This window comes from Elaeis guineensis, chromosome 2 (assembly GCF_000442705.2).
Source record: "Elaeis guineensis isolate ETL-2024a chromosome 2, EG11, whole genome shotgun sequence".
NCBI lineage: Eukaryota > Viridiplantae > Streptophyta > Magnoliopsida > Arecales > Arecaceae > Elaeis > Elaeis guineensis.
The window spans coordinates 118,186,963-118,259,051 of NC_025994.2; the positions used below are offsets into that span (position 1 = coordinate 118,186,963).

A 72,089-nucleotide genomic window follows, 5' to 3' on the forward strand; every position below is an offset into this window, starting at 1 on the left:
ACAATTGGCTATTTTTGCATGAATATGTCTGTAAAACTCTCATTTTATTACAATAATAAACAATTACTTTGGAAATGGAAAGTAGAGGCTACAATATTTATCAATGCGAGTGCATATGCAAGTTTCATAAATTTAACAATACTTTGGTGACTACGAAGATAGCCCTGCCATTAAGAGTTTTAAATTTCTTAATCAATTTTATAAGGAGAGGTCCACAAAAGGAGTGCACATGGGTTTTAACCTTTCAAACTCAATGGTGGAAAGCACCTAGCGAGTGCACAAATTAATTACAAAATTTAGGACTCAATGCCCCAGCATATCAGCAGAATATAGAATTAATTATCTTTGTGCAAGACCCTAGATTCATGTACCCACCCACTAAGCGAATTGAATAACAAATACACCTTGCACGTGAGTAATTAACTTGCAATCTTCTTTATGATGTAGCTCACTAGGTGATTTGAGTGGGATAATATTAATTAATTTTCCCTCACATTATGTAGCGGATGACCGAAACCTTTTGTTCTTGACGAGTCAATCGAAGGTCAGGTGGGGAGATGATAGGTACACGTGCCTTGGCTTCGTTGGCACGAGAATCACCTATTGAGAATCCAACAAAAAATTTAAGGTTAGTACATGTTACAAAAAAAGAGAGAAAACTTTAAGGTTAGTACTCAATGAACAAGATTAATCAATATTTAGCACATGGGTTCAAATTGTATCTTTCGCATAAAATACGGTCGAAAACCTTAGCTCACAGATGCTCGGCCGCTGCGGACAACTTGAGATATGCCATGCGTCACAGCATTTGCTGTTGCTGGTTAGCCAGTGGATAATATAAAAAATATCCATCTAAGCAACCAAATATCGCTTCAAAATTCTTCAATGTAATCATATTTTGAATAATCTTATCCTCTAACCATTGGGTTTCAGGGTTCTCTGTCTATTTTATCCCTCGATGGTTTTTTTTTTTTCTTTTTTGCTTTTCTTTGTTACCATCCTTAAATTTTTACTGCAGCATTCTCTCTCCTTTTCGTAGCTTGGGAATCACTGAAGCATTGCTGCCCGGATGCCAAGCCGCTCTTGCCATCCACCAGAGACACCCATGGCTTGATTCCAAGACCGCATCATCAGCCAAACAACCTGCCTCACCGCCAAACAGCTCGCCATCTTTTTCTTTACTTTGGTTCAACCTGATTTGCTAGAAGGCATGACCCTGTATGGTAGCGTGGCGTCTGGCTCCACTAATACCTCTCGAGGCTCACTAGCGTTAGCTTCCATCTCTCTCGCCTCCCATCTAAACCCAGCTGGTCGAGAGTTTCCCATGCGGCATAATTTTTATGCCGGAAGCTAAACTAGGTTTATTGTACCGACCCATATCAATACTGACTATATTGTATTATATCAATACCAAATAAATATGTAATATAGCAGGTATATTGATACTTGGTATATCAATTTGGATATTGTACCAAACATATGGATACTGTAATAAGATGGTATCACTATAAAATTTGATACTAAGAGTCCTTCTGATTGGAGATATCAGATTAAGAGATAATCTGATAATTTTTAAAAATTATTTATCTAAAAAGAATGATTATGGAGAAATATATTTGATTGATGAAAAAATTACTTTAAAAAATGACATTGAAAAATGATTATTACGTTTGGTTGAAAATAAATCTATATAGGAATATAACTAAATTTATAAATCTATTCTTCAATATAAAATAATTTTTAATATTATAATAACATTTTTATCTTTAATTAATTTTTATATAATGACTATAATTACATTGTCATTCACATAATGTCATCTCCATCTTAATTTCTTGCAAAAACTCTTCATTGAATGAATTTGGAGAGACATCAAAACAAATTCAATGATTACATATGCAATTTTATTGGAGATATTTTTGTAAGTATAAATTATCACCATTCGAAAATTTATCATTGCCAATCTTTTCATGATATTTATTTTTTTTTTTTCTTCAAAAAATAAATATGGGTCTATCAATTTTTTTACAATATCTCTCTTCTATTTTTCATATAAACATGATTATCTAGTATAAAAATTATTTTTTCATTATTCCTAATCAAATGGACCTGAGATGATGGACTTTGATGGAAGATCTGGGACGAAGCTTGCTTCTTCTGGAGGCATGTGAGGGTTGCCACGATGTTTGAATTCATCCCCCCCTCCCTCTGCGCTACCCCTTCTCTTTTATTATTGTTTTCCACACCATGCCTCGGCCATTGTCCTGGGTCAGTTTGCTTGGTAGAGCCATGGCTGGAGTCTCGTCAAGCTGTCACGGACCACCACACACCCTCACCCTCGACAAAAGCCTCTACTCCTGGACCTCTCTTGGCCACCACGAGGCTTCTGTAAGGCTTTATCCCCCATCTTCCACTTAGCTTTGTTGTTTGCCCTTGTTATGAACTAACGTGGATGTTTTATGACGTTGCCAAGCAGGGCCAGCTCTGGGCAGTCAAACTGGACAATCACCTCAGGCCCCAGTTTAGATCTTGTATTGATGTTTCAATAGGATACAAAAATAATTTCTACAATATTATAATAAAAAAAAATTAAATAGATTAATGATGGGTTTTATATACTGCTTAATGAATATATCTATAGAAAATTATTGCACATAGATTAATTTTTCAATGATAATTAATATTTAAAGTATGTTAATTTTTAATAGAAAAGTCTCATTTTTTCATTTAGCCCTAAGTTAAAAAATCTAGGACCGGCCCTGTTGCCAAGTCCTTCCATGGATTCAAGAATGATTTACATGGTTTAAAGTGGTTGTTATTTTGTGATGGTCATCATGTGGTGCTATGAAAATTAAATCTGTTGATTGGCTCCATGATATATGATATTTCGTTCGACTTTCCTTCTCCATGTATGTATTGCCATGACTCTTGCAACTTAAAAAATTTGCAAATAATATATTACAGATGAATATATGCTGTTGAGTGAAGGACTGCAATTTGGATGGCTTCCAGGCAACAACCATTAAAGCTCTAGGGTAACAATTAATGTTGATGCAGTGTCATACATAATGGTTGCCCTATTGTCACAGGCTTATCCCAGGCATGTCGCAGGGGTACCGATATGGCGTGACACGGTGCTGCAAAGATTTAGTTTGGCAAAAATTTGCAATGCTACTCATCATTTGGAACCCCCAGGGTGAGATTTAGGTGGATGCCTTGCTGGGGTAGTGAGGGAGCAATGGTTCGTCAAGAGCGGCATGGCCGTGCATGATATCGGAGGCTCGGGATGCGTGATATTGGAATAGTGGTGGTCCCCATGATATATGTGGATACTCAAGATTCCTCTTGGTTTGAGGAGGGGCCGGAGCTTTGGCCGCGTACCGACTCCCCCAGACCGTGGAGACGGGTCCACGTGGCACAGTTGTGTGGGCAATGGTAGTGCCACGCCCGAATAATCTTACGTGGAGGTATTCGAGGCAATGTTGGTTGGACGAACTGGCCACATTGTGCGGGAAGGGGATATCTCGAGGTTTTATCCTTGAGGGGTTTGTCTAGACTACTCTATGCGTTCTTGATCTCTGTAGTGGAGCGAAGAGGCGATAGAGGGCTAGTCGGATAAGGGTGTGGCCTACCCAAACAGGCAAGTCTTGTGAGCATCGCAAGGTGATGTCTCACGGGGATCCATGGGAACTGGTCGGTCGTGGAGAACAAGGTAGGCTTATGATATATCGATCGGTATATGTGCCTTGGAGTTGGGCCAAGGATCATGGATGGCCAAGAGGGTCATGCCGAGGAGAGGACGGCTTGATGCATTTATCATCCGATCGAAGATATTTACTTGATGAGGCAGACTTGGATGCCGATATCGTGGCAGTGCTCAATGTGAGTAGGCTGTGGACCTAAGATATTGGGTGGTGCGGTCATGTATCCCCAGGATCATGGTAATGCACAGTGATGGGCGAGCAGGCCATGAATATTGTCAAGCGATATGATCAGGGATGGAAAGGCATATCAAGGATGCAAGACCGGGATCGTGGCACAAGAGTTTGTGGGAGAAGCTTGGACAGTCGTACCCCAGAGGGTTCGGATGTGTACGATCATCTGTAGCTTGGGAGAGCTGCAGGTCATGTCAGCATGGTAGTTTAGCTGGGCTGCATCAAAGATGGGTTTGCCCGGGCCTCAAGCATAGTGGTGGCATTGCATGGTCGTGCTATGTGGATTTGGTATGTGTAGTACTGAAGGGCAGCTTGGTGGGTTGCGGATCAGTGACACAGGGATTATGTCTTGGCACGAGGGTATGTTGAGGATCAAGACATCTGGGATGAGCAGTGCTTGGCTTGAGGGCAAAGCCTTGGAGTTGACATAGAGGTGTTGAGCTGCGGAGCACTCTTGGAAAGAGTCTATGTTATAGCACGATATGCGCATGAGCATTGCAGTTGATTCGAGGGGTCGGATTGCTTATGGGCACTTGAGGGTGTCATCTGTATTCAGTACAACAGTGTTGCCAGGCAAGGGCATAGAGGTGCAAGCTTGGCTATATGGCTGGACTGCTGCGTGCTTATTGGTATGTCCGAGGAAAGGACTCGAGAGGGCTGGCCTTGGTGTGTGGCATGCTGGGGCGCCGCACGGGTGTTTGGGTAAGAAACACTCACCCCGTGACAATTGGTATCAGAGCAGGTTGGCTAAGTCGATGGTCGACGTTGTGCTTGGTGTTAGCTTCTGATACATGTGGTATCAAGTTGCATATTTTGGTTGCAGATACGGGGGTATCCAAAGCAATGTGAATTTGAAGTCTAAGTTCAGAGGAACTAGATGTCTGAGTTTGTTGTGGGTGTGAACGACTCAGAGTGGGGAGCATGTTGTAGGGCAATGTGCTCAGTGCAGAATGAAAAAGGGTTGCTCATCAATGGCACTAGTGGATGGAGGCCTATGAATGTGAAAGTCTACCAGTTCGTGACTGAAGAAAGGAATTCAGGGTGAAGAGTGCTCGTGAATGCTAAAGCACTTGGGCTGCATGCAAAGTTGCAAGGCAGAGCATCTCGAGGGACTAGAAATTCCAAAGAGGTAGAGCTGGGCAAATAGACTGAGGTACTTGGGTGTATCTATAGTGCAGAGAATATGTAGCACTCATTTTTATAGGTGCAAGCTGAGATGAGAACTTGAAAAGTCATGGGACTTAGTTGCACAAGGTATGGGAACATTGGAAAGAGCCATCTCTTACGTGGATGATTGTGGAACTGAAGCACTTGAATGGTATGAGATATCAATCAAACTAATGAACTGCTCTCAGGGTGAAGGCATTGGTAAGCCGAGGTACTAGAGGCAGATATTTGGCTGAAGGTGTCTTCTCGCTACACAGGCATGTGATGTCAGGGTGTAGGAGATGAGGCACGAAGGTTGTTTAATGTTGGCTATGTTGGCCATTGGTGATCATGCTGTGAGACATTACAAGGCCCTGATGTCGAGGTAAGTGGGTGTCGATGCACTGGAGTTGTAAGAGTGAGGCAGGCCAGAAGGGTAGTCTTGCATTGCATTATAGACTCAGAGTCAAGACACAGAAGCAGTCAAGTTGGGGATCGTAGGAAACAGCATGGACAAATGATTCTGTAGAGACAGACAACTGGTGCTCGGAGTGAAGACTGATTGTCTAGGCACTTGAGCAAAGTGGGAAGTGCTTTGATCGGATATCAGGGTTCTGCTTGGAAGCATCCGCAAATCTGTGTTGGTATGGGACAACACAGAGTTATGGAGGCGACTTGTGAGTACTTGGCATCGTGCAGTGTGGTAGGGTCCGAAGTCTTGGTGTTGAATGGAAAAGGTCGGAATTACCACAAGACTGCAAGGTGGATATGTTGCAAGACCAGACGTTTGGAGGTGAGTTGCCAGAGGGACTCATGTGATGGGCCGCTTCGAGACTGGTGGGTAGGAGTTAAGCCTTGGACACAGTCCAAGAAGTGCCATTTTGTGTTTCTGACAATGGATCTTTGCATTGGTGGAGGCAATGGCAGCTCTTAGATTGAGGAAATCGAGAGTTAAGCCTTGGAAGAGTCCGAGGAATGCCATGTAATTAAAGGTTAAAAGATCATTGGAGGAGGACAAAAGCAGAGGTTGGTGCTGGATTTTGTAGCAGTTTGGTTCTGTGGAGGAGTCAGTGTGGTGTGGATGATGGATTCTCAGTGGTGCAGAAAGGATCAAGGACATCAGACCATGGGTCTCTGGCTTGAGGAACCATATTTATAGTGACTGCAGTGGAAATTTGGTTGTGGTGACTAATGTTCAAGTAGTGGCTTGGACGTCGACGAAGACGTCGACAGCTTGAGTGGGAGAGAATTGTCACGGCTTATCCGCAGGCATGTCGCAGGGGGTGCCGGCATGGGTGGCACGGTGCTGCGAAGGATTTGGCTTGGCAAAAATTTGCAATACTACTTGATCATTTGGAACCCCCAGGATGAGATTTAGGTGGATGCCTTGCTGGGTAGTGAGGGAGCAATGGTTCGCCAAGGAGTGGCATGGCCGTGGCATGATATCGGGGGGCTTGGGACGCATGATATTGGAATGTGGTGGTCCGTCATGATATATGTGGATACTCAAGGATTCTCTTGGTTTGAGGAGGGGCGCGGAGCTTTGGCCACGTACCTGACTCCCCCAGACCCGTAGGAGACGGGTCCGCCGTGGCACAATTGTGTGGGCAATGGTAGTGCCATGCCCGAATGATCTTACGTGGAGGTATTTGGGGCAATGTTGGTTGGACGAGCTGGCCACATTGTGTGGGAAGAGGATATCTCGAGGTTTTATCTTTGAGGGTTTGTCTAGACTACTCTATGATTCTTGATCTCTATAGTGGAGCGAAGAGGCGATAGAGGGCTAGTCGGGCAAGGGTGTGGCCTACCCAAACAGGCAAGTCTTGTGAGCATCGCAAGGTGATGTCTCACGGGGATCCACGGAACCGATCGGTCGTGGAGAACAAGGTAGGCTTATGATATATCGATCGGTATATGTGCCTTAGAGCTGGGCCAAGGATCATGGATGGCCAAGAGGGTCATGCCGAGGAGAGGACGGCTTGATGCATTTATCATCCGATCGAAGATATTTACTTGATGAGGCAGACTTGGATGCGATATCGTGGCAGTGCTCAATGTGAGTAGGCTGTGGACCTAAGATATTGGGTGGTGCGGTCATGTATCCCCAGGATCATGGTAATGCACAGTGATGGGCGAGCAGGCCATGAATATTGTCAAGCGATATGATCAGGGATGGAAAGGCATATCAAGGATGCAAGACGGGATCGTGGCACAAGAGTTTGTGGGGGAAGCTTGGATAGTCGTACCCCAGAGGTTCGGATGTGTACGATCATCTGTAGCTTGGGGGAGCTGCAGGTCATGTCAGCTTGGTAGTTTAGCTGGACTGCATCAAAGATGGGTTTGCCCGGGCCTCATGCATAGTGGTGGCATTGCATGGTCGTGCTATGTGGATTTGGTATGTGTAGTACTGAAGGGCAGCTTGGTGGGTTGCGGATCAGTGACACAGGGGTTATGTCTTGGCACGAGGGTATGTTGAGGATCAAGACATCTGGGATGAGCAGTGCTTGGCTTGAGGGGCAAAGCCTTGGAGTTGACACAGAGGTGTTAAGCTGCGGAGCACTCTTGGAAAGAGTCTATGTTATGGCACGGATGTGCACATGAGCATTGCAGTTGATTCGAGGGGTCGGATTGCTTATGGCACTTGAGGGTGTCATCTGTATTCAGTACAACAGTGTTGTCAGGCAAGGACATAGAGATGCAAGTTGGCTATGTGGTTGGACTGCTGCATGTTATTGGTATGTCTAAGGAAAGAACTCGAGAGGACTGATCTTGGTGTGTGGCATGCTGAAGCACCGTATGGATATTTGGGTAAGAAAATACTCATCCCGTGATACTATGGCATGGCACCTCAGCAATGAAATATCATAGTGGCTGCAATCATACGAGGAGTCCGCAGTTTTGAGCCCCTCCCTACCTATCATTTTATTTTTGACTTATGATTATTAAGTCAAATATATTTTGAAGTTATGACTCCCTTTTTTCTATTTTGTACCCAGCTAATTTGGTACCCTCTCATATTTATATCACAATGACGACAAAAAGTTAGCAGGGATGCACGCTTGGCGTGGCCGTATTAGACTCTTTTTTGTTTTTTTAGTATTGTACTATCATTATGGGATGGATGTGATACACGGAAGTAATTTTCATGCTACTGGACCATAAACAATATTATGAAATTAAAAGACCAAACAACAAAATTTATGCAGAATAAAATCAATGGTGGATTAGGGGAGGCCATTTTAGCTTTATAGCGGGGTGATAACAAAAGGCTCAGCACCATAATGCAATGACTGGTAACTTAGGCTCAGCACTGTATACTGCAATGACTGGTAACTTATTATACTTCTTTAATAAATTTTAAAGCATGTATCACTCACCAAAGGCTCTCTATGAAATCATCTTGCGCTTACTACGCCGAAGCTAAAATGAAGTAGTGGCTGCACAAGTTCTATTTCCATGGCCAATGACAATATCACTCAACATTTGAAGGAATAAAACGAAACCATTGGGTTTGAGGGTTCTTAGAACAACCCAAATTATCCGAACAAAGACACTCTTTGGTCCAGATAGAATCGGAGTTAGATGAATTCCTCTCCAAGCACAGATTCCTTCCTTGTGCATCCATGCCACTGATTTGAAACCATGAGCTTGAAACTGGTCCCCAAAAACTCTGGTTATCATTGCATTCGGCCGAGAGCAACACCGACAGTCCCTCTCCTTCCACCCTCAAGCAATGCGTTGAACCCGCTAACCATATTGCAGTCCTGTTGCCGTCGTAACTCCACCACTTCCTGTTCTTGCAATCACTCAAAACAACATTATTGTCATCATCCACCGAGACGCATTGCCCGCTATGTGGATGGTAGATGATCTGGTTTGTCGCAGTAGATGATCTAGGCTCTGCAATCAAGTATTTAGTTGTATATTTATCTGATGAAGGAGAACCAGATAATAGAAGATAAAAGGAATAAGCACTCATACCTTGCAACATTTCTTGGATGAGTCTAAACTTCTCTTGGAACCTGGGATTCTTGGCCTGATCCCAATTGCTATCCAAGACTCCATATGTTTCCTTGGACCCAGGAATCCCATCCCTCATATAGTAGCTCCCCTGTAAGGCCCATAAGGCCCAGTCCAGATCCCTCTCCGCAGCGTAGCCCAGGAAGCAGCTCAAGAACGGTTGTCGGCCCGGTTCGTGCCTCTCTGGTCCACTCCAAACTCGCTCACAAACAATGGTAGCACCGACCCATTCTGATTGTGGACCACAAACCCGGCTTGCTCATCGAACCGCCGGACCAGCTCCGAGCAAACCCGGTTCGGAGGCTGGTCGGCCCAGTCCAGGCTCCGTCCGTCACTGAACGCGTACCAGTGTGCCTCCAGTACTAGCTTGTTATCAAAGTTGGACTCCAGAGGCCGTTTCTTTAAGAAGCTTAAATCCGTGTCGTAGTTTAAGCCAGAGGCTATGATGAGCACGTCAGGATTCGTGTCATGGATCGTTTGGGCACCACGACCTATGTTGCGGTACCAGGCGGGCTCACTCTGGTTCGGCCCACGGAGTTCGTTGCGCATGCTCATGCCTACGACCTGCGTGTAACGAGCTCAATTAGGATGATCACGGGGAGAAGCCTAGCTACCATTGGTCTAGTCTTGTAAGAGCTTGGATCCAGCTCCAAATTGTGTGTTATGGGCTGGAAAGTTCACTTTAGTCAGTGGTTATCCGTGAACAAATTAATAGTGGGTGATTCTCTTTTCAATTTATTATAATATCTAGATATAAATGGTTTGAACATGATTTGCATAAGTTACATATAAGTTAGGAGCTAAATATAAAATAATCATTAAAATAAGAAGCAGATAAAAACCTTCCGGTCAATGAAGACAGATATAGAGTGATAGTTAATCTAGCCGGACCTTAATAATTTTGCATGTTTAACCCACTGAATAATTATTTAAGATTCTTAACTTAGACGGCCATTTTATGTTTTATCCTTAGCCTAATAGAAAAATCTCGATGGAAGGACAAACTTAATTGTGCGAAAAAATGTAAATCATAATGTACAAATTCAGGTTTGTAAAAAAGAAAAAAAAAAAAATCAGACCTAAGATGCTAGTTGTCTTAATATTTTAATATACGTGCCATTCATTTTTTGATGGATATCTTCAAAATATATACAGCACTTTATGGTATTTTTTAAGTACCGCAGAGACTCTGTTTCGTAAAATAGCATTCACACGGAGGTGGGGTCAAGTGTTTAGCCTCCTCACATGGCTGCACTTTAGCGCAATTGAAAGCGCAATTATGGAAAGATCTTTCCTCAAGAACAACAAAATAAAAATTTAAAAATTAATAAAAATAAAAATAAAAATCCTGACCTGATGGATGTCTCTGTATCGCCTGGCGACGAGCTCCAGACCCCGGAGCCACTCCTCCGGATCGAAGTACAGATCCCCAAAGAAGCCGTTCCCGTCAGCGTTCCCGCAGCACCACTGCGGCCGGCTCACGTGGTTGTCCAGCACCACCATCAGCCCCGCCTCCCCAATCGCCTTCACCACCGCGTCGTACGCCTCTCGCACCGTCATCCCCACCATCCGACCGTTGTTCCTACGAACCCCCGCGAGGGCATCTCCAAGGCCCAGCGAGCTCAGCGAGTCGGAGACGGTGAGGTTCTCGTAGCTCTCGTTGGTGAAGAGGTAGGTGGCCCAGGTGAGCCGGACGCAGTTAAAGCCCAGTCCGGCGATGCGGGCGGCGATGCCATCGACGGGTTGCTTGTCGAGGCCCTCGGCGAGCACCGCCGGCATGTGTGCCGCCCAGTTGACGCAGTGGAGCTTCACTCGCTGCCACGAGGCCGAGTCCACGATCCATCTTCCACTCGTGGACAGAGGCAGCGAGTGGACTCGCTGGGCGAGGAAGAAAGCAAGCAATAGGAACAAGAGTTTCGAAGAGCTGTCAGGAGATTTGGTGCATGACATTTTCTAGGGTTAGAGCTTCCGGGTTGGTAGTGAGAGGATATAAGGACAGAGGCTTTGGTAGGGTCTTTGGAGCTTTATTTCTGGTGGTTGGACTGCACTAAGTGTTTCAGCTACGCCTAACCAGACCTACCATACGTAGGAGTTTTCAAATGCCATGCTGACTTTGGAGCGGGAGAGTGAGTTTGTTGGACTCATTTTTATGCATTTGCTTTGCCAGGAATGGGAATTAATGGACCTTTCTCATTCCAATCTTGCCGATGGGGTTGGTTGGAAAACACTAAATGTGTGAACGTCATTACCAATTAGTCAGTGTTCTAACGAGATTGGGTCATTGGATAGTAAAAATTAGTGCAGGCTGTGCAATTTCATTATCCATTCTCCTGGACTTGTTCTCACTAAAATCCAGCGAGAGTGTTCTGATTAAAGGAAGGAAGCTCAGGTTGAATTGGAAAACCTCCATCTCAAAGGAGAATGTTTCCATTTTCAATAATAAAATTTATGCATAATCAATAAAATCAATTACCCAATCTGTTTTACTAATATATAGTTGTGATTATATAAATGATTGCATATTAAATAATTAAGCATATGATCTAGTTTTGGTATGTCAAGACCATAAAGTATATTTCCAATGCAGGGTTGAGCGATAGAAGGCAAGCATAAGATTTCAGCATATATGGTACACCATATTATCGGAATAGTGCAGCAAGTGCAGTATTCAAAACCTGAACATCACGGTTTGTTTTCTGGTGGATGGAAGGGCTTTGAGCACAGCAATCCTAGCCTGCATCACAAAGTAATTATCAAGATAGACTATTTAATTAAATCTCTTAATTATATCAAAAGAGCATCATAAAAGCTTTAGTATATCGAACCAAATCAAGTTGTACTTTGCTATTAGCTCAAAATTTTAGCACTATCATGATTAATTGGTTAGTTAAAAATATACAAAGATCTCGATGAAGCTATATTTTAACAATAATCTTATGGGCTAATCGTTTTATGCACAAAAAAGATCTCCACATAAAACAGTTATTGCAACCCAAGAAAATTAGTATGGTGCAAGGGGTGGTCAAAGTTCTGAGTTGCCATGGCGCTACCAGTAGGCTCGAGTCACTTTATCATAAAGCATTTTTTGTAAAATAAGTATTCCGTCAATAATCACGTGCAACTAGTCATGCTTCTAGAAATTTAGTTAGCCACCACTCTTCTTTGGAGTGGAAAACGTGGTCCTTGACTTCTCTCTTGTTTTCTTTCTTCCTTCTTCTTTTTCTTTTTCTTCTTTTCTTTTTTTTTTTTTTTTTTTTTTTTTTTTTTTTTTTACGTCTGGCCAGTGGATAGTGTGGTAAAAAATAAAAAAAAAAAATTCTTTATGCACCACAGAAGGTATAAAAATCTAATATAAATACACATCTTGTCCGATTAGACCACGTAGTCATCATTTTTCAACGTATATTTAATGTCTGTAGATCAATTTTTTCGTTTAAAAATTTTGTATGATGAAAATATTTTATTTTTTAAAAAATTATGATATTTTATATACATATTATGCATTCTATATTCAAAAATTATAATTTTTGTCCACAGAATATCATAATATAACGCAGGATGTCATAATTTTTTCAAAGAATAGAAGCATTTTCATCGTTCAAAATTTTTAAATGAAAAAATAAAAATTGTAGATATTAAATATGTATTAAAAAATAATTAGATAAAATTATCTCTTTCATATTATGATATCTTGGTCATATTATGACATCCTCAGATATATTATGTCATAGGTTGTCATAATTTTTTTCAAAAGATAGAGATATTTTTGTTATATAAAATTTTTAAATAAAAAAATTGATCTACATATATTAAATATAATATATGAATCAATCGGACAAGATCCTATACTCCACGGTGGATTTTTTACGCCGCCTGCTATGCGCAAAGAATTTCTTATAAAGACAATTCCGTTAAAAGTAATGAAAGCCTGAATTTGGCCCGACTTTAATTATAGTTCAGAAAGAGAAATCAGGACGTCGCCTGGCCTGGCAGGCCGAACAAGGTCAGCCCAAACCCAGTAAAATTCAGTTGAAGCAGGCCGGGCCGGATGGACCGGGCCAAGGCTGCTCTCAAAATACTCGTTCTCCCACTACTGGAGAGTGGAGACGGCGCAGTTGCGCGTCAGGCGGAGCGAATCCTCGGGAGAATCTCCGCCCGCATATTCCCCATCCATTGGATATCCCCCGCGCACGACCTTCGAGCCCCCCTCCATACCCTCCAAGTGTCCCAAAATGCCATGCGAAAGGGCCCCCCCATGGGGCTCTCCATATCTTCTCGCTCGGCAAATTTCCAAGGTGGAGTGCGACGCGAGCATTGGCCGTCGGGCGATCTCTCGTTAATTGGAGGACACAGCGTTGTTATGTTTCCTAGTTGTTTGTTTCCAGCCACAGGGGAGAAGAAGCTCGGCAGTTGGTGATCCAGAGGACGAGGTCAGAATTATTCTTCGCCTGTACTTGTTAATTTGCCTCAACACAACTATAAGTGATCAGGTTTATAATTTTCTCCCAATTTTCACCAATACAATCTTAGATTCTCCTCATTCTTTAATCTCACGCACATTCAGTAACTCTGGTTACCACGAGCTCCTCAAAATTTACCAGTTCACTGTAGGCTCTTCACCATTTTAGCTTAACAAATGTAAATCTTGCAATTAACCTAACCTACTAGTTCTAACCATAACCTGGTTCTTCCACACATCCACAATGGCAGCCTGAAGTTTGTGTTACAATTTTTTCTTGTCGGTTTGAAATATGACTAACACAAAACGCTATAGGAGCACAGTTTCGCTTCGTCCTACTTTGCTCTAGCGCTATTAGCCATGCCTTTATTTCTATCTGTTCTCCAAAATAAATTCTAGATGATAAATTCAATCGCACCAGGTTCTGTTGAAGCACCATTTCGCTTCATCCCTACTTCCCTCCAGCGCTGTTAGCTAGGATTTGGTCTCTATCTGTTCTTCCGAATCATATGTTAGATGATTAAAAAAATAACATTAGAACATCCGTTTGCAATCATTATGCTTTCTTTTAGCTCTACTAATTCTCTTCGTCCCCACACCTCTCTCTCCCCCTCATGATTGTGAGATAAGGTGATCGAGGGACTTCAGTTACAGAAGGAATACAGATTCCCGGCAATTTTTGAACCCTTTCTGGACAGTAGACATGCATTATGAAAGGCCCAAACAATGATTTGAATTAATTCTAATTACTATAGTAGGACGGCATCTTTGGTCTTACATCAGTTGTAAGTCAAGAGAGAGTCTGATTTATTTGGAATGAAACATTTTCTCCCCCATGAGGTGCCTTTAATAGGGCAAAACCATGAGGTCCTATGCTATACTATAGACCAGAGGCCGAAGCGGATAATACTTCACGCTTGCCGAAGTAGAGACCGACCCGTCTGAGAGTCTAGCTTATATAGAATAAGACCTTCTCTCCTCCATGAGGTGGACAATTCCTCACGTGTGGGAACGGAGACCGACCCATTTAAGCCACAACCCTTTACCGCAACACTAATAAATCAAATTGCTGGAACAAACTTCTATAGAGCTCTTAGCATCCCATGTCTTGCAAAGTAAAGAAAAAGGCATTTTCAGAAACTTTATAATGTGTCAGTTCATGTACAGGAAGTTTTCCTAATTGCCTCAAAATATATATTTTGCATTTTATTGCTCAACATCTCTAATTTAACCTTCGCTTTCATCAAGATGCTGAAAACTTTTCTGGTTCTGGCTTGCAAAGTTTCTAAATGAGCAATTATATATGAAATTATATAGAAGTTTAGATGTGTATCTGTTTATACAAGATGCATAGAATCTTTTGTACTTTGTGGTTTTCTATGTCAAAAAATAAATAACATACAGTCTGCCAGAATTTATAATCTCCAATTAGATTTATTGGTTTAGGACCTTTAGGTGCAGATATATATCTATTTTCTGCTTGCCTCAATCTTTTCCTAAAGATATTTCTTTTGCTTTCCTCTTCTTATCTATCAGCTAATGTAGTTTTAGTTACCGAAATGAGTTTTTGAGCGCCAAATGCTTTTCTTCTGGTTATATTGAGGCAGGCTCTGTTCCTCTTTTTTTTTTTTTTTTTTCTTTTTTTTTGCTTTTTTCTGTAGATGGAAATTAGAACCTCTAGTTTAATACTGACAGGAATCTGCCTGTTTTTTCACCATGGGTAGAATTTTGCCTTTCCTGTTTGTTCGGTGATGCTTCAGATAAAAGTATTAAGGTTGTAGTTGCACATTTGGAGAAGACATCAGAAAACTTATATATTGTCTTTTAATTATTCATGTGAACTGAAAAAAAATAGTTGCATGTATATAGGCTCTCAATCAAGCTACAGAGATAAAAAAACCCAGAAAGAGCGCATCTGTTGAAAAAATAAATTTATTTATCAAGGAAACACAGCATATTCCAGTTTATAATAGACGATGATTGACCCTCTTTACTCCTGAATAGCAACATGCACTAAAGTGGATATGTTTTATAGATCATTCTAGAGCAACTCAAAAACAATTTCTAATCCATTACTGAAGTCCATCCTTTGTCCAGCTGAGCTCAAATCATGTCCTTGCAAGAGTCACATGGTAACTGAGGTCGACCGCGAAGCACATGGTTGTCATAAATCTTTCAAAGGAGTTGTCTGTCTGTCCAAACTTTCTTTCTTCTGTTGGTTTTGTCTGTTGTTTCAGAACTGGAGGTGAAGCCTCCGGTGTTTGATTTTACAAATGGATTGAATCTCCTAGATTACCAATAAATAGACCTAAAACAAACCAGTGTTAAAAATTTGACATGAGCATTGGATCAGCATCAAGGAATTAGCTATTCAAGTTATTGGGGAATTGGGGTCTAGATGAATTAAACTTGAACTTGTGCACTGGACTGTATCATAAGTGAAACAGCAAGAAGCAAATTGCCCTCAACCTTGACTGGACCTGTCATATCTTGAGGAAGCGGTGCTCACCTTCTTCTGTTCAGAACTAGTCCTGCGAAGACCTAAATCTAGACCTGCTTGAAATATGGGTTAGATTTAGATGAAGCAAACACAAAATAAACTGCATCCAATCATGGCAGATGACTTATTGATGTATATTGAAGTATTTTACTCAATTTTCAGGTTTTGAGATCAAAATAATTAGACTCTTTCTGTACCTTTCAATTTCCTAGTGAAACAATACTTAACGTTTTGATCTAGAAATCTTTATTTGTGTATCCGCTATGTATTTATTATTAATAGTGGCATTATGGAATATTAAGACATTTCATATTATGAGACCGAATTCTTTTGGCCTCTTGTAATATGATTGAAATTCACTTGACATGGAAATTTCCGTGTTCATCTTTAAAGGAGAAAAAAGGGGGCTTTAAGCTCTTTTTTGTTCTTTTGTCATAGTTTGCTTGAATTCAAAACCTAATTTTGCTTTTGAAATTCTTCAAGCACAGCGAGACTTTTGATGAGAACCTAATGAAACTCTACCTAAAGTTTACGTTATCAGATCATAATCTAGCAGCCTAGTTATTATTTTCCCTTCGTGCACATTTGTTTCCTTTTTTCTCCCTGCTTTCCTCTTCCTTGTGTCTGAGATATTTAACAGACCAAGCTTTTGGCTTTTGCAAACTTCACCTCTCAATTCCAGGTAATCCTGTCTAGTTTTTTCTGGGACACTGGAATAATCATCCGTCAAAACGTGCATCATAAGGCAATGAATTTTTCCCTTAATAAGAAATACCATCACTTGTGTTCAACCCTATTTAAATTTACATCCTATTCTCATAATTGTGCAAACTGACATCTAGCATTTGTGGCATCTGTGATCGAGAGAATTCCAAAAACCTCCATCCTCCTTCGAGTGCACATCCTCTATGCCTCCACTTGTGCCCGGCCGTATGCAGCACGTAGGATTGGTCCACATCCCAGCCCCAGGGCCTATAGCTTACATCAGCTAGGCCCATGGTACATTAGCATGATTGCATGTGCAGACCACTCCCATGTACATTGAGAAATTGTTAGTCAGAACAATTTTACCATATGTATTTTGTACCATCAATAATAAATCAGCACATCATTATTATTAAAAAAATATATAACGTTATCAAATTTGATTGAAAATTTTGAATGAAATTTTTTTTTTATTAACTATGATTGATCAGTTGATAATTTTTACTGTTTTGAAAAAAATAAAAAAATTTTAAAAATGATGTACTGGCTTGTTATTGAATGATGCATCGTATACGTGATAAACCCATTCTAACTAATAATTTTTTGTGCACATCACATGTGTTGGATAAAAAAGATCCGCAGCCACCTCTAAAGTGTGAAGTGTAAATTTTATGTGTAACCAAAGTGTGAGTTTTATGTGTATAAACTCTATAATACACATGCATTCTATGACGTGTGCCTAATCCTGAAACAACAATGAATTCCAAGTTGCTAGGAGAAGTGGATAAATGAGTTAATAACAGTCATGCGAAGCTATGACAATGCAGTACCCATACGATACGAAGTTTAAGTTGGGGTCCTTCGCTTTGTTCACAGTTACTTAGGCATAATCCTTGTTCTTATGATTTTCTTTGATTTGTTTAGCTTAAGAATTTTGAAATTTCAATATTGCATGTTTGTCGGGTACTCTATAAACATTTAAAATTATTCGACTATTTTATTATTTTCTTCTTTGGAAGACATCATTGATAAGGAAGTAACGGAGTAGGCAAGGCATCCACGGTTTTCATTTCTGATTTCTTATTCAATGACACCAAAAAACACCCAAAAAAAAGAAACAAAACTGGAGCTCTACAATTTGCCACGTGTCGGCAAGCAGGCCCTCCCGTTCGGTGGCCTCCAAGACATGCACCGCTAATGCCGGTGCCTTTCCGCTGTTGCCTCTATTATAGCAAACAGACTTTGAAAATGACGTGCCGGATTGCCATCGTTACTAACAGCGGGCCCCAAAAGAGAGGAGCTGAGTTCACCTTAACAATGATCTATTGCTGTTTGAAACCGGCAGCGGATGCAATGCATTTATGAGTTGCCACGTTGCGGGCCGGTCGGAGCGTCAGTCGCGCTTGCCGCGCAACTAACGGGACGTTGACGTCCGGTCACGGCAAACGCCAGAGGATCCGCCGTCAAACTCAACGGCCGTCTGCGAATCGAATTATCTCGTCCTTGGGCTCAAGCTTCTCTCCGAACCACGAGGCTCGGACTCATGAGCCCCCCGATCCGACGGTCGGGATCGCCCCAACCAGGCTCGGCCTCCCATATAAAACCCATCGTATCTTCCCACTTTGGGCTTCTGGGAGGCCAGACTCCAGAGATAGCGGTGAGAGGGGGGAGGGAGGGGGAGAGAGAGAGGCGCGACGAAGTTTGTACGGTATCGGGGTATCTGAAGCGATGGCGGAGAAAAATGAGGAATCGGTAGGGGAGTCGTTGATGGAGAAGATAACGGAGAAGTTCCACCACGAGGACTCCTCCTCGTCGTCAGATTCGGACAACGAGAAATCGCAGCCGTCATCGTCGTCCGTCCAGTCCAAGATCTACCGCCTCTTCGGCAGGGAGAAGCCCGTCCACACCGTCTTGGGCGGCGGAAAACGTAAGATATCGCCGCTTCGTATTTTTTAGATCTTTCCTGTGCATTTATTTTCCAGAAATAGAATTTCATGCTTTTTCTGTTGATTTTCTAATGATTTGTGAAAAATCTTTTCGAGATGATTCGAACTGAGATCCGAGGAGTTTATTAGCTATCGTTAACTTTTTATTGGACTTTTTTTTAGCTGGATGAATCCAAAGCTTTTACTTTTTTAAAGTTTGAATAGGGAAAATTACTTAGTTAGGGTTTGCGTCTCTTTACTCAACAGTGGCAAAAAAAAAAAAAAAAAAAGAAAATCAGTTCTGAACTATTTTACAATATTTCAAGGAAACCCTAATTGTGGTGGATTTCGATAGGTGATCGATGATTCGAGAATATTCCACCGGGTTCTCGCTTCAAGAAGTACCAATCTGAACATTATCGAGTTGTCTTTTTGATGAGTTGATTTATGAATAGATATCTAGTGATTTCGCTCTTGATTGAAATAAATTGATCAAATCCTCCTTGGTCTGACACCCGACCAAAACTTATATAATTCATACATTTAGATATAGTAAATCTTTTTTTTTTTTTACGTGTGTATAAAAAATTAGTTATTTCTTTGTCCTTAGTTCCTGCAAGGAATCGTATTATTATTTTTTTAAAATTGTCCAAATGGTGCTTGAGCTATTGATGCGGTGTAATTTGGGTTATGTACCCTTTGTTCTTAAGTTTTTTTTTTTTTTTCTTCCCTCCACCATCCTTTGCAGCTGCTGATATTTTCCTATGGAGGAACAAGAAGATCTCGGCCGGTGTGCTAGGTGGGGCCACGGCCATCTGGGTCTTGTTCGAGTTGATGGAATACCACTTGCTCTCTCTTGTCTGCCATTGCCTCATTCTGTCACTGGCAATCCTGTTTCTCTGGTCCAATGCGACCACCTTCATCAACAAGTTGGCTCTTTAACTATGTTTGGCATTGCTTTCAGTGGCCTGAAAAGATCAATCTTTATCTGGTTACTTAATTTTTTTTCTTTTTTTTTTTTCTTTTTTTTTTTGTGTGTGTGTGTGTGTTAATGTTTGTAGGTCTCCGCCTCACATTCCTGAGGTGAGCATCCCTGAAGACGTGGCTGTGAGTGTCGCACTTTCGCTGAGATATGATATCAACAGGGCCTTTGCTGTTTTAAGGGACATCGCATCGGGACGTGATCTGAAGAAGTTCCTCTTGGTATTTTGCTCATTTAAAATGGTAGTGGATCTAGGAGTATTTGAATCAGCGTTATCCTGATTGGTGTGCCTTGGTTTTGCAGGTGATTGCTGGTTTATGGGTCCTTTCTATCATTGGGAGCTGCTGCAATTTCTTGACCTTGTTTTACATAGGTAACCAGATGTTTTGACCAGTCATTTAATGTTCTGATTTCTTTTTTTTTTTTTCGTTTTGTCATTTGTTTTGGACTAAATTCTTGCCTCTCTTTTTTTCTTTTGGAAACAGTATTTGTTACACTGCACACAGTGCCTGTTCTGTATGAGAAGTACGAGGACAAAGTTGACTCATTTGGAGAGAAGGCAATGGCAGAAATCAAGAAGCATTATGCAACAGTTCATGCCAAGTGTTTGAGCAAGATTCCAAAGGGGGCATTAAAGAGAAGAAGCAGCTGTAGGTTCTGTCAGTTTGTGGCTAGCTGTGGATTTTTGTGTGTTGTTGTGACATTATCCATTTTGCTTAGAACTTCCACTTGGTGCATGCATGAAGTGTCTAATCTCTTGGATTGGATTATTCTTGTATGTTTAGCAGGAGCGAATCCAAGTTTTTATTATATGGATCGTAAATAAGTTTGCACTATTTTACCCAATGCGAGCATCCTGTTATCTGCTATTTCTGCTGGTGATTTGATTGAATAATTTATATGCTATGAATAAGTTGATGCTATCTTTTTGATCCATCTGGGTCCATTAGTGCGGTAGAAGTCTTCAAGTGGGATTTATAGTAAATTGGATGACACAAGAAGGCGCAGTATCCCAGCTTGAATGAACATACACATGTTTTACAATGTAACTGCAGGGCACATGTTTCGATTGACTACTAAGGCGTCATTGCAACATGTCTCCTATGTTTGTGCCTCATATTGGCGTCATTAGGGATCTAGACTGCATCTTGAAGTTGTAGCTTGGTCTTTTATGGTCTCTGGTCTCAAGGGAATTTATTTTAGATAGAAGTATTTACTATTTATTTATCATGTAGTAGGATTTACACCATAATTCTCTTCTATTCGTGTTCTTACCTTGTTTTTCCTTTTGTATTTTCAATCTTAAAGAATCTTCGAAGGTTTGCTTTCTTTTCACTGCAATAACTGGCATTAGTGTGGAGATTGGGTGTTCAAAAGAGGTTGTGGAAAGCACTGATTGCTAACCTGCAGGGAGTGGAAGTGAGTTTGAATTATTGGCATATGATTTATAGTTAAACATGATTCCTCTAAAGCTATGGTGAATTGGATGGTTCACGATGACTATTGGAATCTCTCACGATTTATTTCCATTTGAAGTCCATGTATGTGCATTCATTCTTCTAGAAAATCTCATTCTGAACTGTGGCTTATTGTAATGCATCTGAATTATTTTACCGGTGAAGAGGTTTCGAAAAATGTGGAATCTTGAAAATGACAGTGACACATGTTACTGAAGAATTCATCCAATAGTTGTTTACAGAATATGTATGTTAAAATGAGCGTGGGATCGAGGTAATACCAATCTCTTGCTGGAAGAGTTTAATATGAACATCCATAGAAATCTTTTTAAAAGTTCGGTTTACAAAAAAGGATGATTGTTATGCTGTTACTTATATCTGTCATCACGCACAGAGATGGTGGAAATGCTTTTGTTGGAAAAAATTGGTGAACCAGATTCTTGATTCAATAATGACAAGGAAAACCTTAAACTCTTGGTCATGCAGAAACCAACGGGCTGGTTGAATAACTTAAAAGGGTAATTGCTAATTAAGTTTTCTGCTAATTTGCTGTCCGTTTCATCCAAGGTTTTTCTTGAAAGGCTAGAAATGCTGGGTGAGAGATTGCAATACTTAGTTGGAGCTGAGCAATATTTCTGATGGTGACGGTTGGGATGGCACTCATAGGAACGTTGAAATGTATGAATTTCTTCTGCAAGTGGATAAAATCTTTGGTCCTGTGTTGCGTTGTTGGAATTTGGTTGCTGGCTTTTGGTTCCTGGTGGCAAGTGGTATGTTATATGTCCTGTCCTGTTGGCTTTCTTGCGAGACTATCCATCAATTTTTGTGATTGTACTTTTTATAGAACTCTAGCTTAATGCTACGGAATCTGCTGCTCTCAAAATATTGTCGTCATTTTGTTGAAGTAAGAGCTTATGGTAAGAAATGTGCTTTTGGGTGGACTTACCGAGCAGCTACTTCAGGGCTGTTACCTTGCTTGAGGACCACGGACATGGCTCGCTTTCATTTTGTTTGTCTGAAATCCTTTCGGGGCCTCAGGAGGCTTAGCAAGCTAAGGTAATTTAATTACTGAAGCATTGGCTACGGAGCTGTTGCACTTATTCTGTGTTTAAAATTTGTAGGGAGTTAAGACAGGAGAATCCACTTCCTCATGCATGGCAACATTTTTAAGCTGATGAAGGCGTCATTGCATCTTGCCTTGCACATTTTTTTTTTATATTTTTTAAATTGGTTCTTCATTTTGTTCACCCGATGGAGGTATGCTGTGGTTCAAATTTTGAAATGGATCTTCAAGATTATAACACGTTCTGGTCAGAATTTATGTGAGAACGGTTAAAACGGAATCGACAAGTTGCGCTGTAGTTTTGCGCTCAAAATGCCTTTTGATATGTGCGAACTGTATCTTTATGACATTCTCGTAGCAAAATATCTAATGGACATTTCGAAGATCTTGCAGATGGTGATGTTAGGTGGGATGAATAATTCGCAATCAATTCAATGATGTGATCTCCGTTTTGGCTCTTGCAACCTTCCGTCGGACAGTTCCCCGGCCTTAGAACTAATTCAAGTGTCACTTAGAAGGATTTAGCTACATGTGAATGAAGACATTTAGAATGATATATATATATATATATATATATTTTATATATTATATATATATATATTTTTTTTTTCCTTGATGAAAAGATTAAAACTTGTTGTTTAGTTTGGCATTCAAATGCTCTGAAATGTACTGGTTTTGTACTGTAGCGTCTCTTCTGTTTGGAGTTTTCCTTTCCCTTTGGGTAACAGTTTTGAATAGCTTACTCAACGCAGAATAACTCGCGGATATTAACTTGCACAGTCTGTATCGGCTTTGTTGCATGCATTCTTGTGTTCAGACGCGTCCCATCCATTCATTGAGGACTGTACACGCTTACGGTGGAGGAGTTAATGGTGCAATGCATATTGTAGCCGTGGTCGACAATGATAGGTGGGTAGCATATGACGTCTTCCCCAAGATGTTTGGCAGTGACTTGATGCAATGGGAAATCTTTGTTCTCAGCCACAATGCAAAGGTTGAAACTTGAATTCTATGATGCGGTGCACGTGGCTGTCAAATCTTGCTCCAGCAACCAAGCTGTAATGGTAAATGCATGCTTGCTAAATTTGATGAGCCGAGAATCGGCAAGAGATTATTTTCTAATAAATAATTATGACAATCTGGCGCCATTCTTAAGCCTTTCTCTGCCTTCACTTGTCGTGCGTCCCACCGACACACGTTCCATCACTGATATTATACCATTCATGTGGAGATTTGATGATACAAAGTTAGATTGGTAAAGATGTAATAAGCTGATAACGAAATTCTTTCATTTGTTTGGTCTCACATCACCTTCAATAGAGGTAAGTGGGTAGAAGTTTGTGCCTATCGGCCGCTTACCAAAATCTTCAGAACTCGCCAAATTATGTTTGAGGTGCCAACCGGCCAAATCGTGTTAAGTGCTTCTGCTCATCTGCTTGTGAGGGGCCGGGGTTAGGTTGGCAAATAAATGAGCGAAGAGAATGGATAGCATGTACAAATGTAACGTTCAAATTCAATTGCACAATGTATGCTGGTCCTGACAGTAAAAATTGGGAGGAAATATTAAGCTACTCACAGGGTTAATTTGATCGTCATATCGGACATCCCATCATGTAATGTTAGTCGGATGCGCATCATTTTCCCTCTTTCTTGATAAAACATTTTCCTTTGAGCATTAACATTTTCGCAATTAGATAATTTGGTACATGAAATGCTGAACCGTTCTAAGCCATTTGGATTGGAATATACTGAGCCATACTGGTGGCCCACCTAGACAGTTGCACCATTCAAAATGAAAACCGATGAGCAGAGAAGGGAGAAGTAAAGAGAAAAAAAAAGAGCCAGAAAGGAGAAGGAGAGGGGAAAGCAGAGAGGCCGTCAGAGATGGCCGAAGGACTGCTATGACTGTTGGAGGGCTATGAATGCCAGTGGTGTGTGGGATAGGATGAATTAGAGAGAAAAAAAAAAAGAGAGAGAGACAAAAAAAGAGAGAAGAAAAGAAGGAGATTAAGAGTACCCGTGACCAATAGTGGCCGAGGGCCGGGAGGCCCATCTCCCTCTGTGTAGTTGAAACAGGGGCGAGAAGCCCCTATTTCGATCACAAATCGCAATCTTTATTTTTTTAGGATTTAACAATAAATTAGTAACTTATTTACTAGATTCACTAAAGTAAATCTAGCAAACTAGTTGCCAACATCACCGTAAATCTTCCAAAAAAAAAAACTACTATGAAACAAGGGCAAGTAGCCCATGTCTCAATCTCATGAAAATCATAAAAGATATTTTTACCATCGAGAGGCTTTAGTGGCCCTTCAATGACCTCTCCACCATCTTTTCCTTTTTTTTTTTTTTTCTCTCCCTTCTTCTCTCTTTGTTTCTTTCTCTACTCATCGATAATCCTTCGAGAGCCTTCATAGCCCTTCGATAGTCACCACCGACATCTCCACCAACCTCCTTTATTTTTCCTCCCCCACCCCTCTCCTCTTTTTCTCTTCCACTGTAATTCTCCCTCTCCCTTGCTTCTACTTTCATATCACTTTCATATCAGTAGAGGCCGAATACAAGACATACCAACCCATACCATCAATCGGTTGGCACGACATCTGATCCCGAGCCAGTGATTTGGTAACCTCTCGAATGACACCCATGAATCAATACATACTAATAAAGAAAAGAGAGCTTTTTCTCCCTTTGGAGATAGAAACGGGGGTTTTGTAAGGGAAAAAAATATTTATTTCTATACGAATGGAAACAGGGCAAAAGTCTTATTTTTCTCTGGAAAAGATCCGTTCTGAAATTTATCAGATATCATACCTTTTTTTTCTGTTGTTAAGAACATTTTATGTCTGTCAACCTTGCATTACAAGTGCATCCAACAGCAACGTTTAAATTGACTGACTTAGATTTGGCTAAAATATAAATGTCCATTTGTGCGCGCACGCGCATGTATGTACGTGCGTGTGCGTGCGTGTGTGTGTGTGTGAGAGAGAGAGAGAGAGCGCATGTGTGTGTGTAAGAGAGAGAGAGAGAGAGAGAGAGAGAGAGAGAGTATGGACAGCTAGGTCACTCAGGGAACAGTACTTACTGATCATAACTAGTGGAATGACAAACGTACACTCCACTCTTTTACATATTAAAAGAATGCAATCAAAATTAGAATACACTGCATTCATATGAACAAATGGAATATTTACCTCAACAAATTTTAAATAACTGTGTCATCCTTATCTCCACTGCACATTTCTAATATCAGTATCTTTGGGGCAACCTTGAAAATGAACTCCTTTCAGATGGATGGACGGAGGATGTAAGAGGAACTGTTGCAAATTCGGCATCTAAAGGTTCAGAGACTTGATTTTGTTTGGACAGATGTCTAGATATCTGTACAGTTGGAAAACTGGAAGCACCACTAGTACTTGGCAACTTCGTTCCTTGCTCAGGGGGGGATTGCGTCCTTGTAGAGCTTGCGCCTCTCTCCTGTGCACTGGAGGATACTCCAGCTGCTTCTGAAGTTTCCCTCCTCTCTCTTTCTTCAGATTCTTTGAGAAGAAAATCAACCCACATATCTGCAAATGACTGTCAAACAAGACAACGATGAGAAACTTAAGGAAATTTAAAAGATCAAGCAGCTCAAGCAACATGGCTCATCCATCTTTGGAAGATTGCGAAAGACCATAGTTGGTCTGCTGTTTTCCAAGGAATAGCAGACCTTGGATCTCAGTAACCACAATATCTGCATATTAACAAGTACTTATGACTCATAGATGTGCCAACATGCTTACACATGATGGATAAGTCTTCCATTTTTTTTTTAACAGACAAAAAAACAATGGACCAAAAGTGCAAATACAGCCAAAATCTAAACAACCTGATGATACATTGATCCAACAACAATTTTTCATGCTGGAGCGTACCTAGTGATGTCAAAGGCGTCAAAAAGGCACGCCTCAAGCGCTCAAACGAGGAACCAAAAGAGGTCATCGCCCCTTGATGTTTCAGGCAATGCCCTTTCGCTCAAGCGCATGCCTTTGGTGCCTTTTAGGGTCTTTCTCAGTGAGGCGAGATGTTTGTCTTTGACGCCTCAATAAATTTTACGATTTTTTTTTGAATGGCTGAAGATGATATAGTCTTTGGTGATGAGGATAAAGAATTGACATGGGGGGCTGTAGCAAGGGCAGCAGGTGTTGGAGAAGCAAGTAAAAAAACTAGAAGTCAAACCCAAAAAGCTAACTCAAGAGTAAAATCAAAAATATGATCAAATTTAGCTCCTAATATTGAAGAAATAGAGGCTGATTCAGATGAGACAGAAGATGTTGAAGGATATAAATCCAATAAAGGAGGAGAAGATGAAAGTGATAACAACTATGAAGTGGAACTAATCTGATGATTCCATTGATGAACTCTAGGCTTTAGGACTGTTTATCTTTTTTATTTTATTTATATGATTCCACTTTAGGACTATTTATATTTTCTATTTTATTGATGAGACTCCATTGATGGACTTTAGGGCTTGTTATGTTTTCTATTTCATTTATAAATTTATAGCTGCCTATGGCTTGTTATCATATACTTTATCTTGAGCTAGTTGAGCATTTTACTATTTTATATATTTTTATGCTTAAATTGTAAATTATATGGTAATTCATGTTACAATAGTTATCTCTAGTTGTTATATATTTATATATTATATTTTCTACTTTTTTCTCCAGTTTCAGTGCCTTCACTTAGGCGAGCGCTTTTCTAGCATCTCTCGCCTAAAGGCGCCAGACCCCCCAAGTACCTTAAGGACGCCTTTCGCCTTTGACTATCTTGAGCGTACCATGATTGATTTTAGTAGGGGTTCTATTTCACTTCTACTAAACAGCTTAGATGTTCTTCACACAACTGAAGTTGTTAATCCACTTGATCGAATGTCATGGCATGCAAAAGTCAATTTATGGAATCTGAAACTACCAATAGCCTTCAATATAATCTAATGAATCCCTTCTGTTAAGGGCTTCTTTCCTCCCAGATCCAGTGGGATGAACAAGGAGAGAGCACACAGTGTGAAGAGGAAGGTATGAAGTAGGAGAAGGATAGCATAGGGAGGGTGGGGGGGTCATGGTCCGATCCTTGTGGGCACACAGATCAGGCCCTGCAAACTTCGATCTCCTGCTCTGGCTCCATCCCTCCCCCTGGCATTCTCTCACCAGTGAATCCTGCTGGATCCAGCAGGGCTTTCCCAAACAGGCCTTTATCAGAATGGGAATCATGAAAAAGAAGAGTTTCAAAGGTATGGGCGGAAAAAGGACACAAGACTCACCTGGTTTTCTGAAGATACATGAGAAGATGTTTCAGGTGAGCTTCCTCCCAAGATGCCTCCAACAAGGCGTCCTGGTAGACCCAGGACACCTCGAACAACACCTTTACCTGCAGAATGTTGAGCAAAACCTATTCTTCGCTTCTCTTCCTCAGAAAAGCCTAGCATGCGAACCATAAGATCCAGAACCTGGCAAATCTCTAAATATCACATATTAGTCCACAGCCATCTGTAGAAGGGTGTGCAGATCCAACTTGTATAAATTATCTGCTCAATAGGAAAAGTAATTACCTCCTTGCTGTGATTCCTTTGAAAATATGTCACTAATAATTTGATCACAATACGCCTGCCAGCAACATCAACAACCACCATTTTTTGAGTTTTGTTGCTCAATTTGCCCAAAAGAAGATAAGAAAATAAATATACTACAAAGACGGTCGAAAAAAATTCTAAAACAAGGAAATATATCCTAGGGTCAATCTAAAATTTGAACATGATAGAAGATCCAGCACCACATTTGTCCAGATATATTAGCTTATTAGCAGATGGCAATTGCAATGATGAAAACTATGGAATTACAAGAATATTAATCCCATTTAATTCAGAAAAATTATGCCCATCGAGGCAAGAAAATAAATATAGAACAGAATGACGGTTGATGAAGTCTTAAACAAAGAAACATTCTACACTTATACAAACATGAGAAAAGATTCAGCACTGCATTTATAAAGATATGTTGGCTGATCCAGAGTAACAATTGCAATGATGGAGATCATTAATTTACAATAATGTTGATCCTAGCAATTTTAGAGTATATACGTATACACACACACACACACACACAACAAACACACATATATCCAAATAAATCAGACAATAATGTGGCTGGGTTGGAAGAAATCTAATTAACAAGAAGCATGGATCAAACTTCTAAATGTCAAAGATGAATGAAAGGAGGGCAGCAAGGGATGCAGAATTGAACTTCCAAATGCAAACACCTGGAAATAACTGTACTATTATTGCAACAAAGAAAAGATACCTGTGCACAGATAATAAAGACAGACTATAAATTAATGATCATTTTGGCACATTTAGAAGGGAAAAAAGATTTTCAAAGCATGCTTGCCCCAAAGAATATCACTGGGAAAGCATAAAAATGACTATTATGGAAATGGGATGTTCAAGGATTTGGATGTTCTCATAGGATCATTCTCTTTTAGGATCATTCTCTTTTTGGTACAAAGTGTAATTTCATCATCGAATTCTCTCAGAGGACACATGCCAAATTATTGACTCCTTCCAGACATTCAGTCTATCACCTGTTTACTATCCCAGTAAATGTGACTGACCATAAATCCCTTACCTCATCAGCCATTAAAGCATGCAGAGGATGCATCCATTCAGCTCATTTGATCTACTTAAAAACGCCAGAGGAGGTTTGTTTAATTACTGCCAAAGGTGCAACAGTGATTGACCAGATTAAATAAAAAAAATCATGATGATAGGGTGCACCTCTGAACCCATTATGGAATGACAACTAAGGGCCTGTTTGGATGGTTGGGCCTAAAATCCTATGGGATTCGTGGCCCAACCATAAAAAATATTGGATTATAAGTAGGCTAGGCCTTATATTTATAAGTATCTAGGATCATTTTTGAGTGAGCTGGTCTGGATCCCATAGGGAGAAAAAAAAGACCTCAACCCATTCAAAAAGTAGTTCTGGATACTTGTAAACAAATGGCCCGACCTGCTTATAGTCATTATTTTTTATGCTTGGGCCACGAATCCTATAGGATTTTGGGCCCAACCATCCAAATAGGCCCTAAATTGAAATTTACATGATCATCCAAAGATTGTTGGAATAACCAGCTCCACGTATAAATTTCTAATAAATTTGAAGCAGAAGATTTGGGAAATTTTTACTCCATAGGGTGGTGGGAAGGTGCTTTTCTTGATACTAGTGTTTGGATTAATTTAAAAGACCTTTAAACAGAGCTCACAATATTAAACAGAACATGCTGCTAAAAAGAGTCTTGCTTATTCATGTGTGAAGGTCTATTAATAATTTGGCAGGAAGATTGGCAAGAGAGGTGAAGAAAAAGTTTTTAAACATGAGATATTTTACTTACTAGTAAGGTGGGCAAATGTTGTACAAATGCAGTTGAAAAGCATACTATCACCCAGCAATGGAATTGCCATCCCATCCCAGATGGACTTAGAGCTATAGGGCAAATAAAACACCGTAAGAAACATTATTACCAATACATTTGAAGGCAGACTAAATCCTTAATTCCATATTGCAGATACAAGATAATTCAAACTTCCAGATTAAAATAAGGTGGCTTTATTGCTTATTTTATTACATATGAAAGGAAGAGGACATTTGAAATGTGTCTTCAACAATGCATCAGCTTCTAAGGATTAGGGTAATCCAACTACAGGACAATCACTGATCCCATCTTTACATGATAGGCTTTGGACTGCAAATCGTGCAGTTGAGATTCCTTTCATGATAGAAAAAGAAGCACGATCAAGATAGGTAACATATTCTTCCCATGATAAATACTCATAATTGGGATAGTGTACACAAACTAAAACAAGTCATCAACCCATATTTGTCAGCTTAGAGACGACTTCTACTCCACAAGAGCAGACATAGAGAGAGGGAGAGATGTACCATTATTTCAATATTTCAACTTGGAAGACAACCTACTAATTTACTAATAGAAGAATAACCAAAAGACCTCAATCCTGATCTTGACTAACCACCACCACAAGAATCATTCACCATACCATAGAGGATCAATTGCAAACCTCATTCTTCATTAGAATAGAGCCCAAGCCATGAAGGTTGCATGTCCTCCACACCAAACCTATGCATTGATATTTGCAATTTATCCCATTTGACAATAAGGATCTCCACATTCATCTAGGACAGGATGGTGAATGGTAATGCTTGTTCCAGACACTTGTGCCTACAATAGTGTGAAAAAAACCAGTTACCTTCCCAATCATGTTATTTCCTTGTATGCCCTTATTTTTTTGGCATTGTGCAAGCTCTCTTTCATACACTTACAAACCCCTTGCCCACTTTATATCAAACGTGATATCTCTTCTATCCTAAAGACCAACATGCAAGCTCCTGTATGCACACCCCTCCACTAGAACATGATGGATCAATCAATTTTCAGTCGAACTGGGGATTAAGAATCAGAATTGCACATAAATTTGTAAGCGAATAAAACTGTGAAGCTAGAGCCATCGAACAAAGACCACTCATTTCAACTAACATAATGCAGAGACATTCACAAAAAATGACTTTATGCAAATGACTTGAAAACAAGGCCAAAGACGTAACCTGTCAACATAATTATCTGAATCCAGTGACATCCTATTTAGTCTTGTCATACTCTGCTCAAGCACCCGGCGTAATTTTGAATTATCCTCCTCAAGCTTCTGTATGGAGTGCTTGGACTCTGATAACATCCTCTCAGCTTGCGCAAGTTTAGCAGCTATCTCTTCCTTTTCTCTATTTGACATTTCCAACCCTTGGTGAGCAACCTAGGAGATGGGAAAAAAAAAATCATATCACAATGATAATCTTCGTGAATAAATAACAAGAAGATCATTTAAAAAATTTTGACAAGGTCAATAACATGAAGCTTTTGAAGATGACAGTCTGCAATATAAAATTAACAAGTATCAAAGTTTTGTCTAATCAAGGGCTGAAAGACCGGACACCATTGCTCATGCTACTTAAGAACAAGCTAAACTTTACATATTGGGTGCTCATATTAAAAAGGTAGAACACAAGGATTGCATATTCATGGATGACTTTGAAACATACACAAACTAAGCTGTCATACAATGGATTATATTTTCAAGTAACAATGAAATGCCCCATCATCATAAAGCTGGCTCCAGGATAGACATGAGTCAGCTCTTATGACCAAACTGGATTACACAGAGATACGCTGCTGATGTAACAGCAAAGTGACAGTCCAGTCTCTACTGTTCTCCAAATCTAACATGAAGTAACCTCAAAAAGTTGCTAGGGGAAGAAGAAAATGGGAAGAAAAAAGAAAGAACAAAATAGTCATCTCGTGGAACCTCCTTTGAGAAAGTGATAATTCAAAGTCAATGATCCAGCAAAAACCATTTAGGCCAAGGCTCCTATCCATGAGTGGTTATATGTCATCACCATTTGAATTTTTGATTTTTGAGGACCTAGGCCAGGAGCCAAGTAACAGTCTCCCCCAACCATAAAAATGCAAATATTGTAGATGCCAGCAAAATAAGCAAGAAAATTCCAGGAAGCTGTCAGCTAGCAAGTGCCCATGGTCTCAGTCACTTTGGAACACCTGCAACATCTATCAATACAGATATCACTCTTGGTGAGTTAATCAACAGTTAAAGCCCTACTTATAACAAGAATACTTTGGGGCCCTAAGAAGCACCGCTGGCTCTAGTCAACCCTAAGGTTGCGTTTGGTGCATTGCCAGACAATTTTGGAAGGTAATGTGGATTGCCTTCAGGATAGATTGCCACCATTAAATTGTCAGTAATGTTGATTAATTTTGGAAGGTAATGGATTGCCACCATGATTGATCTGTTTGGTATGACAATTAGATTACTGGTAATATGAAATTAAATTCTTAGAATATCCCCAATAATTTTGCCTTGGTGCTCTTCTTTTTCTCTGGTGAGAAGTAACAGGAGTGATGTAGGTGTGGTGGTGGCACGGAGAAGTGGCAGGCCAAAGAGTGTGGGGAATCATGAGCACTAGGAGGTAGGGGGGCACGTATGGAGCCATGGGGGTGGTGGAGACGGGAGTGGAAGAGCCACGACAGAGTAGTGGGGGACAAAGGCGGAGGAGCCACGAGCAGACAAAAGGAGACGTAGGAGCTCCAGGCCGGGGGCGCACACGGAGGGGGGTGAGGGGGAAGGGTTGGGCAATGAATTTTGTGTGATCTTTTTGAGAGATAATTTTGTTCAAAATTTTTATTACAACATTACCAAAAAAATGATAATTTGGATAGCCACCCCTCCCCAAAGCAATCCAGATTGCCTCATAGGAGGCAATCTGGATTGTCAAGGTAATTTGAATTACCACCAAAAAGAATACCAAATACAGTAATCCAGATTACCACATTAAATTACCAGCAATCTGGATAGATTGCCAGCTACCATACACAACCTAAGATAAAGGGTCCCGAGAAGAGACAGACCCATATAAGGAATGAATAAAAATTACTTCAGCATTATTTTCTCATCATGCCTTAAACAAATTAACAAAATCTGATATTATTGGATTGCATACTTGTAAATGGATATGGTTGGTATCACATACATATATAACTAGAAGTGTTTGTTCACACATTATATGTAGATTTTCAAAATCAATTGAACCTACCACCATGTTCATGTAGTCATGAAACACTTACATTAATGGCTATGATGGTCTAGGGTCACCACCTCCAACAGAGATACAAAAAGCTAAAAATGAAAGATGCACAAGTAATATCATTACTGACATGTTCTATCTGTATCAGGTACCTTGAAACATCATTTCGTGAAATAGATGCTTATGTATCACTTACATGAGAAGGGCTCAACAAGGTCAATATTTGTATGAGTCATGCAAAGAAGATGCAGGCTTTGAAGCTCCATTTGGTAAACAAATGAAATCTTGGAAATAAGTAATGAAAAGAAAATTGGAGGTGCTTTCCAAATTTTGTGTTATTGTTTCTTATCATTTGATGAGTCATTAGCTAAGTAGGAATCAAGTAGCCAACCAAAGTCAGTGGACATAGCACATTCTTAAGGTCCATATTTACACATATGTCAAGATAACAGGATGGCATCAATATAAGATCTCGTATTTTAAATCTGTATCACAGCTTTGAATCTCAGAGAAGCAGTTTACCTAGACGTCACACTAACTTATATAAAAATGGTTATAATAACAGTTCTTGAGAACTTACCTCAGGAAAGGTTTGAACCAAAGTTTGAGCTGTACCATATAAATCTTACAAAAGAAAAGGAAAAAGAAACGCTTCATATAAGGTTTAAATAGAAAATGATATATATATATATATATATATATATATATATAAACTCTGATATGCCTTCCATCTGCAACTTTGGTTATCATGGTACATGTAGAGATTCAAAACATATTGACACACTTAATTACAGGTTATAATTGAAAATTTAATCAAAACTTGTCTGCGGAATGAAATACATATGGATCTATAAGAACAGATTGTCCCTTCTTTTGTAAAGAGACAAATAAATATGAGTTTAGAAATGAACCAATGAGTTGTCTGGACATATGGAAGGAGGGCTACCTTTAAAGATTCAGAAAGTTTAGTTGATTCTTCTCTTGCCATAGCCAAATCTCTTCCTAATCGTTCCTATTGATGGGCATGCAGACAAAACCAAACATCAATAAACTACGTTCTTCTAATTGATTGGTTTTTTATTGACAGAAATTACATTACAATGTTCAACATGTGTAAAAAACAAAACCTGAAACCTGTGAGAAGCATGAGATAGAAATATGTAACACTTACCTTTGCTTCACTCTCAGCATAGTATTGGCCAAGGGCCGTCTGAAGATTCAGCAGCTCCAGATCTTTTGATTCAACTGTGCTCATACAATTTGAAAGCTTTTGCTTCAGATCATTAATTATTTCATTTGACTTGTGAAGTTCATCACTTTTGATCATTTTGATTTCCTCTTTCTTCGATATTTCCTGCTTTAAAGCCTTCTCCAACTGCAATATGTGAGCTCTTTGATATTCACAATTTGCACGAAGCTCCTCGATGATTTTGCTGTCCTCGTCCATCTTATCTGAATCTTCAAGTTCCTAGGAAATACCATATAACAATGAGTTTTCTTAAATTTAACTGCAGAAAGTTCTTCCACCCTCCCTCCCTCTCTCTCTTTAGGGGGGCAGGGGTGGAAGGAGTGGTGGAGGGGGCCTCACTCAAGTGTCCAACCAAATTCCATAAGGCACCACCTTAGGCAGTATTAAACTAACAAATGCCAAGACCCATCAAAATTGTAGATTACAAAGAAAGCCACCTGGAGAAACCTTGGACACTTGGTGTTATAAATCCTTTCTCATTTATTAAAAGAGCAATTCATCTAACATATACGACAAAATGACTCAGAAGAATTCAGCTAACAGAATGACTATTACACGTCTTAACATTTCTTTCTAACGTGTGATGGACAAAGAAAAATAATTTGATGATGCGGTCAAAATCAAGACTACAATATCTGAGTCAGAATAAACCATTATGATCCAGATTCTCTGAGTTTGAACATGTATTTGATAATAATGACGTCCAGATTCGATAATGCAGAATATATTTTTAACAAAAAAAAAAGGTTAAACTTTAGATAAGTTAATATGCATACTTTTTAAGGGAATATTTATCTGAATTATTCTAGAAATCAAGATCTTAAATCCTATGGGATGAAGGTGTCCCGATTTCTCCATAGAATAGAATGCCCCATTGTCCCATCTTATCCCAACTGCAGTCCTGGTCATGCATGATAATAGATATCCTCTATCTTTCTCCCCTTCTTTTTCCTTTCTTTTTTTCTTTTTTTTTCTTTCTTCCTTCTTTTCTTTCTTTTCCTCTATCTTCCTTTCTTTTCTTTCCTTTTTCTTTCTTTTCTTCTTCCTTTATTTTTTCCCCATTTTTTTTCTTTCTTCTTTTTATTTTTTTTTTTCTTCATCTTTCCTTTTTCCTCTATCTCTTTCTTCTTCTGTCCCCGTGTGGATGGCTTTCAAAGTCTCAAACCCATCCCAATCCTATTTTCTCACAGAAAAAGGGACGGGATGGCCGAGATGCCCCTTGTCCCATTGGGACGTAAAATCTTGCTAGAGATCTCAATAGATTCATATTCACTGACAAAACCATATTGCCCCTTTATTCAAAATGCCCATGTATAGTTGATTGAGAAATAGGAATTACCAAATTCCCAATACATATTTTCAAATATTTGTACAAAGATACGACAAAATAATTGAAAGAACATTGTGATGCAAACTGTTTGAGAGTTTTTGACAATGGCCTTAACAGTCATAAGTGACCAGATAGTCTGCTATGGATGTAGACTTATAATTAGAAGAGTTCAATGCTTATAAAGAAATTGGAAATTATTACCTTCTCTAGTAAGTGCTGTTTGAGTCGGGCCAATTCTTGCAATGCCTTGTCTCGTTCTTTGCAGGTGTCTTTTAATGTTCCCTCCAACTTCCTTATTGACAGAGCCATCTCTTCTGTCACCTTCGACATTACAAGTAAACACAGATTAGTCTTGAATAATCACTATGATAAAAACAAAATATCAGACTTCTACTTTGTGATATGCAATATTCTCCTGTTTCCTGATAAGTGATAACATGACAGAAGATTGTGAGAGTAGCCACACAGTGATATGATCCCAGGTAGCAATAAATGACAAAGAAGAATTGATATGGTCAACACCACCACATTGTTGACATGCCTTTACATTAGCTGCAGAAAGTTGGGACAAGAATGATGGTTTTACAGAGATTTTCTAACATGTGAAATGGTCTGAAACCATGCATGAACTAGTGCTCACTCGTTAAACCATAAAACTACCAAGGAGAGATAAGGACTACCTCATGTGAGTTACTTGACTTCCGATTCTGAGAGTCCAGATCATCAGCATCATTCTTTTCAGATGCACTCTTCATGCAAAATTGCAGATTTGCTTCAAGTTCATTCTTCTCTACCTGCAAAAAGATATCAGTAAGAATGAATAAATTGGAAAGTATTCATGCATTCAATAAAAGATATTCTGATCATTGCAATCAGTTAGGTCATTTGAAAAATGAAAAACTGATCCAGAGCACTAGTAAATAAAGACTATAAAAGCACAACCATATGACCTGAAGCATGTTTCAGTAAAGAAGTTTATCTGTATCAACCTTCAATTTTGTGTTTTCCTTCTCTAAAGTCCTGATTGCATTTTTCAAACTCTCTAGAGATTCATTTGACTCTTCTCTGATGTCCCTTCTGCTTAACTCTGCTTGCAGTCGGCTTAGTTCTGATATCTTCTCATTCAATTCCTCTTGCAACTCTTTCATCACAATTGAGGTCTGCCAATTAAATTCAAGAACATTCATTTCATAGGGAGGGGGGGGACAGACAGAGAGAGAGAGAGAGAGAAGGGGGGGGGAGGAGGAGGAGGAGGAGGAGAATACACTCCAGAAGACGAAAAAAACCTTAAAATTGGGTGCATGTGCTAGATCTGGCACCCATAAAAGCGTAAGATGTACACAAACACAAATAATCAGAATAACACAAAATACAGGAGGCAATTCTTTTATAATGGTATCTGCTCATCACTGTTAAGGAATGGTTATAATACACATGTCATGCATTAAAGAAGTTTGCACATAGGGATGAATCATCCAACCACTCATTGTCTTTATTCTAAATGTGCTCAAAAGCATTGATTAATAAGAACCTTTCTTCATTGATGCATCCACGTTCAGCCAATGTCCCTCAAAAATGTAATAGAGAGTGAGGTACAAGAAAAAAGCATCAATAAAGAGGATGCTGCATTTAACAGATTGTATTTCACATGCACTGCACATGCCAAAAATTAGTGAATTTTGGTCTTAATATCTTCCAGAACTTTTAATCTGTGAGAGAGTGAGAGACAAGAAAGAAGCATCAATAAAGAGGATGCTGCATTTAACAGATTGTCCTTCACATGCATTGCGCATGCCAAAAGTTACTGCATTTAAGATAGATGAAGCTAATTGATAATGCAACATATGCATGCAACAATATAACGTAAAAGCACCAGCTGCACAATCTGATGCAACACCAAATAATGCTTGGTTTTTGTAATTGTATAAACATTCATTAGGAAGTTAACAAAGCTAAAGTTATAAAAAAATTGATACTATTAAGAAAAGAAATTGAAACGATCTGAAGAAAAAAGTTTCAGAAGCATAAGAGTTCAGCCATCATTAGATTAAAAAGGAATTAAGATGCAACAAAGCACACAAGGTATATTAGATGAACAGATGACAGAAGAAAACTCAAATTAAACAGCAAAATTCTAAGGCAGTATCTGCAAGCAGGTAAACTGTGTGGCACCTGCCCACAAAATTGTATCACCTTTTCCAGTTATATAGTCTAGACTTGATACAATCATTAGGAAACCTGACATCACCATTCAGTTTTCCCTCAATTGCGACAAAAAACTAGTCTACTTTCTTTAAGCAGGACTCTTATGTTTTAAGGCGAGTGCCTCTCTTGCCCAAAAGTTGCTTTGCTAAGAATCTGAAATCAACTCACAAGAGGTTGACAGCAGGTTGAGAAACAGTATTAAAAATCTCAAAACTATGTTGCCATAGAATGGATCCTATAGATGAAATATGCCTTGCTTTTAAGGTCAGGATTTGTGCTTGGGTCCAACACCAGGAACACATCTCTTTATTGGCAAAGGAAGTAGATAACAACAAGGCATTGTTACAAGGAAACATATTTCCCCACATCATTAGATGTTTCCTGGACGCTGTGTTAATGGTTTCCTCTCTATGTTTGTGTTCTCACTTCTCTAAAATAAATCCACCACACTTCCTCATGTGCATTTTATATGACATGTTTCTCACTTACTATCATATAGTGCTTCCAAGATCTGGAAATCAAGCAACAAAGAGAACCAGGAAGCAAAGAAAAGAAATGAGAAAGGACGGCAAAATGGAAATGAAGCACGTGTAAGACAATCCCATAACTAAACAAGTTCAGGGGGCAAAGGGGTGCATAGCATCAAGAGGAAGAAGCTCCATAAATTTGTCATTCTTATTTTTGATACAGAAATAACCTTGAAAAATATATATTGGAACTTGAAAAAACACATCCCTTTTCTTACTTCAATTTAGGATGGTGAAAGCACATGGTTCAAATAAAAGGGAAAAGGATCCAAAAAAATTAATTTGTCCAAGAAGGGGAAAGTGTTCCTCACCACACAAAAATTAAATAATAATAATAATAATAATATGCATGCTAGTCAACCTATAAGAGAGTTCACACTTTGTAGAACTACAATTTTTATTACAGAAATAACCTAGAAAAATATATATTGGAACTTGAAAAAAAAACATCCACTTTTCTTACTTCAACTTAGGATGGTGAAAGCACATGGTTCAAATAAAAAGGGAAAAGGATCCCAAAAAATTAATTTGTTCAAGAAGGGGAAATTGTTCTTCACCAAAAATAATAATAATAATAATAATAATAATAATAATAATATGCATGCTAGCCAACCTATAAGAGAGTTCACACTTTGTAGAACTACAATTTTTAATACAAAAATAACCTTGAAAAATATATATTGGAACTTGAAAAAAAAACATCCACTTTGCTTACTTCAACTTAGGATGGTGAAAGCACATAGTTCAAATAAAAAGGGAAAAGGATCCAAAAAAATTAATTTGTCCAAGAAGGGGAAAGTGTTCCTCACCTAAAAAAAAAAAAAATTAATATGCATGCTAGCCAACCTATAAGAGAGTTCACACTTTGTAGAACTACAATTTTACTACAGAAATAACCTTGAAAAATATATATTGGAACTTGAAAAAAAAAATCCACTTTTCTTACTTCAGCTTAGGACGGTGAAAGCACATGGTTCAAATAGAAAGGGAAAAGGATCCAAAAAATTAATTGGTCCGAGAAGGGGAAAGTGTTCCTCACCAAAAAAGGAAGAAAAAAAAAAGCATGCTAGCCAACCTATAAGAGAGTTCGCACTTTGTAAAACTACAATTTGTAATGTCCTCGACCATTAAAATATATATTAAGCTTCCTCAAGCTTCAGGACTTGTCCCTTAAGCCAACATACGATGCTAAAGCAGTCCACTTCTGAACCTCAATGATTAACCTCTCCACTTTGAAATTCTTCTAAAGCATGTGCTGATGAAGTTCAAGTGTGGCTTCATGTTGATCACTAACCCTTAAACATTCTAGGAACCTTGGAACACAATTTTTTTTCCATCTCAATGACAAGGTAGTTAATCATAGTCAAAGCTAAGTTACCACAGAGCAATCAAAGTTGATTTTAATGGCACTTTCACACAAAGGAGACCAAGAAACTCGGCATTAAGTTGCCAGAGAAATAATAAAGTTGTCATTGACATGTATCAGAAATCCTTGTCAACCAATTAGGTTAGAAGCATGTTGAGTCTGAGCAGTGAACACAGAGGACATAATGAATTGTGAACAACCTTTAAGTTATGATGAATAGACTAAAACCAAGATGCCGTCAAAGAATAAAAAGAAAATACATATAATGCGTGAAATTCTTACTGGAAGTTCAGAGTATAACTTACCTTCTCCTTGTCCATCTTCAAATCATGGAGTTCCCTCAAAGAAGAGTGATTCAGCTGATGCTCCTCTAAATCAAGTATCAGAAATGAGATTAAATAATGAAGAAATTTTGCCCACAAACTATTTTATGAATACAACGGAGCAAACACATAATCACAAGATGATACCATGTAACTTCTGCTTCATGATTGTTGCATTCTCACATTCATTATCAAGTTGTGCCTTTAGTTGTCTAATTTCAGACTCAAGTCTGGCCTGTGCTGCTGCCAGTGATCTGTTTTCCTCAAGCAAATCTGGGTACTCCTACAAAATGATCAATTTAATACAATCATGTAAATTCATTGTATATAAACAATTGTAGTACATTATGTGTGCATGTGTCAAGAGAATATTGAACAGATATTATCTTATCATAAAAGTCAAATAATTATCAACCAATTGTACCAAGTTTATTGTCACAAATTGTTTCTATACATCCATTGGAGTGAGAGTCAAGAAAGAAATATTGGTGTAACTACCTTCCCATTGCCCTGTGAATTCACAATTTTGAGTTCTCTCTTTCGTTGCACAGCATGAAATTGATTTAGTTGCATATCCCCGTTGCTGTATCCATCCTGCGTAGAAGCATTACCTTGTGGTGCATGGTTTCCTGAATAATTAGAATTTTCTTGAGCTGTATGTCGCTGTCGTCTAATGGGTGATTGGTCAGCGGTGCTCTGCAAAGATCTCAAGCTGAATGAGCAATCAATGGCCTAAATGAAGGTGACGATAGGATAAAATTTTCTATAAAGATACTAAAAACAAAAAGCTGGACCATTAGCATAGCAGCGGCAATTGTGTGCATCTCCATATAACAATTGAACAATCATATAGTGAAAATAATAGAAGATGTGAAAGCAGGAAAATAATGATTCCATAACAATGTGAATATGATGACTGTAAGTGTCTAAGTAACGGCTGCAGGTCAACAAATAAAACAAAAACAGTAAAGAAGCACAACTTGCCAAAAGGAAATTGGAGAGAGAGAGAAAGAGAGAGAGAGAGAGAGCAGAAGAGTTGCAGTGGAAAGGTTTTTCCTGACAGGGTGTCTAGACAGGCAAGTTTACAAGTTATGCATGTTATAACGGTGCATTTCAAACATTAGTGTAATGCACACATACACTAACTTGAATGTGCACAAACATTCACTTGCAAGACTTTCGCACCAACCATATAATATTATATTATATGCAAATAAGATCATGACAATGAAAAGAACAAGCAAATTTATCTCAACTAATGGAATTCGCTCTATGAATTCTTTTTACTACTTTTTCCTGAATAAAGGACAGTAGCCTTCATTGAAACAAGTCATCAAGGTTTTTATTCTCTCTCTCTCTCTCTCTTTTGACCACTCCTAGAGAAGACTATTTATGGAGAATGGAGATTGATATGTATTTTTTCGAAATGTTCACAAGCTAAAACCTATCATAATGTGAGAAGCAAAGGAATCCTTGTACTCAACTGAACAAAGGATCATAATTAAGTATGTCTACAGCTCCAGAAATCATGAAAATTAACAGAAGGTTGAAGAAGATGATTTGATTGACCTGCTTACTTGATAAGGAACAACGACAAGGTTAAATAATCAAAGCATAAGGCATCTATAACTGTAACAGGTTCCACACAATGCACAGTCTACATACTACTGCATAGTAAAGAGAAAAGGCACACAAAAACATTCTTAGTAAGTCCTAATTAGTAATCTGGCCAGTTAAACACTTTCCAGCCTATCATTTTATACTTCTAAACCTAGCAAATTGAATAATCAGGTTCTATAAAACATAATTCATGGAAAGATTACCTTGAACGCATCAGAGCTATTTGATAATATTTTAAGGCTCTCATCTTTTGATGTATGTCCAAGAAAATTTTTTGCCTCCAAATTCTCCTTAATGAACCATTTTCCTCGCATAGTTTAGAAAGTTGCTCCTGTCAAATATGGCAAGATAAATACGACGTAACATGTGCCTAAAGCCAGAACTGACATTTATTTTGTCAAGCTATAGACATCACTATGTTTTTTTGACTATATAAAAGAACTCCAATCAAAAAGAATGATGGGCAAAGTGAAAATTTTGGAAATAATTGTCTGTTAAAAAATAGTACATCCACAAGTGAAAAAAAGGTATGCTTGACATAAGGGAGGTGATAGAAAGATCTAACATAATAAAGAAGGAACATCATTTGAACTCGATCCAACCAACCTAAAAGATTTATCAGGAAGGACCTCTTGAGAAAATTATAATAACCGGTGTAGAATGAATAATTCCTATAGACATCAAGCATTTTAAAAAATCATTTTTCTGTAGCCCATATAATAAAAATTAACCATTAAGGAACCATCAAAGAAATTATATGCTACAAAGTGATACAATATATATATTATATTTATTTATTTATTTAATATATATGTATGTATTATGTATGTATGTATATAATAACCATATAGACATGTACATATCCAAAACATATAAGGAATTGAAAAATCAATTTTCCTGAAGCCCTTGAAATAAAAAACTGTGTACCAAATAATAGGAAACCAACAAAGCTATCATATGCCACCAAGTCATGCATAAAAAAATTTTAAAAAAAAATGGAAATTTTCTATTCCCCTAAAGTTGAAAAAAGGACAAAAATACACGACCCACAAAAAAAGAGATGAAGAGTGTGCACCAAATTATGCAAATCGAGATACAAAAGACAAAAGAACCTAAAACAGACAGCAGATATGAGCAGGGAGTTTACTTGTAGTCACGAAGGAAAAGAAGCACAATGTGCAATTATCATACCTCTTTCTCCTTCAACATTGCAGCATAATTAAATGAAAGTGCCTTAATTTCAGCTTCAGATGCTTGAAGCTTCTGGATATCTGCTTTGTATTTTGCTATCTATGACAAAAGGAATAGTTTTATCACTACCACATGTCATTCATCATTACATGTAGGCAATCTCTTGCTAAATATGAAATTAATATGCACGTAAGAAAAAAATAAAAGCAAGCATGATCCAATGAACCAAATCCTACAGTAAATGAGACAGAGATTCTAGGGAATATCATTAATCCCTTGGAAAAACCAACCCAAGTTTCACATGGTACAATGGAGTATCATTAATATAAAGCACAGTCAGAAACAGAACATGACTTGCTAAGTAGCTCACTGCGCACATCATGTAAACATCAACGCAGGCACCCAGCCAACCTGATTCATTAGTTGTAACCAGCCATCAAAATATAAGGACAGAGGGATAAAGATTTGTCATTAGTCTGTTATAGGAGAGAATTGGCCATATGACCAGCATATAAGTCAATGAATCCCACTGATCAGAAAATCCTAGCTAGTCGAGAATCTGAAGCTATTACTTGTTGATGATTATTCTCAACATCTGTGATATCTATATGAGTGCAAGTATCATGACATCAACCTTCTCATTTTTTTGCTGAAATTCCAAGTTTGCACTTGAGCATGTGGGAAGGAAAATTCTTGACATGAAGAACATTCCTACTTCAGACTAATTTACAAGTAGGAAATGCTAGCCTCAGTTACAGCTGAACAAGAAAGTACCATATCAAGAGATGCCATTTTTACCATGGAAACTAAACAAAGGCATAATTGCTAATTCTACATTATACCAGAACATAACTTTGCTACATCAGGTGAAGTGCTTATAACAAGGGTGCAAAACATGTAAGTATCAAATCTTTCTAATATTTAAGAATTTATTTTTCTAATATTCAAGAATTTAGTTTTCCAAACTAGTACGTAAGTGTGGTACCAACATCCATGTCTAACTGTCGGTTTTGGTACACAAATATGTGTGCACATGCAAACTAGCCTCTTCTACACAAATATTGTGCTATTCAAACATCCTATCTTGCACCCATGAAGCAAGAAACCAGTTATTAAAGTTGATCACCCAAACTTTGAACTTTGAAGTAGGGAGCACACCAATGAACTACATAGAAATTCTACTGAAAACCTATCTCCTTCTTGCCAGCCTTGGGCTCCAAAGAATAACTGAGAAGTATAACTCTGAAAACTCCGTTTTCAGTTGCAAATCCCGCTTACCAAAAAAACAAACAGACAGTTCCCAAGGCATGATGAGATCTTTCTCCCAAGTATCACCAATGTCATATTCCAAACTATATTGCAAGGAAGAACTTATATTATCAATGTTTTATCAAATTGAAGCCCACCATCTTTTTGTACTCTGAGAGATCATCTAAGAATCCTAGATTTTTTTACCCATTGAACAAAATGACATAAGAATCAAGGACTTCTCTAAAAAAAAGAAAAAAAAAATGACACAATAATACCATCTGGCTCCTCCTGCTGATACTAAGTTGAAAACTGATTGAAAGATTCGTATGCACTTGTATAGATTCAGATCAATTTTCAATAACTATCTGGTCTTGTGAAAGATATGACGACTAATTCCCAACCTCCGCAGCAAAGCAGGTTTATTTGCCAAGTTTTGAAGCCAAAGTCAAGATCCTGACGCTCAACTAGAGAACAGATAACGCCAGCTCTAAACTATCAAGGCAAGATTTGTCGCGCTGAAATCAGCAATAGATTGGCTACCCCTTTTGCCCTAAATTGGTCCCAAAGATCCATAATTCCACGACCAGCAAGTATTCACCCAATCTGAAATCTAAATCAACCTAACAGCCAAATAATTCTCATTAAAAAAAAAAAAAACTCGAAAATCTGTCATCATACCTCGTCCTGGGACCCCAAATCGGTCCCGTTGGCGACTGGAGAACCGGTTGTGGGCGTAAACCTCGAAGATCGCCGGCGAGAAAACCGGCGTCCGGAAGCCGGTGAATCCTCCCCCACTGCCCCTCGAGTCTGGGGGATCTCGAGCTCTTCGTCGTCCTCCAGCACCTCGCTGGCGATCCGAGAGAGGCTCTCCCTGTACGTCGAGACCGAATTCCGCATCCTCCGATTCCTCTCAGATCCCACAGCCCCCTTCCAGTCCGCGATCAAGAAGACGAAATCTTGGGCAAGAATGCGATCCCGATGAAGAACGAAAAAAGGGATTTGAGAGGTCGGTAGATCTGGAGAAGAGGAAGGGCGGTGGTGCGATGGTTTTTTGATGGGGCAGTAATTTCAGGGGGAGAAGCGTTTATTTGTCTCGTTGTTTTCTTGGAATAATATTTGGATCTCGGGGGTTGATGACTTCGTGCAGGAAACAAGAGAACGGTGGTTCCTGTCGAGGAGCGGGTGCGCCGGCTCGCATGAGAAGGGTTTACGGAAGCGGAAGATTTAATTAGAGCGATGAAAGTGAATCCCCTTATATATATATATATACCTAATGAGCATCCAAATTTACATAAATATTATTTTAAAATTAATATATATATATATATATATATATATCAATATCACTTAAAAATTAATAATTTAAAATTAAAATAACTAAAATATCTTTATAAATAAATATATTAAAAAATTATAAAATATACATATGCAAATAATAATTTTATAAAAATATTCATATAAATTTAAATATTTAAAAAGATATACGTATAAAAAAAACTCTTAACATAAATACTTCTCTTTTGATTTGTTAATTCTTTCTTATTCTAATAGAAAAAAATTAACATATACAACTAAAATAATAAATTTATTTAATTTATTAATTTATATAGATAAAATTATTTTTTATCAAATGATAGATCAAAATTATTTTATCTACAAAATAAACATATCGTAATCATCCATATTTCTCTAATATATAATAATATACTTTTAAAAAAATATCTACCTGATATTAGATGAATAACTTGTATATTTGCATAAAATAGACATAATTGTAGATTTAGATATGATATAACAATAAAAATTTATAATCTTATTATATTTTATTTTAAAAATTTTTATCAAAAATATCTTTATAAAGTGTATAAGATATATTATATTGTTATAAGATGGACATAATCGTCCATCTTGCATAAAAATAAAATATAATATTTATTTTATTAATAAAATATTTTATAATATCATCATCATGCTGTTATATTATATAATATGTTATTATGTTATAGAGTAAGAGGATCTGAATCAATTCAGATGAAATAGATAAAAATTAAATTAAATTTTTTTGTGTGTATATGCTTCTAAACATTCAAATTTATATGAATATCCTCATAAAATTACTATTTATATATATTTTTTATAAATTTTTTTACATATTTATCCATAAAGATATTTTAGTCATTTAAATTTTAAATCACTAATTTTTTAACACATTAAACGATGTGGGTATATATGTAAAAAAATAAAAAAAAAGAAGAATATAATGTAAAATAAATATTTTATGATGATATATATAAAATATCAATTTTGAAAGATATTCATTTAAATTTGAATATTTAGGAGGGTACCATGCAAAAAAATCCAAAAAAAAAGATTGCTAGAGTTTTTTTTTTCAATATGATTAATTATAACCCGGATTATCTAAAGTTATAGTTAGAAATTTAGGTTAGCCGGTATCTATCTAGTTAACCTCTCTATGCCACCCCACCGATCAGCCCCTCCCCCATCCTCTTGTTGAAGCGAGTGAGGCACCAACAGTTGAAGGGAAAGATTTTGCAAGAGGAATGCAATTGTGTCGTTTGTGTCAAAAATGTTTTGCCTTCCTTTGCACTCATCCATCATTATATCATCCACTGCATCCATCTCAAAGCATCCCAACCTATCAATTTTAGCTAAGGCATTGGTACCCTATTCGATCCAAATGAGGCAGATATGAATCCTAAAAATAATATTTGAAGCGGGTTCGAATTAAATACGAGTAATGATATGTTCCATCTTAAATTTGATTCCATACAATTTTGATCTAAATTTTTTTTCAAAATTATAATTATCTTTTAATATTTATATGTAAGTTTCTTACCAACCTTATCCCTCTTATCTATTCGAGCTGATCCGATTCACATTTTTACCTAATCCAACCCAGTCCGGCCCAACTTGAGATGGATAGATGACGATGTAATATGATATGAGATTTTTGACTAATCCAATTTGTTTTTATTCCTATGAAGCAAGTTGAATCCTTTCACCACACCAAGGATACAGCTATGATCCTTGGGAAGAAGAACTTTAACAAAAAAAAAAAAAAAAAAAAAAAAAGAAAAGAAGATTGATTGCAGCCGTCCAATACAAACACCATGAGAACCTTAAAAGGCTGCTGGAATTACCAAATTATGTGCACACATTCTCTAATATTGTGTGATACGAAATGAATTTCAATCCTTGAATTTTATTCCAATTACAGTACTTGCCATCTGAACTTCATCTTTCCACCAGTTATAATAGGTTTGCTTTATGAAAAAAAATTAGATAATTCACCACAAACAAATGACAAATAAAAAAAAAAAACTTAGGACCTGTTTGGTATCATTATGGTTTTTAATTTTAATTTTTTTAAAAAAATAATAAACATATTTATTTGGGAGCAGTATTTTTTAATTAATGTAGCATTAAAAAAAACACGCTGGCTGTTTTCCTAAATGCTAAAAAGTAATTTAAATTTTTAATTTTTTTTTCACGCTTAAAGTCGGAGGACATCACGTGGAAATGGCCCCCAACCTGGCCAATGTGTGTGTGCGCTATCTCCGCTCTCATGTTGACATCACAAGGGCCTCTCCTATCGCACCACCGTCGTCCACTATCTCGAGTGCCGCAGATACCTCCACCCCCCATGCACCTGGATCCTTGCGGACCCCGAGTCCAAGAGCTCCTCGTCTTCAACCTCCACCATCTCAGCAAGCCCCTCACCCAAGCTCCTTTCTGGACCGACCTCCACTCCAAGCACCTCCACCTCAAGCCCCGCGTCTGCCGCGAGGTCCTCCGTGGTGCCATCCTCGAGCAATCCCACCTCATCGACCTCACCATCCACCACCAGTTTGCCCCTGCTCCTGTGCCCACCCCGACCTTGACCAGTGGCTCGCCGCCGTCCAGCTCTGCCAATATGTCGCCCATCACCGTACCTTCTTCTTGCTCCAGCAGCTCATCCTCCACCACGACGCCACCACCCGCTCGCACCCTCCGTATCCCAAGAACGACTGTGGCCACAACTTCTTCTTTGACAACCACTCCCAGCTGTCAAGTTTGTCGATTTCGTCTCCGACGTCGTCTCCATCCGCTCTTGCTACGACAAGCAAATCGAGTGCCTGAGTGGATGAGGAAATGGAGAGGAAGAGAGGAGGCGGAGAATGAGGGGAAGTAGGAGGAGGCGGATTTCGCTATATTTTGAGGGAAGGAGATGGAAAAAGAAAAAGTTTTTAAACATGTTTTAAAAACACAATATAAAAAAATAGAAACAGTTTTTAATTTAAAAAAAATAATCAAAAACAGAAAATGATATCAAACGTTACCTTAATCCATGTGTAATTTTTGAAAGCATTACAGCAAGTCCAACTCTTTTCCATTTTGCTCGAGACCTTCTTCCAAGGCTTGTTGTCGTATCCCTCGTGCGATGGAAGGATTCACCCTTGTTCGCGCCCATCCACCATTCAATCAACCACTGTTTGCTTTGAGATCCATGCACAAAGATGAATATGTTTGGAGTGCTTTGAGTGTGTGCAATGGATGATCTAGTGGTGGATGGGTGCAAAGGAAAGCGAATCCTTCTTTTGCACAAATGGCACCACCACATTTCCTCTTCCAAAACCCTTGTCTCTTGGTTGCTGTGCTCCTCTGCTCCAACCATTGATGCCTTGCCAGAGCACTCGCCACTTCATCAACGGAAAGTCAAAGAGAGAGGGAGGTGGATGATAGTATGGCAGACGAGGGAGAGGAGCTGATGAGTTGTGAGAGGGGGAGAGAGAGGGAAGGAGAGAGGTCACTAAAGCTAGAACAGGCTTGGGTCGATTTGACTTCGAACCAGATCTGAACTAATCAGACTTGGGCCTATTTATAGGACCCATTTATCTTTCGGATCAAGCTTAGATATATCTTTGGCCCGGTCCGAGCCCGAACACAAAATCTAACCCGATTAGAGTCCGATAACCCATGATGGATAGCATGCCATATTACCCATTACGGTAATGTATCCACGATGAAAAACATGCCATGTTACCCCCTATATTTTACTAGTTCCCAATTGACATAGAGGGCACGCCAGATCGAGGGGTGGGGTGGGTGTGGCGTGGAGAAGCTGCTAGCACCAAGGAGAGGGAAAATGAGGGCGGAGAGAGGCGGAGGAGCTACAGGCACCGAGGGGGAGGGAGATCGAGTGCTGCGACGGATGGGAAGGGCGGAGGGCAGATCAAGGTGGAGTTCGCAAAGTGTGAGTGCTGTGGGTTGACAGAGGAGTAGATGCCAGTGTACATCGCATGGTTGCGGGAGTATAGTAGACAGTGGGTCTGCGACTTCTGCAACGAGGCCGTCAAGGAAGAGATCTGCTGCACTGGGTGGGGGATTTCCATGGTGGAGGCACTCCACCACCGTATGAGCTTCTCACAGGACTTCTGTTCGGGTCCCCACTGGCCAATCCGACGGAAGATCTAATCGCCACCATGTGCTATCTCCTCTGACAAAGCCTCGACTCACCAAGGGCTCTTCAGTCCACCCCGTCAGTCCTCACAGAAAGGATGATGGCTATGACGATGACTTTGAGATGGAGGAGCCGCAAATAGAGGAGACGTAGGTGGTGCAGGGCGCGGGGGTTGGGCACAGAGATGCCGCAGACAGAGGGAGGAGAGGAGCCGCAGCAGGAAAAGATAGGGCTCAACTTTTTTATTTTTTATTTTTATTTTATTTTTTTAAAGTTAAGAAAGTGGCTGAAAATTGGGCTGGCCCGATTGGATTCGGCCCGAGCTCGGGCTGGGTTTAGACTTGAGTTTTTTACAAACTTTCAGACCTAAACCCGATCCGAAGTTCGATAAAAATTTTAGGCCGAGTTTGGGCAGGGGTGTGACCTGACCCGACCCGGCCCATTTCCAACCCTAGAGGTCACAAGGAGAGGAAGCGAGGAGAGAGAGGTTGGCACTATGCCCAACACTGAGGGCAATTGGGGGCGAGTGCAAATGACTCACAAGTGGGTGCGGCCAGATGATTCATTGTAGCAATCCCCAAGAAAGAAAAAGATTGATTGATTATAACCATTCAATGCAAATACCATTAAAAAACCCTAAGCGGTGCCCAAATTACCAGATAATCTTACACTCTCAGCTATTTTATAAGGTTGCAAATGGGTCGGATTGACCCATGACTCAATCCGATCCGATCCGCATGGATCCGATCCAAACCTTTTAAAGATTCCACAGAATCAGGTTGGGTTCTAAAGTTGGAACATTCCATTTTCTATGTCGGATCTGGATTCACTGAATTTTGATCTGATTCGATTCATGGAGACTTTTGGGTTGATTTGAATCTTCAGATAAATGATCCGATCCGATTCGATTCGATGCGAATCCAATACTAGATCCGAATACTCAAAAGTATGAGATATATTTACATTATTGTCAGGTATAATTTGGATCGATTGATCAACGAGCATTTGGGGGTTCAAGTGAACATATTTTAACCAATGCAAGAGGTGTTTGATGATGGTTATGATACACATAGTCAATTTATTTGTAATAAATTTATAACTATTTTTGTAGTTTATTTTAATATTTAAAAGAGGGTGTGATATAAAGGGAGATGGAAGCTCCAACCACTATCGCTAAAAAATATGCGGTGCATTGAAATGGAGTTGAAGTACAACATGTAGATTGACTAAAAACTCATAAAATTTACATTAAATAGTAAAATTTGATAAATATATAGATAACAATAAAATAATAATAATTTCAGTCATAAGTCTTATTTTTATTGTATTCATACCAAAAATTGAGCTCTACCTAAAAATAAATCTTATAAAAACTCAAACTAATAAAACTTACAGATCTAATGCCTCCCATAAGCCATGAGGGCAATTCTCAGGATGTTAACCAATACTACCAGATGTAACTCATATTGCTTCAGATTGGTTCAATTTAAATTGGGTCAAGTCTAAGTTAAAATACATAGAGCCTCCTGAAAAGAAGTTTGAATGTTTGAGTGAATTCTGATCATTATTTATATTTTTTTTTATTATTTTTTTTATAACTCAGATCTAAACTGATCCAGACATAGATCCGAATCGAATCCATATTTCATGATTGGAGCCGAATTATATATAGATCCGATGCAATCCGAATGATCCATTGGATGAAGAAATTTAATAATGGATCGAACCCAATTTAATCCGATTTTTATTGGATTGGATTTGAATCTAATACTCAGACTCGATCAAAAAATCGAATCAAATCAAGATCACTCGTGATCCATCTGACTGGACTCATTTGCATCCTACTATTTTGTTGCATGATTTTCAACCCTCAAATTTTATTCAAATTACAGCACTTACCATCCGTTACTTGGCGTTCCACCGGCTATAATAGGTTGCCTTGTGAGAAAATCATCATTCATCATAGAATAAATAGCAAACAAAGTTAAAAAAAATATTCCATGTATGATTTAGACAGCATGGGAGCAAATCGCAAAACATAAATCAACACTTTTTTTTTTTTTTTTGGGAAGAAGGTTCCCTCAGAAAAAAATGCGCTGAGGGGAGGAAGAAATATGCTAAATAGTAGGTGGATCAAAAATAAATAGAACATGGGTGTGCTTTGTCATACTTCATGTGAGGCTATGAAAAAGATTTTTTTTTCGGAATAATAAGAGAGTAAAAGATATTAATTATTTAATCTGGCATCCTACACAAAGGCCGCTGATTAGCCGCTTTTGTTCTCACTTTAGCTGGCCATTATTTCTTGTCCTGGCAAGTAGTTAGATTTTGTCAGATATGTGGATGAATCCAAGCGAAGCCATATGCAACACTCGGAATCTTCTTTTCAATGGAAGAAATACAAAATTGTTATTTTAATTGAAAATGTTAAGCAAACTATCATGATCTTAATCTGGTAAAAGAGAAAAAATGCATGCTAATTGAATTAACCATTCCTGTAATTATTGCATGACAAAACTTGAAAAATTGAGATAATGTTATGCTGAATTTTTATTTTTATACATCTTTATTATGCACAACAAACACATTGTAGCACAATATTTCCTTGGAGATTAACCCTTATCTAATTATATTTTCAATATCCCTATTGTTGCTGATAACATTTATGAGTTTTCTTCTGTGAATAGTCTTTCAACATGTTGAGCTATTGGATGCATGATGCACCCCCAAAGTGAGAAAAAGTACTTCGATATATTTTCTTGCTCAAGAGAGAGAAAAAAAAATCTATCTACCAATTCAATATCCATAATATTATTTAAAAAATAAAATATTTAAGTAGATTGAGTGAGAGTGCTGTTGCGGCCAATCCCCTCGTCGTCTGGTCGTCGGGAACGAACACTGCAAGAAAAGTCCACACTGCTCGGAGATGCTTCCGGGGGACTCTCCGACGGTCAAGTCAGAGAGGAGACTAGGCAACAGTAGGAAAGAATCAGAGGAGCTCAGAGAGAGAGAGAGCTAAAGAGGGGGGAGTTCAGAGGTTTTCGAAAGAACTCCTCCGCAGTACTGTTGCCTTCCCCGTTTTATAGTAGAGCGCGGCATGGCGCCGTCATTAATGGCGCAGACAATTGGGGAGTTGTCAAGTCGTCGGAGGCTATCAGAGTACCGTGGATTGTCAAATCGCCGTAGGCCATCACATTGTGGGATTAATTTATGTCCTTGGCAGGACAATGTCCCAGGGCGGCTATGCCGCATGCCTTTGTTAGGACGATGGCCTCATCAGTCGTACGGCGTTTGGGGGAGCCGACCGACATACGTCGACATTTGGTTGTGGGATGTCGGGTGAAGACCCAGGGACCCTCTGACGGCCAATCTGGCACGTTGCAAGAGTCGGAGGAGACTCTGTCGTTCGGCCAGTCAGGAACGGAAAGGGTCTGCCCGACCGACATACCTTCGATCGGACAGTGTCGGCAGTCATCGATCGTTGCGTCGGTATAGTGGGTGCCGGCCAGGGGTCCGACGGTGAGTCGGCATAAGAGGGACCGGTCGGTATATCCCAACAGTTGCCCCCCCACTCCTGAGTCGGATGGCGTGCCGGCCAACGTCCTCGCGTGGGGTGGCGACGTCGGACGAAAGGAGTGGATATCCGTCGCATTATGCTCCGACTCTGACGACCGTATCAATGTTCGATCCAGCGCCAGACGTCTTATGGGTGTCAGGCGTCTCGTCGATGTCAGACGTCCCATCGGTGTCAGGCATCCTATCGGAATAGAAACCGTGTTTCCGCCGTCTCTTCGGGAACGCGAACGCCAGGCTTTTCTGCCGCGTGGCAGGGGGCCATTGGGCCGAATCCGCTCAGGCGATGGAGGCGATTGGCCTGATCTGGGCAGGTGCATCGAATCGTCGGGCCGAAGGAAGGCCCAGATGCTGCCACGTGTCGCGATTTGGGAGATCCTCGCTGGTCGTGCTTTTATCTCGGTCGTTGAGGGGCACTATATATACAGGGTCACCGCATCCAAAACTCTCCTTTTCAAACTGTTGTCGAGACTCTGGCCGTGTGGTCCCTTGCCTCAGGTAGTTGCCTTGCCTCCCCCTTAGAGAGTTTTCTAGGAGCTTTGTTGTCTTCTTTTTTCCCTTGCTTCCTTGAAAAGTTCTTCCTTCTTCCCCTCATTCTTTGACTTCGGTTCTAGCATCATGGCCAGAACCTCTCCACGAGGAAGTCGGTCGGGAACCTGACTGACGATTCTCGATCGACCCCGAGGTGGAGGTCTCTTCACTTTCGGGGCTGAACGTCGATCGGCTCCGAGAGCAGTACTGCATCCCGGAGCATTTCGGCTGTCCGTCCCTGAGCCGATGGTCGGGTTAACAACCCGCCCGTAGGCCAGGTGGCTTTTTACGTCGAGACCTCCGGGTCGGTCTTCGCTTCTGGTTCTGGAGTTCGTCCGGAACGTGCTGGACTACTACGGACTGTGTCCGGTGCAGCTGGCACTGAACTCAGTCCGACTGGTAGTCAGCTTTGCTTTGTTGTGTCGGCTTTTGCCGATCAATCCTCGTATTTCTCTTTTCGAGCTTTTTTTGTTCTCCGATCCCACCCTAAAACCCGAGGATGGTGGTATTTCAACCCTCGGAAGGGTCTTTCCTTCATCACTGATCTTCCATCGTCAATTCATGGATGGAAAAACAGTTCTTCTTTATTTCTTCTCTCGTTCCTTGGGGGTTCCCTTCCGCTGGGGGGACCCCCAAACCCAACCAAATGAGAACAGTCGGGTGGAGGCCGGAGACCGAGAAGACTTTCACCATCTGAAGGACATCTCGGTGCTGAAGCAGAAGGAGCTCGTCACGAGCAAGCCCTGTATGACGCCGGTCTCAGCTCGGTTCCTCGTCTAGGTCTGTTTTTCTTCTCTTCTTTTTTTTTTATGCTGATCCTCTGTTGATGTTGCAGATATGCCGTCGAGGGTGAGGTTAACGGAGCGATGTTCGACAACATGCGACACGGAAGAGGCCGGCGCACGGAGCCGAACCATCACGGCCTCCCAAGAGGCCCCAAGTAGCACCGACGGCGGTGGGAGCGGAGCCCGGCTCTGAACGGGCGTCGGATCGGGAGCCGATCATCGCATTGTCAGTGCCGACAGTGCCCACCGAAGTTCGTCCGAGGAACGATCGGCGAGGGAGCAGCCTCACCCGAGGGACGGGCGGCCGAGGAGACGGTCGAGGATGTGCCGGTCGATCAACTGGTGGAAGACGTTCGGGCAGAGGCACGTGAGCCCGAACAACCTGCATCGATGGCCGCTGCGCCCTCGGGAGGGACCCAGTCGGGCTCGAGCCTGCCCTCCCTTTCTGATGTCAGGTCTTGGGTGTCCGAACGAGGGAAGGCCCCGATGGCACCCGGCGACGACAGGAGGTCGGCTGGCCGCGGTGCGTCGTCCGATTCCTATTTCCCGAAGGAGCGTCGGCCCTGGCCAACCACGACTTGGCCAGGAGGTTGTGCCAGGCGATCATCCTGCCGGCCGACCATGAGGTCATGAAGAACCAGCGGGTATCCGACATGCTCTCCTCCTTCTACCCGACCCTGATCCGGGTAAGTCTTTCTCCTTTACTTTTCATTTTTGTCGTCTCGTTTTTTACAAGTTCGGCTTTCTGACGGTTGGTCTTGTTGTTTGCAGCTGATTTATAACATGTCCGAGCTGGAGACGGATACCAGAGATTCGGCGATCTCCGGAGGCCTGGAAAGATAAGGCCATGGCCGTCGAGGCTGACAAGCGGTATTGGTCGACCAGCTGAAGCAGTCAGTCGATCGGGAGGCCCGGCTTGAAGAGGAGATCTCCCGCCTCACCGGGGAGGTCTCCCGCCTTACCGGCGCTCTGGCCGCTTCGGGGATCGAGTTGCAGTCGGCTCGCGAGGATGCCAAGCGAAAGTCCCGCACTGTTCGCCGGCTGCGTCGCGAGCGGGACGACTCCGTGAAGGAACTCAAGGCCGAATGCGAGCAGCTTCGGATAAGCTTGGGAAATCTTGCCAAGGCCGAAAAAAACTTATCCTCCGCCCAGGCCGATGCAGACATAGCGAGGGCGGAGGCAGAGTCGGTGAGAGAGGCCATAGGTCGGGCCGTGGAGGACTTTCGTGGCTCCGATAAATACCGGAGGAACTTTTGGAGAGCGGCTTCCTCTCGTACCGAGTGGGGTACGAGGATGCTCGGGAAGCCGTCCGAAGCCTATACCCAGAGCTAGATCTCGACAGCATCATCCCCCCAGAGTCGGAGGGCCAAGCCGCTGGAGAGGTGGCTGACCCATCGTCGGGAGATCGCACTATCGTGGTGGAGGCGACACAGACCAGGCTGTCGAAGGCCAGGCGGCTCTGACCCCTGACGCTAACCCGACCCGAGTGGATACGCCGACCGCCCCAGGTCTTCTCCCGGTAGAGGAAGCCGACTTAGGTGATTAGTCGGAGTATGTTTTGTTTTTTCTTTTGTTTGATGTACTTGCAGTCGGGCTTCGACCCATTTTTGTAAACTCCGTTCAAGCTTGAATGAAATCGAAAATGTATTTTTCTAACTTTCTCTCTTACTTGAATTGCTTGATGTGCTTGGAATGTATGTTTCGCCGAAACACCTTTGAACGTATAAGTCGTAGGCCCGACGCATTAGGTAAGGTCCCAGATAGGTAGCCGGGACAGTCGGTGGCGCGCGCGCCATGTTAAAGGCGGAGCGAGCCCCGATTTTCGATCGGCCTCCCGACTGTCGTATGACCCGACAGTCGAGAGTTTAAGTTGAGCGCCCGTTGCCCAGACCTAAGTCGGGCATGTTCGTTGAGTCGGGCGTAGTTCTTTGACCCGATCATCTCGTAGGGTCCAGTAGTCGAACGATGTCCGACGCATTTAGTAGATGACAAGTCGGTCATCCGTTGCTCGATTCTCTGTCGGGCGTATGCGTCGCGACGTGCGGTAAACGGTGGTAAGCCGAGTATCCTTCGACCGCCGTGACCTGGTCGGTGTGTTACGAACGCGACATTGGTCGCATTGGTCTTTTGCCTTTCTCGGTCGGAGCCAAGTGGCAAGTTAGCCAGTCGCCTTGCTCGGGTGCTGGCTGAGGAAGGAGCACGGCTTAAACTTAGGGGGGTCCCATCGCCATCGCCGGCCTTCCACCAAAGTAGATATGTCGTTGTCTGAGAGTCCGATGCGCCGTCGTGGTTGGGCCACAGATTTCTAGTGGAATGCTGGGCTCAAGTCGCGGCGTCGAGGTTTGGACTACTAGCGAGCGCCGACGCACCGTTGGAGAGCCGAGATTGTAGACTCCGAAGTTTTGAAGCTAAGTTTGTATTCTGAACAAGGGCACACAAAGTTTACTGATAGTACAACTTTAGATTGTCGGCATTCCAAGTCCGGAGAATGGCGCTTCCTTCTAGAGTCTCCAGTCGGTAAGCTCTCGGCCGTAGGTGTCCGCTATCTTGTAGGGTCCTTCTCAGTTCGGAGCCAACTTTTCCTGGTCTAGAGGCTTCGAAACTTCTGTCTTTCTTAAGACTAGGTCCCAGGCCTGAAAAGCTTCGGCTTAACCTTAGCGTTGTAGTATCGGGCCACTCTCTGTCGGTAGAAAGCCATGCGGAGTTGAGCCTCGCACCGGAGTTCGGGTAGGAGGTCCAGATCGGCTCTCCGACATTCGGAGTTGTCCGGCTCTTGGTACTGCTCGACTTTAGTCGATGGTAGCCCGATCTCGAGCGGGATCATCGCCTCCGACCCATAGGCCAAGTTGAAAGGAGATTTCCTGGTTGGACACGGGGTGTCGTTCGGTACGCCCATAGGATGGAATTCAATTCTTCGACCCAGAGGCCTTTGGCTTTATTCAGTCGGGTCTTTAGTCCATGTAGGATAGTCCGGTTGGTCACCTCGACTTCATCGTTGGACTGTGGGTGTCCGACCGAGGTCAGTCGGTGCGTGATATGAAATCTCGCACAGAACTCTCGGAAGTCTCGATTGTCGAATTATCGTCCATTGTCGGTGATGATGGTATGCGGTAGTCCAAACCTGAAGATGATAGACTTCTGGATGAAGTCTTCCATCTTTCGCTCAGTGATCTGCGCCAGAGGTTCGGCTTCTACCCATTTAGTGAAGTAGTCAATTACGACGACTATGAACTTCCTTTGGTTGGACGTCAGAGGCAAAGGACCGATATGTCGATCCCCCACTGGGCGAAGAGTCATGGAGCGACAATAGGAGTATTTGGTTGGCCGGTCGGTGTTGTAGGTTAGCGTACCTTTGACATGGCTCACACCTCCGAACCAACTCGCCGCATCTTTTCTCATGGTGGGCCAGTAGTAACCCTGCCGTAAAACTTTGTAGGCCAAGGATTTGCCCCCAAGTGATTTTGCAGATCCCTTCATGCACTTCTCTGAGAGCGTAGTCCCATCAGTCGGTCTCAAGCACCTGAGCAAGGGAAGGAGAACGACCTTTTGTAGAGTCGGCCATCCCTTATCACATATTGGGAGGCCACCCATCGGAGTCGCTTGGCTTCCGTGGGTCTTCAGGATGGTTCCGTCGGTCAGATACCGAACGATCGGATCCATCCAGCTTGGTTCGCCGCTAATTCAGCACCTCCTTGCCCTGTCGATGCTCGGCTGCTCAAGACTCTCCACTAATGTCTGACCCAAGGCGTCGTAGGCTGATATCGCAAGCCTGGAGAGTGCATCGGCCCGAGCATTCTCCGATCTGAAAATGTGAGAGATCTCGAAATACTTGAGGTGTGTCACGAGATCTCTCACCTTCTGGAGATATTTCGTCATGGTCGGGTCTCGCACCTCAAAGTCATCTTTAACTTGCCCTACGATCAGTTGGGAGTCGGAAAAGACTCTGAGACTGTCGATCCCGAGCTCCTTCGCTACTCTCAAGCCAGCGAGGAGCGCCTCATACTCGGCTTGATTATTGGAGGCTTTGAAGTCGAATCGGAGGGCATACTCGGTAACCACTCCCTCCGAGTTGGTGAGCAGGAACCCGCCCCGCTCCCTCGAGCGTTGGAAGCTCCGTCGATGTGCAACACCCAGGTGGCCTCGGGGTCAGGTTCAGAGATTGCAATTTCTCCGGGGCTCCCGCCTTCCGATCTTTGATCGGTCGTCGAGCACTCCACAATAAAGTCGGCCAGGACCTAGGCTTTCAAGATCGGTCATGGTCGGTACTGAATGTCAAACTCACTGAGCTTCATTGCCCATTTCGCCAATCATCCTGATGTTCGGGCGGCGCAATATCGCCCTCAGGGGCAGGTCGGTGAGGACCACGATAGCATGCGCTTGGAAATACGGACGGAGTCGTTGTGCAGACACGATCAGGGCGAATATCATCTTCTCCGTCTTTGAGTATCGAACTTCAGCTTCGTGGAGCACTTTACTGGTGTAGTATATGGGTTGGTGAACTCGCTCTCGTTCTCCAGGACGAGCACCGAGCTAACCGCCTCTGGGGAGGTTGCCAAATAGAGGTACAGTGTTTCTCCGACTATCGGCTTTACAAGCAACGGCGGGAGGCCAGTACCTTTTCAGATCCTCGAAGGCCTACCGGCACTCTTCCGACCAAGAGAAGTCCTTCGCCTGTCTCAGGGCTTGAAGAACGGGAGGCATCTCTCTGCCGATCGAGAGATGAATCGGCTGAGTGCATGATCCTTCCGTTAAGCTGCTGGACCTCCTTCTTGGTGTCCGGATGCCGCATATCGATGATTGCCTTTATCTTCTCAGGGTTAGCCTCAATTCCTCACTGAGAAATGAGGAACCCAAGAACTTTCCCGAAGTCACCCCAAAGGCGCATTTAATCGGATTTAACTTCATCCGATGTTGTCGAAGAGTGTGAAAAGTTTCTTTGAGGTCTTGGACATGATCTGAGGCCTGTGCACTTTTCACAAGCATGTCGTCCACGTACACTTTCATGTTGTGCCCGATTTGGCCTTTGAAGACCTTATTGACGAGTCGCTGGTAGGTTGCCCCGATATTTTTCAGTCCGAAGGACATTATCCTGTAGCAGTAAAGGTCCTTGGCGGTCACAAAGGCCGTGTGCTCCTCGTCTTCAGGTGCCATCTGGATCTGATTGTATCCGATAAAGGCATCCATGAAGCTGAGCAGTCGATGGCCAGACGTCGCATCTACCAGCTGGTCGATTTTTGGAAGTGGGAAGCTGTCGTTCGGGCAGCACGATTTAGATCAGTATAGTCGATGCAGATCCTCCAGCCTCCGTTGGCTTTTTTCATCATGGCAACATTGGCGAGCCAATCAGGATACGTGGTTTCTCTGATGAAGCCCGCCTCGAGTAGCTTATCCACTTTCTCGTCGATGGCCTTCTGTCTTTCAGGAGCAAAAGACCGCTTCTTCTATCTCACCGGCTTCATTTCAGGATTGATGTTGAGTCGGTGAGTCATCATCTTCGGAGGGATGCGGACATATCCGCTGTCGACCAAGCGAATACGTCGGTATTGACCTTCAGCAGCTCTACTAGCTACCGTTGCTCAGGGTCGGATAACTGAGATCCGACCCAGACCACTCGTTCGGGATTTCCCGCTATCGGGACAGAAATCAGCTGTTCGGCCGGTTCGCCCCGTTCTTCCTCCCCTCGCTGGTCCAACTTGTCGGACGTCAGGGAGTCCTTTGCTTCATTACTTCGAGCAGAGATTTGGAAGCATCGCCGAGCGAGCTGTTGATCCCACGCATCTCTCTGACTCCATTTTTGGTCGGAAACTGAACCAGCAGGTGGTAAGTCGAGACTATAGCTTTGAGGACGTTTAGTCCGGATCTTCCAAGTATGGCTTGTAGGCCAAGGTACTTGGACGACCGCAAAGGTTAGGTGGACGGTGTTTTGTCATGGTTCGGTTCCAGCGTCACAGGAAGAGTTACTTCTCCTTCCACCGTGACGGCTTCCCGGCAAAACCCATCAGGGGAGTGGAGACTCTTTTAAGCCGATCAGCCGACAGTCGCATTCGGGAGAAGGTCGAGTAAAACAAAACATTAGTCGAACTTCCATTATCAACAAAGATTCTTCTTATATCATAATTTGCTATTGTTGCCAAACAACAACAGCATCGTCATGGGGAGTTTGGACTCCCCGAGCGTCCTCATCTGTAAAAGTAATTACATTGTCTTGGCGTAGCTTCTTCGTCGGCTCCCCTCCAGCAGTCATCCCCGGATCCGGTCATTTGGAGATCATGTTGATGACCCCGACGTGGGCTGATTATACGTCGCCTCCTCAGTCGGTTGGGGTCGTCGGTCGGGGATGGATCGAGTCGGTGGTTTCCTTCGAAATTTTTCGAGATACCCCCGACGTATGAGGGCCTCAATCTCATCCTTGAGTTGGATGCACTGCTCGGTGTTGTGGCCATGGCCCTGATAAAATCGACAGTACTTTCGTCGGTCGAGGCCCTTTGCCTTCAAAGGCGGAGGCCGTCGCAAATATTCTTCCCCTTCGATCTCCATCAAAATCTGCGCACGAGGAACAGAGAGGGGAGTATAAGAGTCATACCTGGACGCATCGGCCTCGGACTTCACTGTCGAGATGATCTCGGGCTCCGTCACTGGGGTGAGACCTGTTTGTCGGTCGGGGGCCTGCTAGGCTCGGTAGGGGCCCGACCTTTCCTTTGCTTCTCCTTCGAGCCCTTGGCCTCAGTCAGGCGCCGGTCGGAAGCTCCTTCATCTGTGCACATGTATTTGTACGCGCGCTCCAGCAGTTCGGTGTATGTCCGGGGAGGGTCTTGTCCAAGGAGTATGTAAATCGGGACCCCCTTAGCCCCCTCTTCATGGCTGAGATAGCCATGTCTTCGTTGAGGTCCCGAACCTCGAGCGTGGCCGCATTGAATCGCATCACGAAGTATCGGAGCGTCTCATTTTCTCCTGCTTGAGGAAAAAAAGACTGTCCGAGGTTCGTGAGGGCTTCCGACTAGTACTGAAATGGGCCACGAAAGCATGTTCGAGCTGACCGAAGGAGTGAATGCTTCCCAAGCGGAGGCGGAGTACCAGGCCCTGGTGGTCTTGCGAAGTGTGGCGGAGAAGCCGATGCAGAGAAGGGTATCGGTCGCCCCTTGAATTGTCATGAGAGCCTTGTAGCTCTCCAGATGGTCAACTGGATCGGTGGAGCCGTCATAGGGCTCCACATGGGGCATTTTGAACCGATTAGGGATCGGCTCGTCGAGGATGAGTCGGGAGAGAGTTGGGCGGTCTGAAAGTCGATATCGTTCGAGGACTTCATCCGTCCACCTGCAGCTGGGCAAGCCGACGGTCGATTTCTTCGAACCTGCATTCGTAGTCGTCGTCCCGTCGGTGCTGAAGATCTCGGGGGTGGAGTCTCCCGACGAATCTGAGAGGGAGGTGGACGGTGTGCACGGTCGCTTCTCCTTCCTTGCTCGTTCCAGCTGGAAAGGAGACGGTCGTCGGGATCGGTGGGTATCATGCCGTGTCCGTCTTTCCCCCTCTCGGTGGGAGTGCTGCGACGGCTGCTCCTGAGGAGGGGTCAGAGACCGACGCAAGCATCGGCGGCTGCTCCTGGAAGGCATTGGGTGTGCCGTCGGTTGCTTCACCGGCGAGTGCGGCAACCGGGTTGGTTGTTGTTGAAGGCTCTTGATCGCATCCGTCAGCACGGTCATCTGCCGCACGATCGCCGCGATCTGCACCTCCATGGCACCATAGGATGCGGAGAGCTAGGTTCCGCCATGGAGGGTGGAGGAGAGGCCTCTTCCCGACGAGAAGAGTGCCTCGCCGATCCAGTGGCCCTCGATCGCTAAGCCATGGTTCTTATCATTTCGAAAGGGTGTTTCGAGTTCTGTGGGGGTCGTGATCCCTGTCGATCCCTTCCTTGCGCGTTAAATCTATTGCGGCCAATCCCCTCATCGCCTGGTCGTCGGGAACGAGCACCTGCAAGGGAAGTCCACACTGCCGGAGATGCCTCCGCGGGGACCCTCCGACGGTCAAGTCAGAGAGAGACTAGGCAACAGTAGGAAAGAATCAGGGGAGCTCAGCGAGAGAGAGAGAGAGCTAAAGAGGGGGGAGTTTAGGGGTTTTCGAAAGAACCTCCTCCGCAGCACTGTTGCCTTCCCCATTTTATAGTAGAGCGCGGTATGGCGCCGTCATTAATGGCGCAGATAATTGGGGGAGTTGTCAAGTCGTCGGAGGCTGTCAGAGTCATCGCGGATTATCAAATCACCGTGGACGTCACATCGCTGAGATTAATCTATGTCCTTAGCAGGACAATGTCCCAGGGCGGCTATGCCGCATGCCTTTGTCAGGACGGCGGCTCTCAGCAGTCGTACGGCGTTGGGGAGCGCGACATACGTCGGCATTTGGTTACGGGATGTGGTGAAGACCCAGAGACCTCCGACGGCATTGGCGTGTTGCAAGAGTCGGAGGATACTCTATGTTCGACCAGTCGGATCGGAAAGGGTCTGCCGCCGACATACTTCGATCGGACAGGTCGGCAGTCGTCGGTGGGGTCGGTAGAGTCGGGTGCGGCAGGCGGATCGATGGTGAGTCGGCGTGAGAGGATCGATCGATATATCCCAACAAGTATATTTTGTTAGAATGATTTAATATTTTTTTGAAAAAATTTTAGGACATTCCTCAGCTTAAAGCTTATCCTAAAGTTTCTTGATTTTAAAATGTTTCACTTTAAGAACTTTAAGTGAAAGTTTCATTTGGAATTTTTCGAAGTTGAGGAAGCGCCTTTGGAACGGACCCGAACTTGTCCGACTCCGATTTCAATCAGTACATCGTAGCCGTCCATCAAGGAGAAGTTCTATTCACCTCCGCTGGCTCTCTATAAAGGGCTCCGAATGCCCTAACCTAGCTGATGATCACAACGGCGGCGGCCATCGTCTCAGGTTTGGTTACCCGATATCCGAAACCCCACTTCTCCTAAAAATTTCTTCGGGGATGCGATGAAGAGGATCTCTACCCAGATCGCCGGGTTCGTGTTTGGATCTAGCAATATGATGTCCTCTTATCTGGTTCGTATTCACTGAGCATCCAATCTACCTTGTCTTTCTTATTCCTTTTTAGTTTTTTCGTCGATTTCAATCTCTAAAACGAAGGACCTATGGAGGGATCGCTTTTGCACAGTGCGATCTTATCCAAGTTTGCCTTCGGATAGGAAACGAAGTGATCTCGGATCATCGGATTTTGAAGTACTTCTTAGGGTTTCAATCCTTCGATCCATCTGTTCTCAGATTTTGTTTTCACACAGCGAGAAATAGGAAGAAAAGTGTTTGATTAGATTAGGGAAAGCGAAGACCCCAGCGGAGGGGATGGATCTCCAGATTTAGACCTCTCCAACGATCATACCAAGCCCTTCGCAGAGGAAATTCGGCCGTTTCGTAGGCGCATGAACCATTTTTATGGTTTTCATGGCGTCTGAACCCACGGCTACAATGCAATCAATCTATTTTTCTGTTCCCATTTCGCATTTGTCTGACTCTCTCAGAATTTTTCGAGATGGCGATTTTTTATTTTTAAAATTTATTGAAATTATATTACTTTAATGTTTGCAAATTATCTAGTGTATCGTCTGGTTGCTCGGCTCCGGACTAGTTCCGGGCGGAGCTTGGAATTGGGCCCAAAGCTAGTTGGGCCGTGCTTGGGTCCAAAAGTATGATCCAAATAAACTCTGGCTTTGCCTGGTCCAACCCCAAGGCTTGAAGCTCGAGTTTGGAACCTGGATCTTGTCTTGAATTCATTGTTAAGATTTTCTGCCTTTAGTCTTCTGAGTCGGGCTGAGCATTTTGAGCAAATCAGGTCAGAATTTCAAGTCAAGTGAGCCAATTCGTGTCAAGCCTAACTTAGTCTTCTGAGTCGGGCTGAGCATTTTGAGCAAATCAGGTCAGAATTTCAAGTCAAGTGAGCCAATTCGTGTCAAGCCTAACCTATGCCTTGACCAAGATCTGGAAAGAAATTCGAGCGTGTCAAGTCTAATCTTAAAAATTGCGCATTCAGCAGAAATGTGGCCCGACCCAATTCCAAACCTACAGAAAGCTAAAGGTTGGTTTTTGTTATTAATTTTCATTTTTAAAAAATAAAAATATAGAGACAAGAAATATATAGGATGCAGAGCAATATTTTTTATTTTTTTAAAAAATATTTTTATTATTTATAAAAAGAATGAAATAAAAAATTCTTATTATCAAGATTTTGAAAAATAAGAAACTCAGATTATACCATCATCATCATCACGGCTTCACCTTTAAAATTACTGCTGTATCATCGTCATTGCCACCACCTCCCACACCAGTGCCACCTCCATTACACAACCCTTTGGAATTTACACCGTTACCGCCACGTTAATACCACCATAGCCATGGCTATAACCAACAATATCTTTGGAATTGACGTTGCATCTTTACCACGGCCAACCTTATCACATTGTGGTTACCACCGGTACCACCACTGCAACGCCACCTTATTTATGCTAGTGTGGAAAAAATATGTACTACGATTTTCTTTTTATCAACTAAAGAGGGTATGGTATAACATTGTGGTTACCAACGGTACCACCACTGCAACGTACTACGATTTTCTTTTTATCAACTAAAGAGGGTATGGTATATAATAGCTTCAATCATAAGATTAACATATGTGGTAGTAAATAGATTGGCTGATTAATTTATAAATACCAATATAAATGCGTATCCATATTTGAGAACATGTGCAAAAAATGAATAGTCTGCATATTCTTCCATGAAAAAAAAAAAAACGTGAAATTACATATAAAATTATTTATCACGAGACTACAAAAAATATCCATTGAAAAAGAAGGGGGAAGAGATTTTTTTTTAATATTTTTTAAAAATATAAATCGGATAAAAGTATAGAGATAAATTTTTAAAAGGAGAAAAAAATAGTATTGATCAAATAATTTATGCATGAAATAAATAAATAAATAAATATATATATATATATATATATATATATATGGATGCCCGTTTGAAGACTCATAAATTTGCTTACACGCATGGAAAGGATTGGTTTTACTTTTGCGTACAGGCCCATAATTTTTTTTATGCGGTCTACTCCTTTCGAAACAGTCCTAGCCATGAATTCCGTTTCCACCCTTCCCTACACCCCTATTCTGCTTCTTTCCCAACCCCTTCCCTCCTTCCCCTACGCCACCGCTCCCAACAACTTTGCTTTGTCGCCTTTATGCCGATCCCGTTCCCCCTCCATCCTCGCCTCCCACACCCCCCCCCCTCCACCAATCCCTTGCAGGTCTACCATCTCTTTCACTACTCCTTTTCCCCTATTTACTCCAAGTTTTCTGCTTCTCACCTGATCCCAGTCCCCACTCCTCCCATCTTTTCGTCGGTCAGTTGCCTCTTTCTTGATCCCCCTTGTCCCCTATGTTTGTTTCGACCATCTCCTTCGCTCCTGACCTCTCGGACCAAACTGATCCGGCACCGCTTGGTGATCCACTTCACTGTCCGTATTTTGACTTCCGAGGCTCAAGGGATTTCATCGACGGATGCTTCGATGACGCATGAACGAAGATCGCCATGTTCCTTTCTCCAGACTCTTCTCTCCCACAAATCGACCGGTTCTAGATGAGTTTTCTAGCTTTCGTTTTTCTTCCTTGCCTCATCTAATCTTCCGATCTACTTTCTCTTTTTTTCATTTTTTTTTTCCAATTTTTTCGTCATCTCCTCCACTGCAACCTTCATCCTAATCCCAACCCAATCCCTAATCCCAAACTTAACCCTAACGCTAACCCCAATCCCAACCGTAAACCCTAATCCTAACTAATAACCCACTAGTATTATTCATCAACCCATTAACCCAAATCCCAATAATCCATTAGCCCCCGCATCGGAGCCCACAAACTCGTCAATGCGGATTTGTAACCCATTAACTCGAATCTGCTAACTCGCTTATCTGGAATCGTTAGCCCACCAATGCAAATTCATCAATACAAACTGTTAACTCAATAACCCTAATCCACCGATTTTGATTGCCTAATTTTTTTTTTTCTTCTCTCCCTCCATTAGAATCTTCCTCATTTCTCTGTCACTAATTAAGGATGGTAGTCCGGCGATGGCCCACCCGCTCCCTTAACCAACAAGGCACACCTGGCTGCAGTCTTTAAATTGATTGATAAATATATACCCTTTAAACTATTATATATATACATATATACCAACATAAAACCCGAGCGATCCTCTAAGCTTCCCTATCCGGTCGCCCTATTCGGCCGCTCCAAGCCTCCCACCCGATTGAGACTCCTGAGGACGGAAAATAACAGAGGAAAACCGGGGGAAAACATAGGAAAAATCAAGGGAAGACGGAAAAAATTAAAAGGTAAGATCTTTTCCCACATAGATTGATTTTTTTTTTTTTTTTTACTTTTCGCTTCTTTGTCTTTTCATGACATTCTCTTTTTAGATCGGAGGGGTTTCTTTGGATCCGGTTGGCTTTTTTTTTTTAATAACTTTTCACGAGCATATTAGATTTTGACATTTTGTGTGAGTTGTGTCGGTGTGAGACCAAGCGGTGTGAGTTGGTCTCTTGAGGTTTTGAGCGCTTAATCTGGGTAGAAGCATGATATTTTGTCGGGTTTGGGGATTGTTATCGCAAGAATTTTTCTTTGGCTACAAAACCAAAAATTCCAATTTATGGCGTTCTGTTCTCATGATAGGACACCAAATTCATGGTGTGATACTTGCACTAGGCTAAGTTCTTGTTATGGTAGCTTGCATCGGCCACCGCAGAATGAGAGACAGAGACTTGAGGCTTATGGTTTAACATGTCCTTTTCCTCCTGAGGTGGTCAATAGAAATCTATCATTTTTCATCTTTTTTTTCCTCCGGATATTTGATATTTATTTATCCTTCGCTCAAAAGGAATGATCAGAATTGCTTTTGTGGATTCATTCTCTTGATGATCCATAGTAAATAATTGAATGGATTAGGATACATGATGGATTTATAATTTTTGAACGGAACAGGTATGGATTTTTGGATAATTTTTGGGACGGGTTTTGGTGGTAAGATTTTAAACGAGTTGGGAGGGCAAATTTCATGGATACCCTACCCTGTCGCTATCCCTATTCCTAATTCTAAAATGAATGGATGGCTACTGCAGAAGCAGCAGCAGCAGCAAACCTCTCAAACTTCTCTATTGGACATTCTCTTTCTAGGAGTGGAAGGCTGCTGCATACACAGCAGCAACCCCCCTCTCAAATCGCTCCCTCAGATGATGTTTTTTGGACTCACTGATGAGAAATTTTTTTTTTCTCATATGATGGATGGCCTAAAGGATTGGAAGGCTGCGGCATCCTCGACAGCAACCTCCTAACAGACTGATGAGGGAATAAAATTATCGAGAAAAAAACATAATATATTCTAAACATAAGATAATCCAGACAGGTGACCCATTTCCATTTGGAGAAGGCTTCTCCAATGCCCAATTAAGATTGAACTTCATTTCATTAAAACAAAATCTGATGAGACTCCGGAGGCAAGGGGCACTTCTGTCCTACCCCTCCACCTTCATGCCACTGTTTTCCCCTGTTTGCCTCGACAGGTCGGTCGATGATATGGATGACGGCGCAGACGATGATGTGGCATGTTAGGTGGTATGGGATGCGGATGTGTTGCCCTGGTTTGGAGAAATTCATTGTCTGGACCGATGGATAAGGCGCAATTGGGAATTCATGAAATACAAGGGGTTAATGTGACGTGGGTGGTCTGGCAAGAATTTCTCTCTAGTGTGAGAGGTTGACATGGCGATGATGATTACATTATAATTCCAATGTGGCATTCCTGCTGATGTGGTATTTGATTGTGGAGTACCCAGGGGAGTTTCCGATCTCTCTGGATATGTGAAGGCTCTGAAGTCTCCCTTCGTATATTATATATAAATTTTAAAAATAAATAATTATATCAAATATATTTTATTTTTTAAAAAATAAAAAGTAGAATTTTTTAAAAAAATTTAAAGAAGGGAGGAAATGTAAACAATGCCAAAAGTTTGATACTCTCAATTCTCATGATGCCTTGAAGGACATCCACTGAGAAGTTTACATGGATGCAAAATGTAAGAAAATGGACCAAAGATGGGGCGTGATCCATTTGATTAATTGTTGTAGAAGATAATTGTTATGGAATGACTAATGGTTGTAGGCTAAAATTATAATGACATGGAAAATGAGCAACGAGTGAAAAAGAACACTGTAGGATACCTATCTCTATTCTAATAATTTTTAGTCTGAATCCTTCCCGTCCGCAATTACTGTAGACCTTTGGTTCGGTTTGTGAATCACAATCATCCGTGCATGTAAAGGTGGTCAAATAAATGAACAGCTGGACCTTGTCTTTGGCTCAGTTAGCCAGGTTCAAGTTTCCTTCTGCTCTTTGCCAGGCTTGAACTTTTTTTTTTTAATTATTTTTTGGAAGGCAGCATGGTTAATAGTATTTTTAGTTTTCCTTACAAAATTTCTTCATATATTTAATATTTGATTCTATGAGATGTTAATTCAGATAACTAAGCTCGAAATCAAGCTTCCAACAACCTTGAAATCAAGTTTTAATTCAAGAATATGCCGAGCTTTGTTCAAGCTTGAATTCATTTATTAACTTCTGGCTCGATAAAGGATTTACAAGACTCGTTGAGGCTCATGGTCGGCCTGGTTTGAAATTATGCTTCAAGCTGCTTTAAGGCACATGAACGTAGTGTCTCGATATTGACCCAACCTTCCAACAGCAGGTCTTACCACATCCGTTCGTGATGGGCTTCTACGGTACATTTTCGATCGAACTCATCCACAGGTTCTTAAAAGAACCACGGTAACCCCGCCATTTGGAAAACAATTTTTGACAAAGAAAGGGTGCTCTGCATCGACAGGATGCCTTTTATTCTTTGGTAAATTTAAAATATTGACCATATCTTACAAAATTACCAGTTTGCCGAACGCAGAGACAAGCAAACATGAACACAACTCTGACTTTAGGTTATTTGTTCTTTGCGTTGGAACCACGAGAGATTTGAGATATTTTCATGAAAGCAGCAAGCATGTGTCCGTACCTCTTGAGGTTACGGTCGCACACCGATTGTTTTATTCTCCAGACAAAGTAATATAAATTGTGAACCAGGAGCTTGCAAATGCTGTTACTAATGAGGATTTAACCCAATCACAATAGGTATGGCCAGGATATGGGCTTTTGAATGCAGCTCCTGTATTTAAATATGTGTGGTGCACCTATGATCTGAGATTATCTGGAACCAAATTCTTCAAAATAATTACATGGATACACAATTTAGGCAAAAACATCAGAGCACAAAGACTTTGTACCATGTTGTCTCTCATTTGCAATTCGAGCATGATATATTTAATTCTGCAACTTGAATTGCTCTCAGTCAGCCACTTCATTTCCCGAGCCGTCTCAGGCAACAGCTAAAGGTAAAGGGCATAGATCTCTGATTACAGAAGCTGATGTTTCCTGCAGATACTCTACCGTCTGAAGGACTGTGTTTTGCTGCTAAAACCGAATGGAGGTCCAGACTTTCAAACCGTATGACCATGTACATAGAGATCACAAGCAAAATATGTGTTGAATAAATACAATAAGCATACCTAAAATACAAATGTGAATCACTTCCAATACGATAATATGATCGTGGAAGATTCTGGTTCGAGAATGCTTACGTACCATCACATTTTCCACTGTTTATGGAATCCAAATCATGTCCTCTACCTAGCTTGGGTACCTGGCTTGCACTCTTATCAATGACACGATGAACATTTTGAGACAGCTCACACCACAGAGGGGAGGCCTCCAAAATTAAACATTTCTACAAGGAAGGTTTAGCTGGTGCTTGTAAGCCTTGGATAGGCCCATAACTTCATAAGCCGCTGTCCGTGGTTCGACAATTCATCAGTATCACTATCATCACTTTCAGACGATGACATCGTTAATTCAGTCTCTCCCAATAGATAATTCACAACCTGATGAAAAATGCAGATAATAATACAAACTGATAATCTGAAACTGAATGAGATTTGTTGACCTCAAAAAATGGGACTTTAGGGAGGCCAACTGACAAGTTATCAAATTTAAAACAACATGCAGTGCAGTGAAGTGACTAAATAAACAGTTTTCTAAACTATAAATTGAGCTAATTCATGCTTTCATTCTATAAAACCACAAGCTTAGAACCCCGTGCGATGCATGGCATGTATTATTTCTTCAAATAATATTTTTATAAATTAAAAATTTAACATAATATAAAAGATATATATCAAATATTTTAAATTAAAAAATAAATTTAAAATATTTAAATAACATAATAATAAAAATAATATAATCATTTCTATCTTTTACTGAGAAATCATTTCTTGAATCGATATTTTCAGCATCAATTGTTTCGGAATCTTCATCATTAAGCAAAACATGACCACTATTTGCATCCCACATATATCTCTTTTCTTCATAGTCTATCAATAAAAATAATATATATTTTATTATTATATAATTTTTATTTTATTGAATTTTCAGTCATCATTAAAGACTTACTCCAGAGAAAAGGCAAAGACAAATTTTTTGATAGTTGAGTTGTTAATAACTTCTTAGTCCCAGTAGCTCAGAATTTCATCCAAAATGACTAAGAGACAATGATGATCTATACATATCTGAGATTAGTAGTTTGTGTCCGTCTTGTATGCATTTAAGAATGGATGGTTAAGTAATAGTAGGAGGTAGGTAGTAGTCATATTGTATTTATATTTATATGTATGATTGTAGTAGTTGACCCATGGGGACAATCCCAATTAATATTTTTTTTGCCCTTGGATTCAAAGCCAAAAATGTGGAGATCCAGTAGAAAAGGGCCTTTATATAATAAATACTTTGTCAGGGTTTAATTGCAAAACACCCCTAAACTAAATTAACTCAACATGTTCCGGTTCAGTCAATTGTCAAAAGGGCTTAATTGAATATAGCCTTTATCAAGAGCCTAGATACAAGATTCTCTATTTAAATAAATAGATCTATGTCGATTTCAGATCGGGTTGGGACCCAAAACTCGAATCCATTAGGCCCATCTCCTTCCTCCCTTCTCTTCCTTCCCTGATTGCCAATGGAGAGGAGCTCACGTTTCTCCACCGATATTATCTACTTTCCCAAGTCCCCCACCACAACTCAGAAAAAAAAGAAAGAAAAAAAAATCCCCGCTGGCACCAGCCGAACGCGCTTCTCTTTCTCTCTCACAAAAGAAACACAACGCACTCAAACCCACATCTACCGTCCAAATGATCCACTCATCGATCCACGACATCTAATTCAACAGTTCCCATTTGCTCCGCCGCCCAAAATAAAACAAAGGCATCCCACCCCTAGCCCGTGCGGACCCGGTTCGTCTCTGCCCAATAGTTGTCGGGCTCAAAACTCAAATTAAAATGAAAAAGAAATAAAAGGCCGGGGGTAGGGCAGAGAGAGGAGAGACAGGAGAGAGAGAGCGGGAGAGGGGGAGAGAGGGAGAGCAGAAAAATAAACGAAAGCGCATCGCGGACTCGTTGCGATGGTTTTTTTCTCTGGAGGGCTCGCTGGATAGATGAGGGAGGGGAGAAGAAACTTTGAGGGAAAAATTGTAAATTTCTCCAACTTCTAGGGTGAGGCTCAAGGTTTCTTCGCTCTTCCCCTTCTTGCTGAATATAGTGTTAGGTCTTTTCTTTCTCCTCTTCCGCGTGGCGTCG

At 41.2% G+C, this 72,089-nt stretch overlaps 4 protein-coding genes across 4 annotated transcripts in view; 1 reads left to right on the forward strand and 3 right to left on the reverse strand.

Moving 5' to 3' along the window:
• Positions 1-8,396: 8,396 nt before the first annotated feature.
• LOC105041671 (glycosyl hydrolase 5 family protein) lies at positions 8,397-11,201 on the reverse strand. The gene is given in 4 exon segments (XM_010918656.4): positions 8,397-8,981; positions 9,063-9,260; positions 9,263-9,665; positions 10,455-11,201. Coding segments are annotated over 4 exon segments (1,626 nt in total). The 5' UTR covers positions 11,052-11,201; the 3' UTR covers positions 8,397-8,553.
• A 7,195-nt stretch (positions 11,202-18,396) lies between these two features.
• LOC105041675 (reticulon-like protein B3) lies at positions 18,397-20,541 on the forward strand. The gene is made up of 5 exons (XM_010918667.3): positions 18,397-18,692; positions 19,439-19,619; positions 19,752-19,893; positions 19,976-20,045; positions 20,158-20,541. Exons 1-5 carry the CDS (start codon positions 18,494-18,496, stop codon positions 20,496-20,498), a joined length of 933 nt encoding a protein of 310 aa, XP_010916969.1. The 5' UTR covers positions 18,397-18,493; the 3' UTR covers positions 20,499-20,541.
• A 4,718-nt stretch (positions 20,542-25,259) lies between these two features.
• LOC105041690 (golgin candidate 4-like) lies at positions 25,260-45,080 on the reverse strand. Its single transcript, XM_010918686.4, is given in 17 exon segments — positions 25,260-25,449; positions 25,451-25,768; positions 27,495-27,680; positions 27,783-27,837; positions 30,850-31,052; positions 33,842-33,907; positions 34,067-34,363; positions 35,676-35,795; positions 36,155-36,268; positions 36,464-36,634; positions 39,878-39,942; positions 40,043-40,178; positions 40,394-40,591; positions 41,719-41,804; positions 41,807-41,846; positions 42,707-42,805; positions 44,636-45,080. Coding segments are annotated over 17 exon segments (2,406 nt in total). The 5' UTR covers positions 44,855-45,080; the 3' UTR covers positions 25,260-25,416.
• Positions 45,081-69,926: 24,846 nt separating this feature from the next.
• The window catches only part of LOC105041700 (F-box protein At5g52880), an 8,355-nt gene continuing 6,192 nt past the window's right edge, over positions 69,927-72,089 (reverse strand). The window contains exon 6 of the mRNA XM_010918699.3: positions 69,927-70,343. Coding sequence (XP_010917001.2) covers positions 70,203-70,343 — 141 coding nt within the window. The 3' untranslated portion in view covers positions 69,927-70,202. The remainder of the gene's footprint in view (positions 70,344-72,089) is intronic.

Bases quoted from the DNA above. Each gene is read 5' to 3' on its own strand.
- LOC105041675 (XM_010918667.3), top strand. From the start codon at position 18,494: ATGGCGGAGAAAAATGAGGAATCGGTAGGGGAGTCGTTGATGGAGAAG. The intron at 19,894-19,975 runs GTATTTTGCTCA...TTGGTTTTGCAG, and splicing joins ATCTGAAGAAGTTCCTCTTG to GTGATTGCTGGTTTATGGGT. The intron at 20,046-20,157 runs GTAACCAGATGT...TTTTGGAAACAG, and splicing joins CTTGACCTTGTTTTACATAG to TATTTGTTACACTGCACACA.